Consider the following 72,089-nt stretch of genomic DNA (forward strand, 5'->3'; position numbering starts at 1 on the left):
GTAAGGTTGTTGTATTGTCACATATTATCTTGTTTTTTTTTTCTCCATCTATCTATTATATATTTATCTAGTATTTTGCTGATATCTTTTTCATCATCGCTTTGAGTATGTGACTACATAGCATACCATCTTTCTGAATTTTCCCCATATGCAAGAGAAGTCATTGGATCAACGATCCATCAGCACAATGTAAGTTCTCTGTCTGAATTCCTGCTTTCAGTGCTCTAGTGGTGTGTATACCTCATATTTTCTATCCTTGTCTATCTCATCAACATGTAGTTTTGTAGCACGCCTAAGCTACCATTGGAACTTTTAGAATATTTTGATGTTGTATACTTCATGTGCTTTTTCTTCCATGCAGTATGATGACAATATATTAGATTTCTTCTTTATGTTTGTCTCGTGATCTGCTTGTACTTCATTATCGTATATTATCTCTTGTATTCTTTTGTACTCTTTTAGGAAGCTTGTAATATTGTATTGGGGACCTACATTTTTTTTAAACCTTGCATTTGTCCCTTCACTTCTTGATGTACTATTTATGAATGGGTAGAACCGCTACTTGAACCATACCGGTGCCCGCCTTTCCCTTGTGTTGTATATGTCTTGCAAGTATTTTATGTTTTGAATATCATGTTTCTATATCATTTGTTGCCAAAGCCTCTCAAATTCTTCCACTCTTAGTGAGTTGTCTATTGTATCATTGAACTCCCCTCTTAGATTTTCTTTCACATCAAAACATCTGCCACATTTCAGTTCTACCTTATTCTTGATATGGAATATGCAATTTCTATGATTTGCTTGTGGGAAAATCTGGGCTGTTGTTGATCGCATTGCTCTATCTTGATCTGTCATCACTGAAATTGGTGATTTTCCTCCCATTGCTTCCAAAAATGTTTTGAACAACTATTTGAATGTTTCTATTGTTTCATCTGACACTAGCATACAACCGGATATGCATGTTAGCCCATGTCCTGTAATGCCGACAAACGGTGCAAACGACATGTTATACTTATTTGTTAAGTATGTTGTGTCAAAGCTATCACAATCTCCACATTGTGCATAGTATCTTATTGATTTACCATGTGTCCAAAATATGCATTTCACCTTGTTGTTATCATCCATGTTGAATCTGTAAAAGAAAACTGGGTTTTCTTCCCTCTTCTTTGTGAAATACATATGTGCTTGCATCATGTCATTTAGATTAGTTTCTCTACTGATTTTCCCCCTAAAGTTGCTTATGTCTTTATCTCTGAAGGTTGTTGCAGCCAAACCACCACAGAGGAATGACAACAGTTACATCATCTTTTTTGTGAGAATGTTGCATTCATTCAACATGTGAATTATCTTCTTTTCAAGATCTGTCATGTTTTTGTGTGCTCTAAAGTATCTTGCACCAGTAATCAATGGATGATTATGCTCTAAGTTAAGCCTTGTGACTATCCATACCCCTTTTCTCTCTGATATCACCATGGCACATTTGCATTTTCTTTTTACTAGCACATTTGTGTCCCTCTCAACTGTAATTTTCTCTTTTTGTGTGTTACCTTCTTTTGAATTATCCTGCTTCCCTTACCTGTTACATCGATATGTTATTCTTATGATTTCATTGTTCCTCTTTTTACTTTTTGTTCGTGCGTGGTGAGCTATGACTGCTGCATATCTGGCTAAACAAGCATAAAAGTTGAAGAGTTGATGAGCTTTTTGTGGCATTTAAAACTCCATGCCTTCTTCTAGGATGAACTTGCTATCTACTGTTGGATTGTTGACTTCACTTTCTGCTATCCTTTCATTTTCCAAAAAATGTCAATGTCTTCCTCTTCAAGATATCCGCTGTTGTCTATTCTGTACTTTCTTGAGCATTCATATTTTGTTTACTGTGCTGTTCTCCTAGTTCCAATGACACTGTTTCTGATATATCATAATCTATTAGTTGAATTTCCTTTTCCTGCTGTAATAAAGACTCATTACTTTTTTCTATCACTTTTTTGATATGCTAAAATAATTGATATTCTTGTTTTACTAACCTGACTTTGATAATATCTCTGAACCGATCTATATCCCAATGCATTTCAGTTTCCTCATCTGCTAGTTCTGCTTTAGGATTTTGTACATGCAATTAAGATGGTTAGTTATACATCTATATGTTCCTTGCTATCTATTTGAAGTTTATACATTTCTTTTTTGTCATACTATAAAATGTACCTCTTTGTTGTGATTACTTTCTGACTGCACTCCAATGCCTTCTTCAAAAGTGATATTGCTATTCAAATTTTCATATGATGTTACCTGCACAGGTTCAAACATGAATGAATAGTTGATAAGTTTTATATCATGATGTTTTGTGTATGTAGTAATCTAGATAGTAAACATGTGCATAATTATGTATCATATTGCTCGTGCTTTCTGATATTCTGCTTGTAGTCGTAATCATGCTATTCTGAAAAAAATAGAGTCAAAATTTTTCTGTAATTTTTTTGTATATGTCAATGTTGTTATTCATAAGAGATGTAATGGTATACCTCATAGCCATCAGGAGCCGTGTGCAAATTGGTGAAACTGCATATTGGCGCCTTAAGCATGAATTGAGCAATGTCCTTTTTTTTCACATGTGATGTTTGTTATGCTTTATAGTGTTATTGTTTGGTTCAGTTTTTATGAGATATGTTATCTTTTTTTCTCACCTCATCATGGATCCAATGTGGCTGTTGATTGGTGATCATCTGGTGCATTAGCTTAGTGTTTTTTATATTTTAGTTCTTGCAAGTATAAGCACACCTGCCAATCATGAGTGCAAAAAGTACGCACCCACCATGTGTTGTTGATTTTGTGATTTTGTCCCCTTGCTTTCTATTTTGTTCTATTGTCACAACCCCTTCATCAATATTTGTTGTCCCAGTTGTGTGTGTTAATGGTCGTGAGCATTAGTATATGTCTCCCCTTTGTCTTTTTTTTTTCTTTCAACGACATGTTATGATTTTGTTATGTGCAACCTGTTTAATTGTTATTTTCAAGAGAGTTTAAGTATTGTAGTAATTCCTGAAGCAAATGAAAACATCTACATCATGGTTTTGTTTGTTGCTCTTTTTAACATTTTTTCTCTAATTCTAATCTGCTTTATATGTTTTCTGTCATCCCATCTTGCAACCTAACCAAATACCCATTTCTTGTGCCATGAAGGTGTTGTACTTACAAGAAACAGATATAAGCATATGAAACAAAGTGAGTTTGCCATGTAGTTGTTCTAATTACAAGATGCAGCAGATTAGCAAAGAAAACAAAAGAGAGATTTCGATATTGGGTGTTCTGACCCGGGGGTTTATCACATTTGCGGAATAAAAAAGAAGTGCAGAAAATCAGATGAAGCAGGAGTGATGCAGATGGATTAAGAAAGGTTGGTATCTTTATTTTGCATCTTCCCTCCCCTGATCTCCTCATCATCTGGGTTCGTCATGGCGGTGCCCCCTTTCGTTTCTGTCTCTCCTCGTGTTGCTGTGAAGGCAGAAACACGTCTCTCACATGCCTCTTTTTGCTTTCTTCATATGCAAGTCGACAAAGGCTTCTTGGATCTCGGGCTTTTTTTTAGTTAATGGATCTCGGGCTTATGCAAGTCGAGAAAGGCTTTTTGCTTTCTGATCTAGGCTTTTTTGTTCTTTTGCTACTGGGCTCGTAAGGTATTTGGGTTCCAGGTCTGTTTTTTTAGTTGCTAAGAATACTATCGGATTTGACAGATTTGTTGTTGGCTTATCTGTCAATTTTTTTCTTTTATGACATGTCAACTTCTCATTTGCTAAAAACTTGACAGATTTTGAGCCCAAAATCTGTCGACAGATAGATAGACAGTCCCACATTATAATTGTATCTTTACCAGTTCTTCTACTTACATATGCTTATCAATATTCAGATTTGAAGCCTCCTGTCAGAGCAACAACCTTCCAAACAAATCGTTACAAATTACAATGGAGATAAATAGTGGATGTGCTGAGTGTTTGTCCTCTCAAACAAAAGCATCTTTTTGGAAAAGATCAAATAGTGGCCGGCAAATTTTGCCATAATCCTTCACTAACCTCCTGTAGGATCCAAATAGTCCAAGGAAATAGTGGACTAACTGGGAATCGGTCTTGCTAATCTCCATATAATCAAGAACTCACCAATTTCTGGAATGTGTTTATTAGAAAATCTAGTGGAACCTTACAAAAATCACAATTTTTTGTTGCTAATTACCTTCCTGCTTTCCCATGAGCATCAATTAATGTATCGCCACGGTGTTGGTGCAGATACCCGCACGCACCATATCCGCTAACAGTGACTTCACCTTCTCAAAGTCATAGGCGTGCAAGCAGGACTTGATGAGAATCGAGTAGGTCTGGATGTCAGGCAGGCAGCAAGGGGAGATGCCTACGTGTGGCCTGTACCACACATGGTCCCGTGTTAGCTCGAACACCTGGACGACAGTGGGGGCAGAAAGAATAAACATCATTTCTATCCAGAACCCAAATTGCTAATACAAAATTATGTTTATCTTGAAATTTCCCTTTAGAAATAACAAGGCTCACAACAGTAGATCAAGCTCACAAGAGAATGTAGCCATATAAACATAGTGATAGCAGAAGTCAGAGAAATAATAAGCATAGTTATAGCAGAAGTTAGAGAAGAAAGAAACTAGAATTGTTAGAGTAAGAGATCATCTTGCTCTAGTAAGTACGACGAGCATTTTTTCTAAGAAGGAGATTCAAGTTTGGAGACGAAGTTTAAGAGAAAGAACACCACAAATATATTGATAGTAAAAAAAATAGATTGGTCTGGGGGGCTATCACAGTGTGACTTTGTGTTTGTGCACCTATGTGTCCCGCTCCCTCTCTCAGGTGACCATGGCCTTCTATTTATAAGGTTGTACGTAGTTTAGCGTACAAGTTATCGCTATGTGCAAAATATCTAGAACCCAACTGAGTTACATGACCTTATCCTGGACAACTAATTTTTACCCTCCATAGAAGATAAATATCTACCATGATAACTATTGTGGTGCCTGCACCCTAAGGGGTGAGCCGGTCGCCAATTGTGGCTCGGCGCCGCGCTGTCAAGGGTTTCAGGATAACCTCCATTGCACTAGGGTGTCAAAATGATGCCCACTAGCCTAGGTACTTAATACCGGTCACTTTCTTGCAGGCAAAGGATGAACAGTGTTCCCCTTCTGGCAGATCTTTCTTGAGACTTCATGGCTCACCCTGTAGCCTTTGGGAAGATTGCCCGAGTCCCGGAGATGGGGGCTCCGAGGGGAGGCATGGCTCTGGGAGATGGAGGCTTCGGGAGATATGGCTCTGGGAGATGGTTACTCCAAAGCCCAGAAGTCCGAAAGTGGCCTTTGGGAGGTGTGGGTCCTTGTGCATGGGCTAGCTGAGCCAAGGGACCGTCATGGGTCCTTAACAACGACCCTAACAGTAGCCCCTCATGAGAGCGGCCAGCGGAGCGGTCGGGCCCACGGTTCTTTCAGAGCAGGGCCTCCGGTGGTCCCTGGCTTTGCTATTGATGGCTCATGGTCCCTAGTATCGCTTGCTTGCCTTGGAAGATTCAATCCACTTGATCTGAACTATTCGTTCAACGACGTTAGTGATAAGGGGCATTGAATGCACCCTGTAAAAAAGGCACGATCACACCTTCTCAGGCGAATGTGGGACGCGTGGCGTCTTGTGGTTGGGGGGTCGTGGGGGGTGGTTCCACTCCCCTATGATCGTGACCTAGCAGGCGAAGGGATAGGGCATGCGCCCATTTTTTTAGGGGAGGAAATCTCTCCCTTATCATTATAAGGAGAGGGATTACCCTGAGCGGCCTTTTTGCTTGCGCCTCATTCTCTTCTGCCCTTTGCCTCTAGTTATTCTTGCTTTGCGCGTGCGTCCATCGGTTGTTGTTCTTCTTTCTTTCTTGCCGTCCAACGCCTTTCGCCATCCTCGTGTGATCCGTATGGCTAGCTTGAGTGCCTTGGGTGGAGTTGGAACGCAGGCGGCGAGCGAAGCTGCCGGTGCAGCCGCAGCGGGGGGCCCTCAGGTGGCGCCGGTTCCTCCGTTGTTGATGAGGCCACCGCCAAGGGTGGAGCTTCATCGTTCTACCAGAAGTCATCCCCAGTAGACCACCATGCTGGGGGTGTCTACGATCGACGATGAGGAGCTTGACCGGATGGTTAGGGAAGGGAAGATTCCCTCTAGAGCTGTCACTTGGTCCCCGCTGGATGAGGAGGTCCCGAAGCCTCTAGCCCACAAGGTCGTGGTGTTTGAGGTTTTATTTGAAGCATGCTTGGGCTTTCCATCGGTGCCGTTGCTCGAGGAGGTGCTATAGCACTACTACGTGGAGCTTCCGTAACTCCATGCCAATGCCCCTGGCTACCTTCGAGTGGGCCATGCAGGCGAAGGGGTGTGAAGGGAGGGTGGACTTCTTCACGGCCCTCCTCTTCACCAGTTGCCAACCGAAGATGATCAAGGGTGATGGGACGAAGAGGCCCCTCAGCTTCGGTAGTGTTAACTACCAGATACGGCCGCAGTACCACAATGCCTTCCCGGCGAAGGCTATTAACGGTTGGTGGCATACCGGTTGGTTGCAGTGATGGTTTTACTACAACATCGGCTTCTTATCCCCCTTCGCTCCACAAACTGAGATATTGTGTATCTCCCGGAGCCAGAGACGGGGATAATGGACGACCAGTTTGTTTCGCTGCTGGCCCTTCTTTGGAGGGTGGCTGAAAAGATGAGCATGTGTGACCTCGTGGAGGAGTTCACTGTGTTGCACATTCGGCCGCTTCAAATGGGCTGGGACTGTGCCTTCGAGCAAGGTGGGGAAGAGTGGCCGAAGGTGTACTTCGGTCCCCCCGTCAGCTCTGGTTAGTCCTCTTTGCTGTCTGGTTTTTGATCTATAGATGTGAGCCGCCTTTTTCTTTCAGAGAGCTGTCTTCCACTGGAGCGTGCGACGGAGATCACGGAGGTGATCCTCGACCCACCTACTCACACAAAGCGGGAGCAGCAGGTGGCTCTAACAGAGAGCTGGGAGTGGTACAAGCGCATTTGTTTTTATCTCAGAGTGAGGGCTTCGGCGTGGCGGGATCCGCTGGAGCCTAAGGCTGCTGAGAAACAAGCACGCGCCACTCCCATGATCCACGTGAAGCTCGGTGGCCTTCTGTCAATGAAGGTTCGCATACTGGCTTGACGGCTGAGTCATCTGAGGTGCCGCTGGTTCGTAGGAAGCATCGGAGGCGAGTTGGGAGCACGGACAACTCGTCTGGAGGTGAGGGTCAGCTCGGTGGTGGTGATCGGGGGAAGGATCTGGTCTCTCCGGATATTGCCGACCACGACTAGAGCCAGAGAGGAGGTGTGGCCTCCGTGGAATATGATTTTGGGTTTGCCGGTTAGAATGTCGATGACGTTACGGGCCCTTTTATGAGAGGGTTTGAGGGATTTGTGAGTCATTGTTGCTTCATTAGCTATATCCTATTTTGGTTGTGCACCGGGATCTTGATTTGTGTTTCTTGGTATTTTACAGCGACCAGCGAGGTGGATGTGTCTTTGACTCCGACCCCAGAGGCTTCGGAGACCTGGCAGGGGTCGAGGACTCCTCCAGAGGTGTCCCTGAAGGCCAGGGGACGCGACCTCATTTCCACAGAGCACCGAGGTGACTTGGCCCTGGCGACCGGTACTGGGGGCACTGTGCCCTCCGCAGGGGTTCCCGTCACGACAACCGAGGGGGGCCCTGGCTTTTGGGTCTTGACTCTGGATGACTTAGCGCTGCGCCAGGAGGCATCAAGGGCCTTCGTCGTGGCATCCTCTCTTCTCCGGAGTGGAGAGGTCGAGCAATCATTAGCCCAACGTCCTTGGGAGGAAGTGGAGGTGCGTCTGGTAGCGGTAGCCCTGCAGGTTAGTAGTCTTGTCGTGATTTGTCGGGTCCGGTGTCGGGTTCTGAGTAGCTTATTTTGTCTTTTGTCTTCTTCTGTTGTGCCTCATAGCAAGTAATTTGACGAGGGAACTAGGAGATGGTGGGGCCAGGCCTTTTTCGTGGCTCGTGACGAGGTTGAAGGCCTTTGTCAGGCCTTGGAGGAGGTCTGGAAGTAGGTGGAGTCCTCAGAGGGTCATCTTCAGGAGGAGACAGCACTCCACGAGCACGAGGAGGGTCTCTGATAGGAGGAGGCTGAGGGGTGGAAGGCTGCCGAAGACCTCCGAGACGCGAGGGAGTTCGCCGATGCGGCCAACGCAGCCCATGTGTTGGCCACAGGTGATGTTGAGACCCTTGGGGCTGTGGTGGATGAGGTGTGGCGAGAGCTGAAGGAGGCTTGAGCATCGAAGGGTGTACTACGCTCGGAGTGCCAGCAGTTAGCTACACTTGAGTCGGAGGTTGCCCAGATCACCTCCGATGCCATGAGCGGCCTTGGGGCTATGTGTCCGCTACTACCCTCCAACTCGACGGCATCAGTTATGCTGCTCTTCTGGCTTTGGTATGCTGCGAAGGTCATGGTTAGAGCCACGGAGACCTACGCGCGGTCCAGTGCATGCGTGGCTGCGGCGCTCTAGCTGACCCTGCTGCACCAAGCGGGGGTTGATCCCCTCGATGTACTGGAGCAGCAGGTGCCAGACTTCATGATTGAGGGTTTTCGGTCAAAGGCACCTCCGGTGGAGATTCACGCAGTTTTGGAGAACTTTCGCATTACTTATGGGCGAGACATGGTCGGAGCATGACGCTGCGCTACATGGCAGGTCAGGTGACTCCAGGCACCCTGGGGGGTTTTCACTCGGGTTCTTCGTCGGGAGGTCTGGCCCTTCATCCAGAGCCTACAGGCGCACTGCGGTCCTCTGAAGACTTTTTGCTTCACGCCGTTGCTCCGCACGAGTAGTCTCCGCTTGTGGATGCCCCAGAGGTGTAGCTCCGTCGCAGGCTATCTATTTTTGCTTTGTTTTCTTTCCAAAGTGTAACACCCTGATTTTCAGATTTCTCAAATTTCTAAAATTTTCCAAGAGTATTGAATAGCTTCACCAGTATTATAGGTTTGAAACCTATTTTCTTAATCAATCAATCAATATAGGTTATTATTTTCTATGCATTGCATGCTGAGTTTTGTTAGGAGCCAGGTAAATACATTAGAGTTCTTTTTCCTTTTCTTTCTCTTTGGTGTTTTGAGTGAAAAAGATTTTGAAAAGGTTTTTACAAAACTCAGTAGTGAATAAGTTAAGGATCTTAATGGTTGGAATTCAAAATCTTTGAATTCATCATCTATTCAATCCTTGATCATACCTGATCCTTCCCTAGTTCAATTCAAATCTTATCCAAACCATTGTTTAAAGTCAATCTCTCCTTTTTCTCAAATTCTACCTAAAATCTAAATTCAAATTCCTTATCTAGTCCTATTCTTGTTCAACCTCATTTTTCGTTTCTCTTAAATTCACTCCAAACTCAATTCAAATTCAAATCCTATTCAAATTTCTCTGCAAAAATTTCTTTTCTAAACCCTATATATACCTAAAGTGTCTTTGGACTCAATTTTGCTCAAGTCCAAAACCTTAGCCAAGTCTTCTAGATGGCCCAACAAAGGATCCACAAAATCTGCAAATTTTCGCGGAGTCCTGGACAGCCTCATCTTTCCATGATGTTTCGGAGTTGAAAACAGCCTCAAATGCAAATCTTGACAATACCAAAGTTGTAGCCCAAGTCGAGATCTTCGATTTGATCCTATGGAAGTCCTCTTTTGGATAATGGAGCTGGGAGTTATGGCCCCCGAAATCAGTGCTGCGCAGAGAAGTCCGAGTTCAAAAAGTTTATCTTGTGGCGCATTTTTCGAAATTAATATGGCATTTTCAGAAGTTCTAATGACTTCCAAAGTTGTAGATCTTTTCGAGTAATACAATTTAGAATCAAGAAACGTCCAATTTGGAGTCCGGACAATAGAGATATCATCCTCGGAATACAGAGCTGCGAAAAAGAAAATCGTAACCGACTCGAACTCGAATCCGATTTGTGTTCGGTTTGGACTCCACTTCAACCAGCCGTCCCTAGCCCTATATATATGAGTTGCACGCCCTCTTTCACCCCTATTCCATGCCCCTAAGCCCTACAAGTAGCTGCTGCCCTATCCGTGAGTCGCCGGAGCACCGCCGTTCGCCGAGCCGCCGCCGCCGTCGCCCGTGATGCGCTACGTCATCTACTCCGCGAATCCTCCTTCTTCCACCATCAAAGCAAGGTGAGGACCCATTCTTCTCCTCGCTTACTACTGTTTTAGCATCATACTAAGTCCCTAGCCAAGCCCTAGCCCTGGCCAAAGCCCGATCTATGCCGCCATGGTCGTCACCGTCACGGACAGCCGCGAGACAGCCGCGCTGTAGCTGATTGGCATCGATGTTCCAGACTGACCAGAGGTCAAATCACCAAGCCCTTTCACCGGTGCATGTCCCATGATGTTCCCCATGCCCTCACCAACCAGTTTGGCCAATAGATTAGACAAACTACAGTAATCAAGGTCGACATACCCGCTGTCCGGTTTCTGGACGTGTTCTGCACGCGCACCGGATTTGCATTCGCGTCCCCCGTCAATCCAAAAGCCGTATGGATGCACCAACCATATCACGTCGTGTCCCATGGAGTCTTCTACGTTACCCTAGGAGCCCATCCCCGTTTGTGCAGCAACACGACCAAGACGCCATTGCCAACCACAGCACGTCGCAGCCATCAACCGTTTCATCTGTGCTGATCGTTCTTCCTCTCAGTGGATGATCTACCCAAAACCCATGCCATAGCATTGTGTTCCTGGGTTATATGAACATCCTTGTTCAAATGGTTCCTCAAATTTCATAGCCAATCTCCTAGAATGCGAGCATATTTGTTCCTGCATATGTTCGCGGTCACCACCAAACCTAGAAGCAGTCATCGCTGTTTTGCCACTACGTCGGATGACCCCTTCCAAAACTAACCATACCGCTGAGTTAGTCTTTCCGCGTTCTACGCCATGCTCCCCTCGTTTTACTAAAACACCACTGAAGTCGACATCGATGTCTGTGGCCACGTGCCCGATCGCCATCTTGGACAAAACCCGAACCACCACCGCTACATAGAGACACCAGTACTATCCTTAATTTAGAAGCTCAACCTTCAGCCTTTTTGATCCATCATAGGTGGTTGATACTAGATCTTCGCATATACCTTCTTTAATCCAAGATGGTACTTGCATAGCATGCCAAGTGAGTGCCCCATCATTCTCCTTAGCCTAGTGAGCGAAGTCTAGTCTGCCCTACGCTTCTTGAATCTTGCGCAATAATGTTGTCAAGCTTGACACGGTGATTGTGCAATAAAGCCTTTTCCACAGGAAGATAGTCCCGAAAAATCAGTTTTTCCTTTTTAGTCTAATCCATCTCCCGAAAGCTGTTCTCTTTTCATCTTAACTCCGATTTAGGCGATTCTTATGTCCAAATGTTCCTAAAATCATCCCTATCCAACCATAGTGTTTTTAAAGTGTTTTAATGATGTTTCTATGTTGTTCTTAGTGTTTGCTTTATGTTGTTTGTCGGTAGTTCTCGCGATTAGTTGATAACGTTCCGGAGCAGTTCGAGGGACTTCAAGACCAAGATTTCGACAACACTGAGCAGCATTGGGAAAAAGCCAAGTGTCCTTGATCATATTGAACCTATGTTTTTAAATATTTTGTTTTACAAAACTGCATGCAGTGTCAATATGATGGGTAGTCACCTATGTTAGGGTTTTCCCTAGATTTTCCCTTATCATCCCTTGGAACCTAGATAGTTTATGGTTAGGTGCCCTTTGTGGGTAGATTGCTTAGCCATGCTTTTGGGATGTTGAGAAGTGTCATAATCTTTACTAATGAACATATACAACATTGATGGTTAATTTGGTTAGGCCTTGAGCAAAGTAGTTTTGATGGTTGTCATGGTTATGATGTTGGTTTAGTGTTTGCTCAAGTAACCTAAGTAAGGACCGGTTCGTGGAGCAACAACCCAAGAAGTAACGTACCAACCACGAGGCTGATATGGGTAAGACGTGACATACTGATTAGAGTTTGTCCAGTGTGTGTTGGGTTAGCACAAAAGGGAGCTTCTGGGTAGGAGCTTAGCTTGCGTAAAGCTTGGCGGTGAAACCTAGTGGGCAGACACATACTGGATTAGTCTCTGGTTAGTGGAAAGTGTCATACAGTGATTCTTGGCGGTACACCACTGGCGTGTGTTAAGTGTTTCACGAACACGGCAACATAAAATTCACTGACTCGTGGGGAAAGCTGGACAACCTCTGCAGAGTGTAAAGCTGTTATAATAGCCGTGCTCACGGATATGAGAGATTTGGATCCTCACATGATTAGTGGGTTGTGGTTATGGTTCTAGTACAGGGAGTACTAGATGGTTGTGGTTATGGTTATGGTACAGGGAGTACTAGATGATTTTGGTTATAGTATAGGGAGTACTAGACGGTTATGGTGTGCAAGGTGGGGAGCCTTGTATGCTGCATGTTGGACTGTATGGGTTACATTCACTTAATAATTGCTTAATTTTTTTGGGTCCAAATATGTTTTCAACACTCGCATTTATGCAAATATACCATTTGTTAGCCTGTTCTTGATATATGCCTGCATATCATTACTTTCCCCCACTTGCTGAGTACTCTATGTGCTCACACTTGCTATTTTCTCTACACCATGCGACATGTATGCTGCTGCTTAGTGAGTGAAGATGTTGAAGACTATCAAGACGAGGTTGTGACGTTATAGGCACGTGTCTCCCGGTCGGTTGCCTGCGGTGTTGTTGGGCACCAGTGCTTCTGTTCCGCTGCAGATATCTTCATAGAAGATAATATATGTCAATTGCTGTAAGATTATTTAATAAAACCATAGTGTTTTTAAAGTGTTTTAATGATGTTTCTATGTTGTTCTTAGTGTTTGCTTTATGTTGTTTGTCGGTAGTTCTCGCGATTAGTTGATAACGTTCCGGAGCAGTTCGAGGGACTTCAAGATCAAGATTTCGACAATACTGAGCATCATTGGGAAAAAGCCAAGTGTCCTTGATCATATTGAACCTATGTTTTTAAATGTTTTGTTTTACAAAACTGCATGCAATGTCAGTATGATGGGTAGTCACCTATGTTAGGATTTTCCCTAGATTTTCCCTTATCATCCCTTGGAACCTAGATGGTTTATGGTTAGGTGTCCTTTGTGGGTAGATTGCTTAGCTATGCTTTTGGGATGTTGAGAAGTGTCATAATCTTGACTAATGAACATATACAACATTGATGCTTAATTTGTTAATGGTCTAGCAACATGGAACCTTAGGCCTTGAGTAAAGTAGTTTTGATGGTTGTCATGGTTATGATGTTGGTTTAGTGTTTGCTCAAGTAACCTAAGTAAGGACCGGTTCGTGGAGCGACAACCCAAGAAGTAACGTACCAACCACGAGGATGATATGGGTAAGGCGTGACATACTGATTAGAGTCTGTCTAGTGTATGTTGGGTCAGCACAAAAGGGGGCTTCTGGGTAGGAGCTTAGCTTGCGTAAAGCCTGGCGGTGAAACCTATTGGGCAGACACATACTGGATTAGTCTCTGGTTAGTGGAAAGTGTCATACAGTGATTCTTGGCGGCACACCACTAGTGTGTGTTAAGTGTTTCGTAAACACGGCAACATGGAATTCACTGACTCGTGGGGAAAGCTGGACAACCTCTGCAGAGTGTAAAACTGTTATAACAACCGTGCTCACGGATATGAGAGACTTGAATCCTCACATGATTAGTGGGTTGTGGTTATGGTTCTAGTACAGGGAGTACTAGATGGTTGTGGTTATGGTTCTGGTACAGGGAGTACTAGATGGTTTTAGTTATAGTACAGGGAGTACTAGACGGTTATGGTGTGCAAGGTGGGGAGCCTTGTATGCTGCGTGTTGGACTGTATGGGTTACATTCACTTAATAATTGCTTAATGTTTTTGAGTGAAAATATATTTTGAACACTCGCATTTATGCAAATATACCATTTGTTAGCCTATTCTTGATATAAGCCTGCATATCATTACTTTCCCCCACTTGCTGAGTACTCTATGTGCTCATACTTGCTATTTTCCCTACACCATGCGACATGTATGCTGCTGCTCAGTGAGTGAATATGTTGAAGACTATCAAGACGAGGTTGTGACGTTCTAGGCGCGTGTCTCCTGGTCGGTTGCCTGCGGTGTTGTTGGGCACCAGTGCTTCTGTTCCGCTGCAGATATCTTCATAGAAGATAATATATGTCAATTGCTGTAAGAGTTTAACGTTTATTTAATAAAAGTATTGCTTTTGCTACTTCACCTGTGACGTCCTTATGTGTGTTGAACATCCTGGGAACACATAAGCCGCATCTAGTTTTGGCCGTTAAAACCGGGTGTGACACAAAGGGGGTCAATGTCTTAGTATGTTGACTATCCCTTCTGCTTCATGTACTTGGGCTTTTTCTTATCTAATAGTGCCATGTCTATTTTCTTGTGGTTCTCCTGTGTTGTTCTGGAATGTTCGTGCCTTTGAGGCTAACTGGATTCTGATCTGTTTATATAGGTGCGGTGGCCCGAAGCCGGAGGGGGCCAGACTTGTATATGGGATGGTGCCACCGGGGAGGCATCGAGTGCGTCTGGAGCGTCTAAGGCCACTCCGTCCATTCGACAGCGGAGTCACTTCGTTATGCTCCATGATTTCGAGGGGCACGTGGATCCGAAGGTGGCCACCGATGTCTTGGTCAAGGTCGAGCCGGAGGACCCCCTTGAGTCTGCTTCGAATGTCTATTCTGTTGCAAAGGACGACTGGTGTGCAGCCCGAACAACCCAGGAGGTTGCTGGCTCACGCTTCTTTCAACACCTTGTCCTCCCCCGAGATTCTGACAGAAGGGTGCCTTCGAAAATTCTTGAGCCTATTCTGGCCAAGGTGAAGGTGGAGGAGGTACAGGTTGTGGAGTCCTCGCTAGAGGAGCAGGGGGAGGAGCTGGATTTCTTGGCCTTCGACTCGTATCCCTTCCTAGCAAATCCTTCATCTTCCCAAGGCCGAGGGGGCTTCATTTTAGGCAGGAGCTCCCTCCATGTAGGGGATTCGTGTCAACCCTCTGTGTGCAGTTACTAGGGTCAATTCTCTAGGTCCGGCGGTATTTCTAGGAGGCGTGGGGTCAGGTGCTCTCATCCTCCATAGCATTTCACGGAGGAGTACCAGGCTAGAAAGTTTGCTAGGCATAGATTCGATTACAGTGGTTGGCTGAATACCAACCCTTTCTATGTTATGTATGAATAAACTTGCGTTTTTGCTTTGTTTTTTGGCATTTATAATTTATCGTATCAACGCTTTGCCTGTTCCCCCTATCCTAGCCCCTTCGCATTCTACAGTTGTTAGCGGCCGCGGGGTGCAAGATTTGAGGGGTACTGCGTTGCGTTAGGTGTGAGCAGGGAAGAACATATGGTTTACGAACGTTTCGATGTGTGATGCCTTGTAGTACAGAGGCTAGGCCTTCAAGGTATCAGAGGGGTCAGATGATTTTGGCACTGAGACTTTTAGTCTTCAAGGTACCGGAGGATCCTTAATTTGTATGAATCCTTTTTGGTACGGAGGCTAGGCCTTCAAGATGCCAGGGAGGTTATCCCTCCGCCACGTAGGTCAGCCAGGCCTTAAAGATGACAGAGTGTCTTATGCTTGTCCGGTACGGAGACAATTCCTTCAAGATGCCGGAGCGGTCTTTGCCTCTCCGCCACGTAGGTTAGATAGACCTTAAAGATGGCGTAGGGATATATGCCTATCTAGCACGGAGGCCAAGCCTTCAAGATGTTGGAGCGGTCTTTACCTCTCCGCCATGTTGGTCAGCCAGGCCTTAAAGATAGCGAAGGGATATACTTCTCCAGTACGGAGGCACTGCCTTCAAGATGCCAGAGGGATTTTGTTCTCTGGCACGGAGCCAGTGCCTTCAAGATGTTAGAGGGTCTTCGTAGATTTTGTGTGGGGTTGTTGTGCAGTAAGGGCCTTTTTTGCGAGGTGACACATCTAGGTTGGGTGGCTATTTGTGGGTGTGTAAACCTACGGTGTTTTATTGTTCTGGACCTTCGGAGAGGACTGAGCCTGGGATTGTCTACACATAGTATTTGCGGAGGGTCTCCGCGTTCCAACTGTGTTCAAGGGGACCCCTTCTGTATCGGCCAGGCGGTAGGAGCCAGGCCTGTTAGACCTGAGAACCAGGTATGGGCCTTCCCATTTGTTGCGCAGTTTTCCCAGAGCTAGGGTACATCGAAGTACTAGGTCGCTGGGCTTGAAGCTTCATGGCACAACCTTAGGATCATACTAGGCCTTGGTTTTCTTGATATAGTGGCTAAGATTCTAGAGGGCATGGAGCCGTGTGCCTTCGGTGAGATCGAGGGAGAGCTCTCTTTCTCCGATAGTTTGTGGAAGTTGCACCCTAAGCGAGCATCCCTTGACCTCGATGGGGGTCATGGCCTCGTCTCCATATAGAAGGTAGAAGGGGGTGAACCCGGTGGCTCGCGTGATAGTGGTGCGGAGGGACCATAAAACCTTGGGAAGCTCTTTGACCCATAGGCCTCGAGCAAGGCTGACAAGTCAGCGATTTAAGCCGGAGAGGATATTGCCATTGGCCCATTCGATAGCCCCATTTGACTGAGGATGTCGAACTGCAGCGAAGCATAATTCAATGCCGAGGTTGTCGCATAATTGTCTGAAAGGCCCTGAGTCAAATTACGTGTCGTTGTCGACTATGAGCTATCGTGGGATGTCGAAGTGGCAGATTATGTTCTTCTAGAAGAATTTGTGGACATTCTTTGATGTGATCACCGTGAGGGGCTCGACCTCAACCCATTTGGAGAAGTACTCCAATGCTACCACTGCGTACTGGATGTTGCCTTTTGCACGGGGGAATGGTCCGATGAGGTCCATGCCCCAACGAGCCAGGGGCCAGACGAGGGCAATTGGTTGTAGGGACTCGGGGGCCAGTGGCTTCAGTGTCCCATCCATTGGCATCCTTGGCAGGTGCAGATGAGGTCTTCTGCATCATACATGATTGTAGGCCAATGGAGCCCCTGGCAAAGTTCCTTGCCGGTTAGGACGTGAGGCACCAAATAGTTGCCGCAAAGGCCTTCATGTATCTCTTGGAGGAGGTTGTCCTCTTCTTGTCTCTTAATGCAGTGAAGGAGGGGAGCGCAAACACCTGTCTTGTAAAGGGCACCTTCTATGAGATGGTAGCCCCTGATGCGATGCTGAATGTGGTGGAGCACAATCGGGTTTTCTGGCTCTTCTGTTCCACTGAGGAAGGATAAGAGGGGAGCTCTCCAGTTGGTGGTTTCGATGGGGAGGATGGTGGCGACTGTCTCATCAAGAATTTTAGCATCCGGCTGGTGCAGAGTCTCGAGGAAGGTGCTATAACACCCGGTTTTAAAGGAACAAAACCGAGCACAACACATGTATACCAGGATCAAGTTTCCATACATGTGCTACATCATCAGCGTATCATCACAGTGCCAAAATTATAATGATACTTAACATATTACAAAAGGACCCGAGGGTCTAAAAGAAAACACAGCGAAATTAAAAAGAGGTCTTCAGCACCGGTGGGGCCACCATCTTCCACAAGCATCGACCAGGGCACACCAGCCTAGAATAGCAACTCCTAGTCAAAGTCGTCCTCGTCGAAGCTTGCAGCATCAAAGACAGCTTCTGAATAGCAGTAGAATGCAAGAAGAGGGACAACGGGAGTGAGTACAAAATGTACTCCGCAAGTGTAGGGAAAATATGCTATGGGGCTCAAGTCAAGGAAAGGATAGACACAGGTTAACTGCACTAAGCAACTATGACCTATGACATCAACATCAGGCGATCTATTTACTAGGTGAAGACTCAACTATAACAAAAAGGAGTGACTCATCGGATTCCATCCGACTACCAAAACTCACCAGGTAATTCTATCACCCAGCTACCGACCGACCATACCAACCCTGATCCCAACTAATCCCGAAGAAGTCCAAGTTTGCTCTTGTCCATGAGCACGGCTGATCGATCAATTTGATACTCTACAGAGTTTGCACAGCTTTCCCCACGAGTCGTAATTCCCGTGTTGCTTCACACTTCTAGGGTGTGGAGTCGGGGTCCCACTACAAGGCCTTTACAAAGCTCCCACTAACCTGCAATCACCCACTGAGGTTTCACCGCTAACAGACGATTCCGTTGTTGCAGAAGCCCCTTCTTGTGCCACTTAACCGTCCAACAGTGCCCACAGAATTAAAGGGGTGGCTAGTTAGTTGGGCAGACCGTACCCATATTGGCCTCATGGTTGTGCGAAAATAACTTGGTTACATGTTCAAGAACCGGTCCTTAGGACCCAACACAGGAATAACCACAACCAACTGTGCACCACCAGCATACGTGCATTGCCACACCATCATCAAACAACCATTTTGTTGGGATCCCTATACCATGATACTACAAAATTACCCTTCCCGATTCTTGTTGCATAATCATTAGTCAATATTAATATTTTTCCCAACCATGACTGCACTAGCATATTCTACCCATTTATATCATGACTTAACAACAGTGACAAGGAATAGTCATTCAAAAACTAGTAAACCCTAAGCGAGGATTTCAAATTAGACAAGCATGCATTTGAAGGATAAACATCTATGCATGAATCCTAAAATAGGGGCGAAATGCTCAAGGACACTTGCCTTCGGTGTAGGGTTGCTGAAAATCCTCAAAAGCTTGATCTTGGAGATTACCGGACTGCTCAGCTCCTAAACAAAATACCAGGAAAACACACAAAAGCAAACTCTAAGAACAGTACACCAAAAAATACTAAAACTAGGTAAAAATCCTATAAAAAGATTCTACATGACGCTATGAACATTTGGGCACGAAAATCGCCCAAATCGGAGCTACGAGCAAAAAGTATTGAGCTTTTGAAGTTCCAGGGGCTAAACTGCAAGTTTTAGTTGATTTTTAGAGAAAAACCCGAATTAATTTTATACTGGAAAACCTTGATTATGATGTCATAAACAATTCCGGATTTATTCTTCAATGGAAAAATCAGTGAAAAGGTTTACGAGCCCGTGGACCATGGCCTAATGGCCAGTCCACGGGTCCATGGTGGACCGAGGCGAAGGGTATGCACCCCTCTAATCTGAGCCAATGGATTAGAGATCGGTAGCCAAGATTTAAAAGGGGAAGGGGGGCGATGGATGACTCAGGTGGACCGATAGCACTGGCACGGGTGGACGGCGGCCAACGGCGGCGGGGTGGCCGGACCTTCACCTGATTGGCGTAAACGGCCACGGATTGTGACAATGCTTGGCCCAAAAGAGAGAGGAGGGGAAGGGGATCATCACCGAGGGCTCGGTGGTAGCAAAGGAGCTCCGAAAGTGGCCGGCAATAGAGAAGAAGGGGCGGCGGCACTTGGAGCTCGGTGTGGTGACGTCCAGCGGCGGGAGGAGTTCTGAGAAGTGCCGGGATGCAATGCTTGATGTCCTGCGACACTGAAAAGGCCAAGACCGAGGTCAAAAATGGTTCGGCCATGGACTATTTGGGTGGCGGAGAGCTCCTTACCGATGACAATGGCAGAGATGGCGGTGGGCTTGATTCCGTGCGTGAAAGAAAGGGAAAAAGGGTGGAACGGGTGGGGAACCTCACAACGGAGACGATGGGGAGCTTATATGCACAAGAGAGGGAGAGGAGGGGTCGAATTTGGGGAGAGATGGCTGGCACCCTAAATGGCAATAAAGCATCAGTTTCCATACTTAAGAGGGTAGAATAAAGGGGGAAACGGTCGAAATCAAGAGAAGATGGAGGGGATCACAACCATGTGAGTTGATTGAAGAATTAAGGTGTGGGGAGGCTCGGATTTGAAATGGTCGGCGAATTTAGGGGCACCGGGGTCGGGCGGCTGGAGGAAGAGGAAGGGGAGCCGCGGCTCAGGCACGGACAGCTTGGGCGGAGCGGCTCAGCTTGGATCGGGCCCACCTAGCGGCGGAAGAAAGTGGGAGGGAGCTGGCTCGGCAAGAAGAAGGCTGGCTCGGCCTTAACGGGCCGGCGCGGAGAACGGGGCGCGGGCCGCTCAGGAGGAGAAAAAAGAGAGGAGGGGGGGGGGAGTGGGCCGAAGAGAGATTCTTCCAACAGAGTTTTTCCAATTTTGAATTGCTTTTCTTTTTTTATATTTTGAACAAATTTCAAAAGGAGTTTAAACGAGCGACTTCTAGCGAATTTTGCAAACTTTTTCGACGCATAATAACCTATTGCAACTAAGATGGCATGAATGCAACGATCTTATATAACCTATGACAATTTAAATTTAGAAATTAATTTCTTCAAAAGAAAAATTGCAACACTTATTAAAATTCTAACAAAATTTAAATTATTGCAAAAATTGAATTTTAGGGTGTCACAAACCTACTCCCCTTAGGCTGAATCTCGCCCTCGAGATTCGGAAGGATCAGAGAAGAGATGGAAAAATTCAGTCTTCAGATCATCTTCTCTTTCCCAAGTCGCTTCCTCTTCTGAATGATGCTTCCACTGTATCTTGCACATATGGACTCACCTGTTTTTGGTGACCCGTTTTGACATATCATGAATCTTCATATGATATTCTGAGTAGGAGAGATCTTCTCTCACATCCAATTCCTCTACTGGTAACTGCTCTTCGGAAACTCTCAAGCACTTTTCAACTATGACACATGGAAAACATCGTGTACTCCTGAGAGTTGAGGAGGTAACTCAAGCTGGTAACCTACTTCTCCTCGTCTACTCAATATCTTCTACAGACCAATAAACGAAGGTGAAAGCTTGCCTTTGATCTTGAATCTGCGTAGACCTCTGATTGGTGATACTTTGAGATACACAAAGTCTCCTACTTCAAAAGTCAGTTCTCTATGTCGATTATCTGCATAACTCTTCTATCTTGATTGAGCAGTCTTCAGATTACCTCTGATCTCTTGCACTTGTCTTTCTGCTTCTCTCATAACTTCTGGACCGAAAACTTGACTTTCCCCGATTTGGTTCCAGAATAATGGGGTTCTACACTTTCTTCCATATAAGGCTTCAAAAGGAGACATCTTGAGACTAGCTTGATAACTGTTATTGTATGAGAATTTCTCATACGGTAGGTTCTTGTCCCAACTATTACCATTCTTCAGTGCACATGCTCTCAACATATCTTCGAGGATTTGGTTTACTCTTTCTATTTGTCTGTCAGTTTGCGGGTGATATGTTGAGCTGAAATTCAACCTCCTATCCATGGATTCATGTAGACGCTGCCAGAATCATGAGGTAAACTAACTACCATTGTCAGGTACAATTATCTTGGGTACTCCATGCAGACACACAATTCTGGAGATATATAACTCAGCTAGCTTCGGACCTCGATAGGATTCTTTGACTGGAATGAAGTGAGCCACTTTTGTCAACTGGTCAACCACGACCCATATGGAATCATATCCTAATTGCGTTCACGGTAGACCCACTATGAAGTCCATGCTGATTTCTTCCCACTTCCATTCAGGTATTTTTTATGGTTGTAGTAGTCCTACTGGTCTTTGATGCTCGGCTTTGACTTACTGACAAATATCACACAAAGCCACATATTCTGCTACTGCACGTTTCATTCCATACCACCAATACTGATCTTTAAGATCTTAGTACATTTTGGTACTCCCTGGGTGAATGGAATATGCTGAATCATGAGTTTCCTTTAAAATTGTTTCCCGAATAGCTTTTATGTTTGGGACACGAATCCTGTGCTTGTACCACACTATGCCCTACTCATCTTTAGTGAAATATGGGGCTTTGCCAACTTTGATAAGCTGTTTGATTTCCAAAATATTTTCATATATCTTGTTCAAGCGTTGAGTTGATTTCCATTGCAACAATCTCGGTGTTACACACCATACTCAGATTCAACTTCTCGAATTCCTTGCATAGCTCGAAACTCATCTCTTGAAGAGTTATAGCGTTGACCTGAGATTTTCTACTCAAGGCATCAGCCACTACATTTGTCTTTCCTGGGTGATAGTTGATTCCCAAGTTGTAACCCTTAATGAGCTCTAACCATCTACGTTTTCTGAGATTAAGATCCGGTTGAGTGAAAATATACTTCAAGCTCTTATGATCTGAATAGATCTCACATCTTTGATCTATCAAATAATGCCTCCAGATCTTGAGTGCATGAACCACTGCGGCTAGCTCCAAGTCATGTGTTGGATAGTTCTCTTCATGCTTCCTTAACTGTCGGGAAGCGTATGCTACAACATGACCCTCTTGCATGAGCACACAACCCAAACCTTGACGAGATGCATCGCAAGCATCAACCGGGGCACACCAGCCTAGAACAATAACTCCGGGTCGAAGTGGTCCTCGTCGAAGCTTGCAGCATCAAAGACGGCTTCTGAACAGCGGTAGAATGCAAGAGGGACAATGGGAGTGAGTACAAAATGTACTTCGCAAGTGTAAGGAAAATATGCTATGGGGCTCAAGTCAAGGAAAGGATAGACACAGGTTAACTGCACTAAGCAACTCTGACCTATGACATCAACATCAGGCAATCTATTTACTAGGTGAAGACTCAACTATAACAAAAAGGAATGACTCATCGGATTCCATCCCACTACAAAAAATCACCAGGTAATTCCATCACCCAGCTACCTCCATCGATTAGTATTCTCCAGACCTCAACTTCGGTGATGTTGGCTGAGATGACCAGGGCATCAGAGTGAGGAAATTTCACCCCCTCCGAATTATCGATGGTGAATGTCACGGGGGCGTAGGCCCATTCGTGGGCCTGCCAATGGATGCTGGTTGCTCCAATGTGGTGTACCCGTGCGTAGTCTCGCTGCTGCTATTTCAAAATGTAGCCAGAGCTCCCTCTGCCGGTTATAGCGAGGATGATCTATTTGCCTTGTGCCCCCTCATTGTTGTAGCGCTCTGCAATTGATCGGGGCAGAGAAGGTAGGGCCAGCTGCGAAGGGTTCTGCAAAGTCAGATGATCAACCTGTGGCTGGCCGGTGGCCTGCGATTTTTGACCCACTCCTTGGTGGCCCCCCTCAGTCGAGGCAAAGGTTGCCTGCCTCTCGAGGTACTCTTCTCAAAAGGTGGTGAGGGTCTGACAGTTGTCGGTGTTATGTCATCGTCTTGCGCCATGTAGAGTGCACCAGGATTCCTCCTCGGAACACCTGTTCGGATCGCGACTTCGCTCTTGGAGGCCTCCGGGGCATCCCCGACTGTGTCCCCTGGGGTGGTTTTAGTTGGAGCCCTACGGCCTGGGCTGATGTTGTTGATATTTTGGCGTTGTCGCTACCGCCCCCTTTGGGACTCAGAGGTATGAGCCTCATCGAAGCCCCTCTTCACTGGGGGAGAGGGGGCGTGTGATGATCCCGCCTATGAGTGTGACTTCTCGGGGTTAACACGGGAAGTCTTAGTAGCTCGTGAGAACCTTTGGCGGAGTTTTTCCTCCTCTGCCTACGTATATTCCTCGATCTTGCTCATGAGGACTTCCATCATGCGTATTGGATGCTAGTTCAGCCGATCGTATAGGGGGCCTTTGGACAGGCCCTGGGTTGCAGCATCGATGACCAAAGAGTCTGATATGCCCCTAAATTGGGCTTTGGTTTGGGAGAACCTTCGAAACTAATCCCGAAGGGTTTTGTCTGGCTCCTGCCTGATAGTGAACTGACTTTTGGAGGTTACTAGCTCAATGAAGGTACCCTGGAAGTTGTTGTGGAAGAGGTCTCAGAGTTAGGACCAGGCGTGAATGGCACCAATGTCCAGTGCCCAGAACCAGTGTATGGCCACCCCTTCCAAGGTGAGAGGGAAGCGTTTAGCCATGGTGGCCAGTCCGCCCCTGCTGGCCTTTATGGCGTGGGCGTAGGAACAGACGAACTCATCAGGGTCCGAATCGCCCTTGACTTAGGTAGCTTTGGGGTCTGAAAGCCCTTCAGGAAGGTCATATCCTGCAGGTCAGCCTGTAGGGGAGAGTCGTAGTCTTGCAGGGGATCCTCGTGACGCTGGCTCAGAGGCTCCGAACGCCGAACATGCAGGGTCCTAGTGTTAAAGAGTTCCTCAGCCCATAGAGCTTGGGTTAGAATAGTACCGGTCGTCACAGGGGCGACCGTGGTCGTGCGGGTAGCTTGCTGCTCGACCCGCAGAGTTGTTTGTAGTTCCTCCATATGGGTCAGGAGTGCCGCCAAGCGTGATTGACACTCGAGTGAAATGTTGTTTTCGATGGTGGCACTGGTTGCAGCCCCTAGGGGCGTAGCGTGGGCCTCGCCTTGCTGCAGCCAGGTCTCTGGGGTAGAGTGCCCTTCGGTGCCGTCCACAACTATGGTCATGGCTGGGTCGGTGGTGGCTGTAAGGTCCTCGTTCCCGCCGGTTTGGGGGTCGTTGTCGGTGCAACCTGTGTTTAGTCGCCTGGACTATCGAACAGGCATGACCAGGGGGTCGACCGCCATTGTTGCAGCCTTAGTGGTCTTCTTCTTGGGTGGCATCCTACCTCTCTTAGCACTTCTGTGTTTGAATCCCCACAGACGACGCGTTGTTGGAGCAAGAGATCGTCTTGCCTCAGCAAGTACGGCGAGAGTTTCTTCTAAGGAGGAGACTCAAGCTTGGAGACAAAGTTTTAGAGGAAGGAAAACAACAAATGTATTTGTCACACCCGATTTTAACAGACAAATCCAAGTGCGACTTATATGTGCCCAGGAAGTTTAACACACATAAGGACGTCATAGGTGAAGTAACAAAAGCAATACTTTAACTTATAATCGTTCACTTCTTACAAAAAATGACTTCAACTAAACAACTATAAAAGCTAAATGGCAGCATCTAAATGGTGGCAGCGGGATGAAAGCATTGGCGAACAAGCACTCCGTAGGCACCGGCCGGAAGACATGCTCCTAGAACGCCAGGTCGTCGTCTTGAAAATCTCCAAAATCTTCCACTGAGCAGCATATGATTTGTAGGAGATAGCAAGGGTGAGCACATAGAGTACTCAGCAAGTGCGGAAAAGTAATAATATGTAGGCTTATACCAAGAATAGGTTAACACATAGTATATTTGCGTAAATGCGAGTAAGGAAAACATATTTGAACTCAAAAGCAATAAACAATTATTAAGTAAATGTAACCCAAATAGTTCATCACCCAGCATACAAGGCTCCCCACCTTGCACACCATAACCGTCTAGTACTCCCTGTACTATATCCAAAACCACAACCATATAGTACTCACTGTACCAGAACCATAACCATAACCATCTAATCACAACCCACTAATCATGTGAGGATCCAAGTCTCTCATATCCGTGAGCACGGTTGTTATAACAGTTTTACCCTCTGTAGAGGTTGTCCAGCTTTCGCCACGAGTCAGTGAATTCCATATTGTTGTGTTTGTAAGACACTTAACACACGCCAGTGGTGTGACGCCAAGAAATCACTAAATGACACTTTCCACTAACCAGAGACTAATCCAGTATGCGTCTGCCCACTAGGTTTCACCGCCAGGATTTACGCGAGTTAAACTCCTACCCAGAAGCCCCTTTTGTGCTAACACAATACACACTGGATAGACTCTAACTAGTATGTCACGCCTTACCCATATCAGCCTCATGGTTGGTACATTACTTCTTGGGTTGTCGCTTCATGAACAGGTCCTTACTTAGGTTACTTGAGCAAACACTATACCAACATCATAATTATGACAACCATCAAAACCACTTTGCTCAAGGCCTAAGATTCTATGTTGCTTGACCATTAACAAATTAATCACCATTGTTGCATATGTCCATTAGTCAAGATTATGACACTTTCTAGTATCCTAAAAGCATGGCTAAGCAGTCTACCCAACAAGAATACCTAACCATAAACCATCTAGGTTCCAAGGGATGATAAGGGAAAATCTAGGGAAAACCCTAACATAGGTGACTACCCATCATATTGACACTGCATTCAATTTTGTAAAATAAAACATTTAAGAACATAGGTTCAAGATGATCAAGGACACTTGCCTTCTACTTGTTGCTGCTCAGTGTATTCTTGCTCCTGGTCTTGATGTTCCTCAAATTGATTCGGGGCACTGTCAACTAATCGCACAATAACCAGCAAACACACAAAAAAGATACATTAAGAACATAGCACAAAACAAAAGAACAACAAGATAAAACCTATCTAGAAAGAAAGAGCACTGAAAAACGTATCTAACGGCGCAAGAACTGCTTAAAACGGTGCTACGACGAAAAAGATATGCTAAAAACAAGTTTAGGGTTTATTTTAATTAAGAAAAGGACTTAATTGTAATTAACAGAAAGTTGTAGGGACCTTTTTGTAAAAATAGAAGGACCTATATGCAATTTTAGAAAAGTTTAGGGACCTAAGTGTAAAAGATAGGGCTCTTTTTGTAATTATAGAAAATGATAGGTAGCCAAAAACGATGAGATGGCGCACACATGGTAGGGCTGACGAGGCAATAGGTGCTGACTGTGTTAAGTGATGACACGCGGCAGCTCCTGATTGGCTGGTGAAAAGGTATGGGATCTGATCTAATCTGGGTGGTTGGCTTCGGATCCGACGACTCGGGAAGGAGGGAGCCGGCCGGAGTGAGGCAAGATGGCGGCACCAAGGCAGACATGGCGGCGATCTCTCCGGAGAGTCACCGGAACCACGTCGCCGGCGTCGGATCTCGACGACGAGTGGGAGAACATGACGAGACGCTCACGGGGAACATGATATGGAGCTCACCTGAGGCGGATCGGCACTGGGAAGGCTCAGCGGTGGAGCTCTCGGGTTCTCGTCGGAGAAGGACCTCCGATGGTTGACGACGGCGAGGAGCGGAGAATCTTCTGCGGTCGTGTGTGCTCCTGATGGCAGCTTCGGCTGAGGCTCAGTAGCTCTGGAACAGCTCGTCGGTGAGTTCAACCGAGGTGGCGAGTTTGGCGGCCACAGCGGGCTTCGAATCTGGTGACTAGGGCTCGATCTCGACGACTTTTGGATGGGAGTAGATCGGGGAGAGGCGGCTCCTATTTATAGGGGCTCGGGGGACACGGGGAGGCCAAGGACTCCAAAATTGGCAGCAAATTGGACTCGAACGGCGCAACAGTGGGGAAGTCCTCTTCGGAGATGACAAATCTGATAGGCGGACCCCACTGGTCAGAGGCTCTGTCAGAAAGCGGACAGAGAGGGGGCACCTTCTGGCGGAGCGCGGCGCGGATGCCGGCTGGGCCGTGCGCGCAGCCCAGAGGAGCGGCGGAAGCGGGTGAAAGATTGGGCCAACTGGGTTTTAATCTTTTTTTCTTTTTGATTTATCTCTCTAAATTCATTTGAAAAATTGAATTTGAAGCAAATTCAACTCAAACAAAGCCTACACAATTCAAAGAAAAACCCTACATGCCGAAGGACAGCATGGATGCACAATTTTCAAATATATCCTATGTCAAATCGGTTTCTCTTTTTATAAAATAGGGTTTTGCCTTTTTCAAAAGTTTAAACTTAATTTTAAACTCTAGGAAATTTTTAAGAAATTACAAAAGTGGAAAATTAGGGTGTTACAATATTGATAGTAGAAAAATGGATCGGTTTGGGGCAGGGGGGTATCACAGCGTGACTTTGTGTTTGTGGACCTCTGTGTCCTGTGTCCCACTCCCTCTCCCAGGCAACCATGGCCTCCTATTTATATGGTTGTACGTAGCTTAGCGTACAAGTTATCGCTATGTGCAAAATATCCAGGACCCGATTGAGTTACATGGCCTTATCCTGGATAACTATTTTTTACCCTCTATAGAAGATAAATATCTACCATGGTAACTATTGTAGTGTCTGCACCCTAAGGGTTGAGCCGGTCGCCAATTGTGACCCGACGTCGCGTTGTCAGGGGTGTCAGGATAACCTCCATGGCACTGGGGTGTCAGGAAGGCGCCCACTAGCCTAGGTACTTAATGTCGATTACTTCCTTGCAGGCAAAGGATGACTAGTGTTCCCCTTTTAGCATATTTTTCTTGAGGCCTGATGACTCACCCTGTAGCCTTTGGGAAGCCTGCCTGAGCCCTGGAGACTGGGGCTCCAAGGGGAGGGATGGCTTCGGGAGGTGGAGGCTTCGGGAGGCATGGCTTCTAGAGATGGAGACTTCGGGAGGCATGGCTTCTGGAGATGGAGGCTTCGGGAGTCATGGTTCCAGGAGATGGAGGCTTCCGAAAGCATGGCTCCGTTAGATGGAGGCTTCGAGAGTCATGTTTCCGGGAGATGGAGGCTTCGAGATATATGGCTCCGGGAGATGGTTACTCCGAAGCCCGGAAGTACGAAGCGGCCTTCGGGGGGAATGGGCTAGCTGAGCCAAGGGGCGGTCGGGGGTCCTTAACAACGACCCCCAACAGGAATGCCATTGATTCAAGAATGGAGCTCCAAGAAAAGGGGCTTATGCTTAGCAGATAAGTAGTTTTATGGTTATCAGATTAAGCTAGAGCTGAGGCATTAGTGTTTATTATTCAAGTGTGCCACTAATATGATACACCTGATCAACTGTGAGCACAATTATCATATGCAGAGAAGACTAAAGGAGTAACCGCCAAATTTATTGGAGGCTTATGGCTTACCTCGTTGAGTGTTGCTCTTGCTAATCCATGTGCTAGCACATTGTCTACGGCAAAGATGTTAGGAACTATCCAAATAATATTCTAAGTAATTATTAAGTCAGTCATTTACATAATCATGACTATAATGATTAATCAGAATATCACCTCGATAGTCCCGACACGTGTTTTGTGCCTAAAATCGGAACACATGCATTTCTAACATAAACATCACAATAAATTTTAAGAAAGAGCGAGTAATTAAATTGTATTACAAGTTCTAAAGTTATTAACCATTTACAACAATTTACATCAAAATGAAGCTAGGAGAACTAAAGAAAAGCTCACCTCCTAACCAAAACTCAAAACTACATAGTGAAAGATTAACATCCATGAACCAACAAAAGCTAGGTGAAGCCATATGCCCTTAGGCTCCACCCAAAAGTCACGCCACACGAGTAGTTTGTACTACTCATTCCCTCCACCTACATCGGTGGGCGTGAAGTAGCTAAACTTGAGCTCCTCCTCACCAGTAGAACCTGAAAGAGCAACGTAAGTATGAAGGTACTCACAAGATGATGGAGGGTCCAATGCTACTATAGCGCAGAGGCTACGCCTTCAAGGCGTCGGAGGGTTAATGCACAACCGTCACAGAGGCTATGCCTTCTAGATGATGGAGGGTCCAATGCTGCATGCCACAGCCATCACAGAGGCTATGCCTTCAAGATGATGAAGGGACTAATGCTACTTTGGCGTAGAGGCTATATCTTCAAGACACCAAAGGGTGCATGCCACAGTCATCAAGGAGGCTAGCTAGGCCTTCAAGATGACGAAGGGTCCAATGCTGCATGCCACAGTCATCACGGAGGCTATGCATTCAAGATGACGGAGGGTCCAATGCTACTCCGGTGCGGAGGCTATGAATTCAAGAGGCTAGAGGGTGCATGCCACAGCCGTCACGGAGACTATGCCTTCAAGATGACGGAGGGTCCAATGCTGCTCCATTGCGAAGGCTATGCCTTCAAGACGCCAGAGGGTCCATGTCCGCACGGGCATGTAGGCTAGGCCTTAAAGATGCCGGAACATTCATCCCCCTTCGGCTTGATGCTGAAGGATCCATCCCCCTCCGGCCCGATGCCGGAGGGTATTTTGAGGAAGAATATAATTTTATATAGTTTTATGTGTACTTTTATGAGTGAATCGCTAATTTACATAATAGACCCTTCCTAGCCCGGTTGGGTATCCCTAGCATGCATCAACCTAAGGCTATTTTGCAGGCCATGTAAAAGGCTGAAGGTTCACTGCCGTGCTGGAACTGGATTAGAGGGGTGGATGGTATGGCTTATCTTATAGGGGTAGGGTCCCTTCGTGGAGTCTTGAGCCACCGAGCCCCCGGATGGTCCGACAGCTGGTTTGCCGAAAAAGGTGAGAAGCATGGAGGACTCCTACACATAATACTTGCGGAGGGTCTTCGCATTCCAACTATGCTCTAAAGGGGTCCCTTCTATGTCTGCTAGATGGTAGGAGCCAGGCCTGCTGGACTCGAGGACCAGGTAGAGCCTTCCCATTTGTTGCGCAGTTTTCCTAGAGCTAGGGCGCGTCGAAGCACCAGGTCTTTGGGTTCGAAGCTTCGTGGTTCAACCTTGTGATTGTACCAGATCTTGGTTCCGGTGATGTAGTGGTCGAGATTCCGAATGGTGTGGAGCCACATGCCTTCAGAGAGGTCAAAGGAGAGCTCTCTTTCTCCGATAGTCTATGGTACCTATACCCAGAGTGAGCATCCTTTGATTTCAGTTATAGTCATAGCTTCATTGCCGTATAGGAGCCGAAAGGGGGTGAAGCCTGTGGGTCATGTGACCATAGTTCGGAGGGACCGCAAGACTTTTGGAAGCTCCTCAACCCATAGGTGTCACGTCCCAAATTCCATAATCGCGTGATTAAGCTTAATCATGTATCATTAGCATCATAATTAATTTCGAGGTAAATTATTTTGGCACACTAGAGCACTTCATTTGAAATCAATTAGGTGAGAGAAAGAAATTCGGGAGAGAAAATAATTGAATTCGTAGTCAAACGGACTTCTCTCTTGTACATGGGCCCACCGACTAGCCCCACCATCTCTCCCTCCACTTGGGCAGCAGCCCCACCTACTCCCTCACTCCCCCACGTGCTCCTCTCTCCTCTCCCAACTAGCCACACCTCAGGGAGCTGCCCCCTCTCTCCTCTCTCAAGCACTCTCTCCCTTTCTCCCTCAAAACCGTGATCTAGGAGCCGAATCAAGGTATGCATGTTGTACCATTGCGATCACAAGCTCATAAGCTTCCCATCCCTCCAATTTGTTTGCTCTTTCCCGAAGGATTTGGGACGGATATGATGTCTTTTGGTGTTTAGGGTCAAAATGTGAAGAACACCAGATTTCTTCATCTCCCGAGCGATTTCCTCTATTTCCTTCTTCAACCAACGGTCCTCAAGCTCGGCAAAAATCTTGGGTGAGTCTCCTAGGCTCCCATGGCATGGATGCACAAATTGGTTGGTCGAAATCCAAGAATTTGGAGTTAGAGTTGAAGTTCATGAGTTCTTGATGAATTAGAAGCAATAGCAGAGTTTTGGTCGATTTCGGTGTATACATGTTGTCCTACACGGTAGAGGAAGTCAATGTGATGCTCTAGGTCCAAGTCCCCACACCAAATGTCGTCGAAATCGTCACGGTGAGCACCCAAAGTGCCCCCGGCGACTCCCAGCGGTCTGACTGCCACCCCAAGGTCGGTCAGACCGCCAGGGGCCAAAACCCTCTGCATGGGGGCGGTCTGACCGCATTTTCGGTGGTCTGACCGCGACTCTTGGCGGTCTGACCGCCAGTATACCTGCGGTCTGACCGCTGTATACCCAAACAACACAGTTACTGCTTGCTGAAACTTGTAAAATTCATAATAAATTCTCCGTAGCTCCAAAAATTATGAAACAAACTTTGTTGGTTTAATAATAACCTAATCTACCTATTAAAAATATCCCTAGCCATGAAATAATGAATTAACGTTCTGAGATTAATTATTTAGTTTAAAGCTTCATGAATTCAACGTTAATTCATCATAAGTCCAAAACTGATGAATCCAATTTTGCTAGTTTCCTTATGACTTGTTCTATCTAGGAAAAATGTTTTCATCTATTATATGCATATTGTGGCATATATTTTCACTTCATTCATACTCATTGCATTGCACACGTTATTCTTTTTAGAAATCGCCGAACCAACGATCCCAGTGAGCGAGGGTGATCCGGAGGCACCCTACCTTTGTGAGCCAGTGCATCAAGGCAAGTATCTATCATATTTCACCGGGTTAAATTGAAATCTAAAATGTTAAATATGCTTATGTATGTATGCATGTGTCGTCAGGTACCCTTGGGTAGAACCTAAGGCGTTGCATTCTTCTACCTTTGTCACCTGTTCGTGTATGTTCCTTTTAGCCTAGAGATGATGTTGTGTCTAGGTGTAAGCTCGACTTATATTCTTAGCAATGCATTAGGTCATCGGTAGAATACGAATGGCATCGTACTCTGTTGTTCGCGAGCTTAGGGTTGCTCCTGTCTTACAATTATGTTTATGGTTACAAATACTTGATGTCGAGGTGGTTGAGATGTGGTGGTTCGTTGAGTGGTGAGTATGAGGTGATGTGTGAGCGGTGCTAGGAGGGTGTTTAGCCTGCCCGGATGTGGAGTTCCCCTGGGTAGGACGATAGAGGAAAATCGGGCACTATAGACCGCTTGCACCGGTTAAGCACCGATCGTTGGTGTAGTCGGCTTTAGCACTTACCTTACTCACCACATGCCAATCTAATGGTAAGGCGAGCCGGATACCTTCGCAGCTGTGGCTTTGTGGGGTCTGAACAGCGACGGTGTGAGCGGGTGGGCTTGTAAGTGGTACTAGTTTGCTCCGGGAGTAGTTCTGGTACTGTCACGCCGAGCGTTGCATGTCACACACGGTTGGGGCTAGTTGGGAAAGGTTGTCACGGGTACCCCCTTGTGTGCACTTTAGCGGGTGGCACAAGCCGTATGGTCCTCGAGTCGTGTGGGTCCAAGAGTATCCCCCTGTAGGGTGTATAAACAGTTCTAACTACCGCGCTCTCGGTTATGAGCATGTCCATCGCTTATCTGCACTGGTCGTTGATTTCTCGTTGTGGTTTGTGGATGATGGCATGAGGTTGATGGTTAGGCATGTGATTATGGTTTGGGTATGGTGATTGGTGGTTGGTGGTTCGAGTTGGCACTTGGTCACATTGTTATACTTGTGGTTACATTTACATATGCTCAGTTGTTGGTTATGGCAGGGTAGTTTCACATAAGTTGGTTAAGTTAGTTGCTCACACCTATGTCTAGGATGCTTACCGCTTAATTAACTTAATCATGTTTAATTCTTGCTACTAGCTTAATGCATGATCCTTGGAGTCGGGAATATATATACCCATACTGTGTAAGACTTGCGAGTACCTTCGTACTCAAGGTGCTACCCTTAAGTTGATGCAGGTTCACAGGGTGGCGAGGAAGAGGCGGTGTTCAGCTACTTTGTGCCTGCCGATCAGGGTGGTGGGCAGGAGTAGCACACTCTACTCCGAACTCAGTGTTTTGGTATGGAACCTAAGGGCATGTGGCTCCGTATCCTTTTGTGTAACACCCTAATTTTTCCACTTTTGGAAATTTCTTAAAATTTGCTAGAATTTAATATGAGTTGAAATAATTGAAAAGGTAAAACCCTATTTTTATAAAAAAAATTAAACAATTTGACATAGGATATATTTGATTATTATGCATTCATGCTAAATTAGGCAAGTAGGGTTTTTATTTGGCTTCTAATGGATTTTGTTTGAAGCGGATTTGCTTAGAAATAGAATTAGAAAAGGTTAGAAAGTGGAAGGAAATAGGAAAAAGGATTATTCTATCCTGGGCTTTTCTTTTCCTCCAGCCCGTTTACCCTTTTTCCGGCCTGCTCAACTTTTCTTTTTCCTTCTCTTCCGGCCCAGCTCCGCGCCCGCGCTTCTAGCCCACCTCCAACAAATGCGCCTTTGCTTCTGCCGCCTTCACCATGCGCCACCGACATGTGGGCCCGCGTCCCTGTCGTCTTCCTCGCGGACTCTCGGCCGAATCTGACCCGAACGTGCTGCGGCGCCGCCCTAGAGACCGAATCGAGTACGCTGACGCCCCTGGGATGACCCGAGCCGCTATATAAGCAGCCCTACCCCTCCTCAGCTTTTCCCCCAAGCCATCTCACCGAATTTCATCGCATCTCCGCGAAACCCGAGCTCCCAGCTACCATAAGCGCCGCCGCTCATCGGTCCTCGCCGCTTCGCGGCTCCAGAGCCGTTTGGCGCCGTCCGAAGCCCTCTTTCGGAGCCACATGCCCACCCAAAAGCTTTCCCAGGCTTCACCGTCGCTAATTGACCACCGGAGCCCCTCACTGCCGAGAACCCGTGCTGCACCGCCGCCTCCGTAGTCAACGACCACCTTCCCGTGCCGCCAAGCCCTCGGTAAGCTTCAAAACAGATTCCCCACGCTTTCTTGGTTCTGTTGCGCCGCTTGTCGTCGCTACCAGTGAGCTGGAACCGATACCGGTGAGCTTTCCGGCTGCGTGCCACCGCAATCCCCCTCGGCGGCGCTGTGATCTTTTCCCCAATAGTCTGAGCTTCTCTGTGTCGCTGGATCTGTTTTGCACGGCCAAGATTAGATCCTACCATACCCCTTTAGCACCCAATAGCACAACGCCACGTGTTTTATGCTTGAACCCAGTCAGTCATTTTTGCCATGCCACCTTACCACCTCAGCTGCCACCTCAATCCTCTTGCCTATGTGTCAAGCCAGTCAGCAGCCACGCAATAAAAGAGGTTTTTCAATCTAAAAATAATTTCAGATAATCCCTTTAATTTGTAACTTTGTAGTCTAGCCCCTAACCTTTTTTATAATTGCAAAGGAGCCCTGTCTGTTTACACTTAGGTCCTTGAACTTTTCAAAAATTGCATATAGGGCCTTCTATTTTTACAAAAAGGTCCCTGAAGCTTTCAGTTAATTACAATTAAGTCCTTTTCTAAATTAAAATAAACCCTAAACTTGTTTTTAGCATATCTTTTTCGTCGTAGCTCCATTTTAAGTGATTCTTGCGCCGATAGATTCATTTTTTAGTGCTCTTTCTTTCTAGATAGGTTTTATCTTGTTGTTCTTTTGTTTTTTGCTCTGTTCTTAGTGTATCTTGTTTGTGTGTTTGTTGGTTATTGTGCGATTAGTCGACAACGCCCCGGATCAATTTGAGGAACATCAAGACCAGGAGAAGGCAAGTGTCCTTGATCATCTTGAACCTATGTTTTTAAATATTTTGTTTTACAAAATTGCATGCAGTGTCAATATGATGGGTAGTCACATATGTTAGGGTTTCCCTAGATTTTCCCCTATCATCCCTTGGAACCTAGATGATTTATGGTTAGGTATTCTTGTTGGGTAGATTGCTTAGACATGATTTTGGGATGTTGAGAAGTGTCATAATCTTGACTAATGAGCATATGCAACAATGGTCGTTAATGTGTTAATGGTCTAGCAACATGGAACCTTAGGTTTTGAGCAAAGTGGTTTTGATGGTTATCATGGTTATGATGTTGGTTTAGTGTTTGCTCAAGTAACCTAAGTAAGGACCGGTTCGTGGAGCGACAACCCAAGAAGTAACATACCAACCCCGAGGCTGATATGGGTAAGGTGTGACATACTGATTAGAGTCTATCCAGTGTGTGTTGTGTCAGCACAAAAGGGGGCTTCTGGATAGGAGTTGAACTCGCATAAAGCCTGGTAGTGAAACCTAGTGGGCAGACACATACTGGATTAGTCTCTGGTTGGTGGTAAATGTCATGCAATGATTCTTAGCGGCACACCACTAGCGTGTGTTAAGTGTTTGCGCAACACGGTAACATGGAATTCACTGACTCATGGGGAAAGCTGAATAACCTCTACAGAGTGTAAAACTGTTATAACAGTCGTGCTCACGGTTATGAGAGACTTGGATCCTCACATGATTAGTGGATTGTGGTTATGGTTCTGGTACAGGGAGTACTAGATGGTTGTGGTTTTGGTTATAGTACAGAGAGTACTAGATGGTTATGGTATGCAAGGTAGGGAGCCTTGTATGCTTGATGTTGAACTGTATGGGTTACATTCACTTAATAATTGCTTAATGCTTTTGAGTCCAAATATCTTTTCATTACTCGCATTTACGCAAATATACCATATATTAGCCTATTCTTGATATAAGCCTGCATATCATTACTTTCCCACACTTGCTGAGTACTCTATGTGCTCACCCTTGCTTTCTCCTACAAATCATATGCTGCTCAATGGAAGACTTTTAAGATTTCCAAGACGATGACCTGGTGTTCTAGGAGTGTGTCTTCCAGTCGGTGCCTGTGGAATGCTTGGTCGCCGATGTTTTTGTCCCGCTGCTGTCATTTAGATGCTGTCGTTTAGTTTAGTTTTGAAGTTGTTTAGGTGAAGTCTTTTTTCTTGTAAGAAGTGAACGCTTATAAGTTAAAGTATTGCTTTTGTTACTTCAACTATGATGTCCTTATGTGTGTTAAACTTCCTGGACACACATAAGCCGCACTTGGTTTTGTCCGTTAAACCGAGTGTGACATTTTGTTGTATAGTTTTCTTTCACTACATAATTGTTGTTTCCTTTTGATGTAAATTGTGGAAACAGCTGCATGTTTAAAGACTTGTAATATAAATTATTATTACCTGCTCTTTATTAATCTGTGTTGTGATTAATATGTTGGAAGGCATGTGTTTCCATCCTTGGGCACAAAACACGTGCCGGGACTGCCGGAGCGGTATTTTGATTAATCATCAAGGTTGTAATTATGTTAATGATCCACCTGATGATTAGTTCAAATATTGTTTGGTCGGGTCCTCACAATAGGCATCTAGCTAGGCCTATGAGGTGGCGATTCAAGCCTCATAGAATAACTCCATTGGCACTCTCGACGGCCCTATTGGACTGAGGATGACAGATGGCGGCGAAGCACAGTTCGATGCCGAGTAAGCACAAAATTCTCTAAAAGGTCCAGAGTCGAATTGTGTTCTGTTGTCAATTGTGAGTTGTCACAGAATGCCGAAGTGGCAGACTATGTTTTTTGAGAAGAAACTATGGACATTGTTCGATGTGATTGTTGTGAGGGGCTCAGCCTCGACCCATTTTGAGAAGTACTCCAATGCTAGTACTACATACTGAAGGTTGCCCTTGGCCGAGGTTATGGTCCGATGAGATCCATTCCCCAGCATGCCAAAGGCCAGATGGGGGCGATTGACTATAGGGGAGTCGGGGGTTGATGGCTTTGGCACCCCATCCATTGGCATCCTTGGCAGGTGTGGACTAGTTCCTCCATATCAGACATAACCATTGGCCAGTAGAGCCCCTAGCGTAGTGCTTTGCTGGCCAGGGCGTGGGGCGCTAGGTGATTGCCGTAGAGTCCTTCATGAATTTCTTAGAGGAGGTCAGCCCATTCTTGCTTGGTGACACAACAGAAGAGGGGAGCATAGACCCCCGCTTTATAAAGGGTGCCATCTACCAAGAGATAGCCCCTAGCGTGATGTTCAATGCAACAGAGCGCGACGTGATTGTCCATCTCCTCTACTCCATTTAAGAAGGAAAGGAAGGGGACCCTCCAGTCTGGGGCTCCCATAGGAAGAGCGGTGGTTGTCGTCTCGTCTGGGGTGTCAGTTGTTGGTCGATGGAGGACCTCTAATGAAGCGCCTAATGGCATGTCTCCATTCCCAGCAGTAGCTTTTGCCAGGGTGTTTGCTTGTTCGTTGTCTGTTCTCGGTATGCTTCGTATTGATATACCACGAAACAATCCTTCGTCCTTACGGATGGCCTCGAGGTATCTAGCTAGGTCCAGATGCCAAATCTGGAAGCTCTTGTCTAGATGCCCGTGACAACCTGAGAGCCAGTCTTGACGATGATTCTGGCAGCTCTTAAGGCCCATGCCTTCTAGAGGCAAAAGAGGATCCGACTTCGTATTCAGCAATGTTGTTGGTTGTCTTGAACTCTAAGCAAGTGGAGAACTTGGCCCACTGGCCCGTAGTGGAGAAGAGGACTGCCCTGGCCCTTATGCTAGTGGAGCCATATGCTCTGTCTGTGTATACTATCGACACATCTTAAGGAGGGGTAACGGAGGTCCAGTGGATGCTGACATCCATTCGGCAATAAAGTCGGCCAATACTTGCGACTTGATGGCCATTTGGGCCACAAATTTTACCGTGAAGTGGGCTAGTTCCATAGCCCACTTGTTGATGAGTTCAGTTGCCTCCGGATTGTGAAACATGTCACCAAGCGGCTATGAGGTTGGCACTGTAATGTTGTGGGCGAGGAAGTAGTGTTGGAGATTGTGTGAGGCCATTAGGAGGGCATATGGCATCTTCTCAAGCTTGGTGTAGCAAGTCCTGACCCTGCCACAGCCTCCAATACGTTGTACACGGGTCGCTGTACAAAATGACATTCACTATCCTCCTCCCGTATTAGCGCAACACTTATGGCGGAGGTGGAGGCGGATAAGTACACAAGGATCCCTTTGCTAGGAAGGGGTATTGAATGTGTCTTAAGGTCAGAAAGGTGGGCCATGAGGGCTTCAAAAGAGGCTTTGCACTCTGGGGTCCATCTGAAAGGCTCAGAGCCCCTCAACGTTTTGAAAAGTGGAAGGTAATGCTCAATGGATTTGGCATGGAAACAGCTTAGGGCTGCGAGGCGCCCGGCTAGGCACTGGACTTCATTCTTTTTGGTGGGGGTGACATTTTCATGATGGCACAGATCTTGCCAGGTTGGCCTCGATGCCTCTCCGAGAGATGAGGTATCCCAGCAGCTTGCCAGCCCTAGCGCTAAATACGCACTTCCAAGGATTAAGCCACATATATGCAGCTCAGATGCTGTCAAATGTTTCTTAGAGGTCAGTGATGTGGTCGGCCTCAAGCTTGCTCTTTATGACAATGTCATCAACGTCAGCCTCTATGTTGTGGCCTAATTGCTACTCCAGAATCTTGTATATCAAGTGGTAGAAGGTGGCTCCGGTGTTTCGAAGACCATAGGGCATCCAAATGTAGCAGTATCCCCAAAAGGGGTGATGAAGCTAGTCTTTCTCTCATCCTCTGTAGCCATCCACACTTGGTGGTATTCGAAGTATGCATCCAGGAAGCTCAATAACTCATAGTCGGCAGTAGAATCGACCAGTTGGTCGATGCGAGGAAGGGGGTATGGATCTCGGAGGCAGGCTTTGTTAAGTGAGATAAAGTCAATGCACATGCACCATTTTCCACTTTGTTACCCGCAAGGCGGTTAGGATGTTGGTTGCCCCAACGTGGTTCACCCCCGTGCGTAGTCTCACCGCTGTCGCTTTGAGGAGCCACTAGAGTTTCCTCCTACGGTTATGGTGAGCACCACCTGCTTGGCTTTGCCCCCCTCTGGGAAGTATCGGTTCACTGGCGGTGGTGGTGGAGATGGCAGGGCCAGCTCTGCAAAACCAGGTGATCAACCTGGCGAGCTGCTGCTGATCCACGACCTTCAGGTCGCTCGCTGTCGTCCCTCTCGACCGTTGCGTAAGTTGCTTGCCTCCCGAGGTACTCCTCTCGGAAAGTTGTGAGGGTCTAGCAACCTTCGATGCTATGTCCACGTCTGACCCTTGTAGAGTGCACTAGTTCCCTTCCTCAAGGTACCAGCTCGAGGCATGATCTCGCAAGTGCACTAGTGCCCTTTATCAAGGTACCGGCTCGGGGCGTGATCTCGCACGAGGAAGGCTCTGGGGTGCCCCTGGTCGTGGCCCTAGAATGGGGTAGGTTTGGAGCCCCTCTGTCTGGGTTGATGTTGAGGATGCCACTGCGCTATCGCAGCCATCTAATACGGCCTCCAGAGCTGTTAGCCTCTTCGGAGCCCCTTTTTGCCGAGAGAGAGGAGCGTGGGAGGACCCTGTTTGCGAGGTGGACTTCTCGGGCCCAACGCTGGGGGACATGGTGGCTTGTCCGAGCCCCCAATAGAGCCGCTCCTCCTCCGCACATGCGCACTCCTCGAACTTGCACATGAGGGCCTCCACCGACTGCATCGGGCGCCAGTTCAACCGATCATAGAGGGGGCCATGGGCCAGACCCTGAGTTGCTGCATCGATATCGATGAGTTCGAGATGCCCTTAATCTGGGACTTGGTTTGGGAAAACCTCTAGAAATAATCCCAAAGGGTCTCACCAGGATGCTGCTTAATGTTGAACAGGCTTCCGGAGGTCACCAGCTCAACAAAGGTACCCTGGAACTTGTTGCAAATGAGTTGTCACGTCCCAAAATCTGTAATTACATAATTAAGCATAAATATTCTTCTTAAGCATTATGTTTAATTTTGTGTGATTTTTTTTGTAACAATAAAGCAATTCGTTTAAAAATCATTTGGATAAGAGAAAGAAATTTGGGAGAGCAAAGAATGGAATTCGCAATTAAAATGGACCCCTTTTCTCCAACACGTGGGCCCCACAGGTGGCCCCACCATCCCAACCACCAAATGGGGCAGCACCACCTGCTCCCTCTCTCTCCTCCCTAACTCCCCACACCCCCGCCTATTGGGGGAAATAAACCAGCCTGAGGATAATGGTTGAAGATCACCATCCAGGTCCCTCCGGAGCCTTGATCTCCGGACCCTCAGTTAAAGGCTCGACCTCCGAAGTCATCAGATCTCTTCATGGTACCCCTTTGTACTTGCAAAGCCTTCCCTTGGCTTAGCTGGCTCGGTCTCCCAAAGGCTCAGCCTTCCAAAAACTTGACCTCCCGAAGCCTCGGTCCCCCGAAGCTTCGGCCTCCTGAAACCCCGTCCTTCCGGAGTCCTGCTTCCCAAACCTTTCACCTCCAGGTTCCATGCCTCACATGGCCCCCGCCTCAGGCTGCTCGGGCTTCCTTCCTGAAGGCTATAAGGAGAGTTAGTAGGCCTTAGGAAAGATCTACCGGAAGGGGAGAACCGGTCGTGCTTTGCCAGCAAGGAAATGACCGGCATTAAAAGCCTAGGCTTATGGACGCCGCTCTAACACTCCGGCGTAATTGAGACTATCCTGACACCCCTGACAGTACGATGCCGGGCTGCAATTGGCGACCGACTCGCCGCACTCCAAGGGGCAGGCACCACGATAGTTACCGCGATGGATAGTTATCTCCACTGATCAGGTAGAAAGTAGTTATCCGAGATAAGGCCCAGTAATTTGGTAAGATCCCAGATATTTGTACATTATGATAACTTGTACGCCAAGCTACGCATGACCCTATAAATAGGGGCCATGATCATCTAGGCAGAAGGACAGGCAAGACAGCAAAAAAGACATAAAGGTGAAAACACACCAAGTCACGCTGTGATACTCCTCCCAAAGCGATCCATTTTTTCTACCATCAATACATTCGTGGTGTTCCTTTTTCTTAAACTTTGTCTCCAAACTTGAGTCTCCTCCTTAGAAGAAACTCTCGCCGTACTTGCTGGGGCAAGACAAACTCTTGCTCCAACAGCGCGCCGTCCGTGGGGATTCAAACACAGAAGTGCTAAGAGAGGTAGGAATCCGCCAGGAAAACCACCAAAGGGTTACTAAAACTATCATACCCACCGTTGCAAGCTTGAAACCATATGCATGGCTGTCTCAGCCATACACACCGTATGCATGCTCCAGCCCCACCACCGTGTGGGACAGCATTCCTCCGACCTTGGCCAACTGAGAACCCTGGGTCGGTACAGGAACTCTAGATGGTGCGAAGGCCTTCTAGCCTCGGCACGACGAAGACCTCACCGCCTCAGGAGATGACGCGGCCAAAGCCACAGCCAAGCAAGCTGCCTTCTAATGGTTCTAGGTGGTCCAATCCAGGAGTGCTCCCACCTGGGCTTGGTCCCCAGGTATCCCCTTCGATCACACCTGGGATACCCCGAGTGAGCCAACATCTTCGGAAAGTCTGTCCACCCAGCACCCACATTGGGCCCCTCAGGAGAATGAGGGTTCCAAGGAGATGGAGGGCTCCAGGGTGCGCGGACCTCGCCAGCGCCTCCGACACTGCCCTCGCAATGCCAGCGGCAGACAAGGAACCCCAAGCCCACCTCGTCTGGGGAGGCATAATCAAAACCACTTTGGCCCCAAAAGTCGGTTCACTAGGCAGCCTCGATGGTCTCCTAAAGTGGAAGGAGACTCAGGGGAAACCACAGGCTCCGGGACACACTACCTTCTGCAGCAACCCAACGACAACCGAAGGCACACGGGTGCATCCTGCACAGACTAGGGCACGGCCACAACACCAATGATTGTCGCACCCTCATGACCTTCTGAGAGGAATACCTCAGAAGGCAAGCAGAATACCTGGCCGCAGAAGGAGCAGGCGAAGGACGACGTGGGGTCCTAAGGCCTAGGGCCAACTCCCGGGCGAATCCCCGGCCCCTCAACCCTGCACCATCGCTACCAACCGTACAAACGGTACCACGTCCAGCAACGAGAACTGAGTCGGGGACATGCCGTCGCCAGGCTTCGGATGGAGCACCTCCGGAGTCGGGCAGTGGCTAAGGGCCGAGGTGGTCGAGGATCGCCTCTCCCAACTAACCTTCAACTACGCCTCCAACATGCCGTTGCTAGGCTCCGGACGGATTACCTCCGGGGCCGGGCAACAGCTAAAAGCTGAGGGGGTCAAGCACCGCCTCTCCCAGCCTAGCCACAGGCTTCGAGGCCACCAAGCCTCGCAATAGAGGCCTTATTCCTACAAAGGTACGCCCATCATTAACCACCAAATAGTTTACCTAGTGATCCGTCTTTCATACAGCTAGGTTAGAGTCTGTTGGAGGCCTCCAACCTTACTGCTAGAAGTCTTTTTTCAATAGATAACCACTAGGTAGAAGCAATAGAACTTAAGTAACATTCTCATTTAGCATGAATAGTTATATAACTTAGCTATGTTTTACGCTACAGCTAGCTTCTAAACATAGCTAGTATAACCATGCAAAATCTCTACACTCGCGTAGACACATCATGCCTAGGTCGCCTGGGGGGCGGGTCTGCCCAGGTTTCGTGGAAGTCATTGTGCGGCCTCAGAAGTGTAGTTGCCATGTATCAAGGGATTTCTTTGATAGACTGTGTTGTGGCGCCACCCATAGGACATCTTCGGGTGGCGTGACAAGCCCACGTACCACGGACGTAGCATGCCTAGGTCACTTGGAAGGCAAGACTGCGTAGATTTCCTAGAAGGCATTGCGTAGTCTCGGTAGACAGTGAGGCCCACACACCGCAGGCGCCGCTTATGCCTAGGTCACCTGCAAGGCAGACTATGCCCAGGGTGCCCTGGAAGGCATCTGCATAGCCTCGGGTGTCGAAGCCACGCCCCGGGGGATGTCCTCGGTGGTGGAGTTACGGTGCTCCAAGGAATGATGTCGCAAGGAATCCTCGTTGCACGACATGCCTACACACCGCGAGCGTAGCATGCCTAGGTCACCTGGAAGGCAAGACTGCCTAGGTTTCCTGGAAGGTATTGTGTAGCCTCGATAGTGTGTAGAAGCCGGTTATGAAGGGAATTCCTTGGTAATGTAGTTGCGGCACCCCCGGGGGATTTCTCTGGAGGCGTGACAAGCCCACACACCAGTAAGCATTGCTTGCCTAAACCCAAGGTCACTTGAAAAGGTTTCCCGGAGGGTAGGCTTTGCCCTGGTAAGAAGTGGAGCCCACACACCGCAGGCGTAGCATGCCTAGGTCACCTGGAAGGCAAGACTACCTAGGTTTCCTAGAAGGTATTGTGTAGCCTCGATAGTGTGTGGACGCCGCATATCAGGGGACTGCCCTGATGTGAGGATGCAGTGCTTTGAGGAATGCTATCGCAACGAATCCTCTCTGCATGACATGCTTATATACCGCGGGCACCACTTATGCCTAGGTCACCTGCAAGGCAGATTATGCCCAGGGTGCCCTGGAAGGCATTGCATAACTTTGGTCGTATAAATGCCACGCGTCAGGGCACACCCTTGGTGGATAGTGTTGCAGTGCACCTTGAGCATTTCCTTGGGAGCATGACAAGCGAACACACCGTGGGCATAGCTTGCCTAGGTCACCTGGAAGGCAAGACTACCTAGGTTTCCTAGAAGGTATTGTGTAGCTCCGATAGTGTGTAGGACCTTCGACATTAATACATGCCAACGAGTCTTACAAACCTCCAGCAAAAACGGAGAACTTTACAAAACCTCCAACAAAAACAGAGAACTTTACAAAACCTCCGACAAAAATTGAGAGTCTTACAAACCTCCGGCAAAACCAAAGAACTTTACAAAACCTCCGGTAAAAATGGAGAACTTTACAAAACCTCCGGCAAAAACGGAGAACTTTACAAAACCTACGGCAAAAGTGGAGAACTTTACAAAACCTCCAACAAAAACAGAGAACATTGTAAAACCTCTGACAAAAATGAAGAGTCTTACAAAACCTCCGACAAAAACGAAGAGTCTTACAAAACTCTTGCAAAAAACAGAGAACTTTACAAAACCTCCGACAAAAATAGAGTCTTACAAAACCTTCGCACAATGGAGAGCTTCACCAAACCTCCGGTAAAAATGGAGAGCTTTACCAAACCTCCAGTAAAAATGGGGAGCTTTACCAAACCTCCGGCAAAAACGGAGAGCTTTACCAAACCTCCACACAATGAAGAGCTTTACAAAACCTCTGGCAAAACAGAGAGACTTCCAAAAACCCTCGCGATGGGGATGTTTTCCAAAAACTCCATGGGCGAAAAGGTTCTGAAAGGACCTAACGGGAAGAGTACCCCGGCATCTTGAAGGCAAATGCATCCGTGCCAAAGGGATACGAAACTCACTAGCCTCCAAAGAGCATAGCACACAGATCAAAGGGGTATAAAAATTCCCCTCTCTATAGGGAAAGGTATGACTCGCATGAATCAAACACGTATGGTAAAAGATAAAATCATTACCCTACCATCTCCTTTAAGGACACATTTCATACATCATTTTATGAGTGTTATACTAATATTTAATAAAAGTCCACGCTTTGTGGCACGGGAAACATAGTGGAACTCTCGACTGTCCATTGCAGAGACCGCAATTCATGGTAGTGGTTAAGGGCAGAGGGGGTCGCGGACCACCTCTCCCGTCTAGTCTTCGGCTTCGCCTGTGACACACCATCGCCAAGCTCCGGACGGAGTACCTCCGGAGCCAGGCAGCAGTTAAGGGCTGAGGGGGTCGCAGACCACCTCTCCCGCCTAGCCTTCGGCTTGGCCTCCGACACGCCATTGCCAGGCTTTGGACGGAGTACCTCTGGAGCCCGGCAACAGCTAAGGGCCGAGGGGGACGCGGACCACCTCTCTCGCCTAGCCTTCGGCTTTGCCTCCGACACACCGTCGCCAGGCTTCGGATGGAGTACTTCCAGAGCCGATCACCGACTAAGGGCTGAGGAGGTCATGGACCACCTCTCCCGGCTAGCCTTCAGCTTTGCCTCCAAAACACCATCGCCAGGCTCCGAACGGAGTACCTCCGGAGCTGGGCAGCGGCTAAGGGCTGAGGGGATCGCAGACCACCTCTCTCGCCTAGCCTTCGACTTCGCCTCTAACATGCTGTGGGCAGTGGCTAAGGGTCGAGGGGATCACGGACCACCTCTCCCTCCTGGCCTTCGGTTTCTTCTCCGACACACCGTCGCCAGACTCCGAATGGAGTACCTCTGGAGCCGAGCAGCGGTTAAGGGCCGAGGGGGTCGCAGACCACCTCTCCTGCCTAGTCTTTGGCTTCACCTCCGACACGCCGTCGCCTTTAACCCGGGCAGTCGCTAAGGAACCCAAAGGGTCAGGGACCACCTCCGGAGCTCATCTCCAAAGGTTCCAGATGGACTTCGCTGAGTCGGAAATCTGGAACAAATTGGGAAGGAGGCCCTACCAGTGCCAGGCCCGAGGAGTACGCAATAACCTGGGACGACGATGTCGCCACTGCTCCACCCGGTTCTACTTAGTTACCCTATGTATCTATCACCACTAGATTCCTGTGGCCACCTCTCCCCCAGAAGAAGTGAAATCAGCGATGATCTATGCGAAGGCTCGGTACCCCGTTCGTCAAAAAAACTAGCCATCACCTACGAAGGGGACGAAGAAGCATGGTTTGAAGGTACGAAGGCACGTGTGCATGTGGTAACCCATTCGAAAGATCCCCTTACACTCTGATACAGAAGGAGACACGACCATTCCCGAAGGTCCATGTTATATTATAAAACAACTAGTACATGTAGGGACACATACTGAAGCAACAGTACAGAAATTGCCACGAAGAAGATACTGAGCAAAACAGGGTGAGAAAGAGTACAAGGTGACTAAGTTCATCCATGATCCCACAGCAAGGCCAAGATTAACCATGAGACGTGGATATATCAGGCGTGACCAAGTACACCATCCCAGTGACCGCCTTCACCTCCTACAGGTCCCAGCAGGGGCCACGCATGGGACGGCGTATACGCCTCATATGCGGCCAGCCACTGTGGAGGCCGATACAGTACCCGGCTTCTGAGTTGTCGAAAGATGCTGAAGAGTCCGTGGAGGTCGTCGGCGGGGCATTCTCCCTCGCCTTCCTGGCCTCCTCCTTCACCGTCGGCTCCATAGATGCCTGTTCGCTCTCCCCCGCAGGACATCCCAGTCGATCTCCTTATCGTCATCGGAGATATCAATAAGGTCAGGCCGAAGCAGCGAGCAACCGCCTCTCCTGCAGAGATGGAAGTGGTGTGGCCAACGGCGCCTCTACCGACGACCAAAATGGTCTGGCTCTTGAAGAAGCCATCGAGATCGTCGATATCTCCGAAGAGGATAAGGAGGAAAATGATTGCATACTAAAGTCAAGGTTAACTGCTCGCTCGTGGGGCTGTGGAGACTCTAACTGGGTAACCCCAGATTTATACCCGGGCCAAACAACCACGTAGGTCCTAAAGATGAAGCAGAACCAACACCGCTGTGTCCCCCATTGAAAACCTAGGGGGGCAGGGCCATATTTGGGTTTCCTCCAACACGTGGTAGCGCTCCATGACGAATGCCTCATTTTCTCTCACGGACTTCCCGTCACATTAATAACCCAAACCCCTTTCAGCGCGTGACAGGGGTGTGGGCACAAGACCCTAAATGACCCCCCGCATTGTCCAGTCAGAACACGGCAGTGGCATGTCTTATCCCGCCAGGCAAACGTATGGGATCCTCCAATCCCACATGTAACCTCTACTCTAGCGACCTCAAAGGGCAGGAAGAACCATACTGAAGGAATCCGGATAACCTATACCAGTCTCAACAAGACCCCGGAAGTACACCACATCCATCGAGCTCCCTCTAACCCGAGGTTCCTACACCACGCATGATAGCTCCAACAAGCTTCGGGGCAGATCACCATCACCAGTACGCCATCAGCCTTGGGCTCGCCATCGATGTCCACGGTTTCTAAACAAAAAAACTTCTTAAAGGACAGGGAATTGCCATCAGGCATCCTTGATGCTATACCTGATGAGGACATCACTCTTTCGGATACACACACACCGAGTATTCCTCCAACAATAGGTCCATTGACACGAGCTCATGCACGTCAACTAAATCATGAGGTGAGCTCGTTCCTTAGTGTTACTTTATATTTTGATGAGGATGGGATGCTACTGAATAATTGTGATGTATTGTTACTTAGGAACACGGGAGAAGAACAGCAAGGGCGCCTAAGCCCAGGTGGAGGTCCAATCAAGTTCGAGTCTGTTTCGGAGTCCAGGACCAGCTTGCACTAAAATCGTCGCCCAGGACGCATACGGACTCCGTTTTCGACGTTCTACACATGGTTGGAAAGCTAAGGAGATAAGCTTTCCAACGGGACTGGTCCCATGTCCAAATTCTTTGTGAGTCAACAGGAATAGTCAAAACAAGTGGATATCTAGAATCTATCAGGGTGCTGCGCCACCATCTTTTGGGCCGTTGGGCCGTGTAACGTGTTGGAGTCCATTAGGGACATGTCCAGGGGTCCTTGGTCGACCCTAGTCTTTTATATACAGTAGCCGCCGCCCTAATTAGGGTTGGGTTTTGCTTAGATATTGATCTACACATAGTTGTGAGATTTTCGCTCTTGTTCCGGACCGACTAGGCCGCCGCTAGTGTTTGTGGAACCCCGACTTCGAGTGCTTGAATTCAATTCGCAATATTTCAGATTGCATCTTCTACGTTCTTGCTTGTGTTCTCGGTACGCTTGCAGGGATTGAGCCTTCTTGGCGAGGTCAACCACGCGACACGGTTGATAACCATCGGAGCTGTGGTGTAGTGATTGCAAGGGAGACGATCTGTTTGGGTCGAAGCCTTTGGATCATCAACATCGAGTTCTCCACCCACCGAATTATCGCTACCTATCGGAAGATCAGGCCAACATTGCTCATCAACTGGTATCAGATTTTCAGGTTGCCCGTTAGGTAATTTCGTTTTCCCCTTTAGATTAGTCTGTTTTTTCATTACCTAGAGTCCAGAAAAAGCCAAAAAAATTCCGTCAATTTTCGCTGCCCTAGAACCCTTTGTGCCTTTGCAATTTTTGCTTTCAGTTGCGCGTTGTTGAGTTTGTGTCCGTGGTCGAGTCTTGTTGCTGGTTTTAGAGTCGTGTTCTTGGTTTTTAGTCAACGCTCCGTGCTGTTTTGATCACGCCTCTATCCCATCGCCACCATTCCCACCAACAAGTCGAGCCACCACATTACTCGATTTGCCACCGCGAGCCGCCTTGTGTTACTTTCCGCCACGCCAACCCTAGATAGGTCGCAAGCCGCCTTGTATCAATTGCCCTGCCACCGCTGCAATCCTTGTTCATCTCGCAATCCTATTGCTTGCAATACCTTAAAGAGGTCAATTTCTGCAAGAGTTGCTTGGAAAAAAACCCTAACTCGGCAGGGGTTCAGTAAAACAGCCATAACTTTCTCATACGGACTCGGAATCAGGCAAAAAAAAATTTCACGGACATCTACAGAAAAAGTTACATCCGTTGCTCCCCCACTTTTCAGGGTTCCGCCGAAATTTTTTTCCCAAAATCGGCTCGGAAGATTGAGTAATAGAGCCGCGAAGTTTTCGCACGCTTTTCAGAGAACGTGCTTGATTTTCTATAGGCCACATCTTGCATCCGTTTGGGCTGAAAATTTCTGTGGTTGTTGCTTGTGTGCTCCTAGTTCAGAAACAAATATCAGAAAAATACAAAAAAAAATTCGTGATTCCTACTAGTGCTAAAAGACAAAAAAGAGGAGCACATAGAGAACACCCAGATCATTGTGCTGTTTGCTGTGTCTTTCTCTGATCATCCTTTTTAGCTTTGTTTCAGCTGTTGTGCTAGGACTAGGGACACGTGATAGACCAGCAACTATGATTCATACTTTGGACACTTATTTAGCTTTGCTCTTCTGATTACAATTATTGCTAATCCTTGCTACCATATTGTGTCTTCCAAGCTCCACCTCCTTTGATCCGAACAGGTTCACTCTTGCAATCATCCCACGCTTCCAGACTCATCACCGGTTGTTCCTCCTTGCTGCGTTGGTAAGAACATTTGTAAGAGCGTGGTAAGATGCTTGAGTGTGTGTGATTCCACCTTCCACAACCTAGTAGTTGATAGGGATAATATTTGTTGTCCTTTGTTTTCTACTAAACATGTCAGGTGATAGCTCTCCGTCGGATTTTAAGGATTGTGTGTCCAAGGAAGAACTCAACAAAGCCTTGTAGGATCATACTAGGCTATTGACAGACATTAGAACAAGCATTGCTAACCTCGTCACGCGAGTCAACGACCTTAAGTTGCGACAGCCACCACAGGATGATGACCATTCACATAATGATGATGATGATACTAATAATGGTGACCAAGAAAATGGTGAGGTTTTTGTTGGGCAAGTTGCGCGTGCTGAGCAACGTCCTCATGCTGAACAATTACGTTGTGGCCAACAACAACGTTGTCAAGGTAATGGAGGTAATAATGTTAATCGCAACGGTCGTGATGATCCTTATTCTAAGATTAAGTTTTCAATGCCTCCTTTTGATGGTGCATATGATGCTGATGCTTATTTGAATTGGGAAATGACGGTTGATCAAAAGTATAGTTCTCATATGGTTCCTGAAATGCATAGAGTTAGACTAGCCACTTGTGAGTTCATGAATTATGCTATTATTTGGTGGAATGGTCTAGTTTCTAGTGGCTTAGAACCTGAATCATGGCCTAGACTAAAGCGTGCCATGCGCAATAAATTTATTCCTCCTGATTATACACGTGAATTGAAAAAGAAATTGCAGCGCTTAAATCAAGGTTCTAAATCTGTGCATGATTACTATCAAGAGCTTCAAATTGCTATGCTTCGTTGTAGTATACAAGAGGATGATGAGAATACCATGATTCGTTTTTACTCCAGGTTGAGATGTGAAATTCAGGACCTTGTTGATTATAAAGATTACAATACTAGCAATAGGTTGTTCCATTTTGCTATCTTGGCAGAAAAAGAACTGCAGGGTCGACAACAGGTGCAGAAATTGCGGAATAATTTTGGGAGTACATCTACTTCACGAGTACCACCGGGACAAGCAACAACATTCCCTTCTACATCTACACGATCTGCTGCCCCCTCCTCCAACACTCGGGCGCGTTCAGCAAGAGCACCACAACCATCACGTGAGGTGAGTAAATCTACTGTTTCGCAGGATCCAATGCCACGCTCTTCTTCAGGTGCAGCTACCACGGGTCGTACAACGGGCATTGTGTGCCGTCGCTACCAAGGTATTGGCCATGTCATGAAGGATTGCCCAAGCCAGCGAGCATACTCCGCAACAGCAGATGGTGGATATGTTAGTCATAGTGATGTCGAGGAAGAATATGCATTTGAAGCTAATCTTGCAGCCGATCATGACATGGATAGTGAGGGGGAGGAGATTAGTGGTACCGCTGCCACGGAGAGTTATGCAGCACGCACCTTCATTGTGAAGCGAGTTTTGAGTTCTCAAATGGGGCAAGCCGAGCAGCTACAACGCCATAATCTATTCCAGACATTCCTCATTGTCAAAGATGCACGTGTTCGTACCATAATTGATGGCGGGAGTTGCAACAACCTCTTGAGCTCCGATCTTGTGAAGAATCTTTCCTTGCCAACACGTGCACATCGTCATCCATACTACATTCAGTGGTTCAATAACAGAGGTAAGGTTAAGGTAACACAATCTGCGAGAGTACATTTTTCTATTGGTTCGTACCATGATTATGCTGATTTTGATGTAGTGCCTATGCAAGCATGTTCACTTTTGTTAGGCCGTCCTTGGGAATTTGATACCGATGCTACACACCATGGTAAAAGTAATAAATACTCTCTCATGCACAAGGGAAAGAAAATCTCTTTGCTTCCTTTGACACCTGCTGAAATTGTGCAATGTGATAAAGCTTTAGCTGAAAAAAGAAAAGAAAGAACATGTTTTGGAATCTGAAAATCAGCAAGTAGCTCAATCTGTTTTTCCACCTAAGAAAGAGAAGAACACACCTAGGTCCGAAGGCATTAAGTTAAAGGGTGGTGTTATGCTTGCTACTAAATCTGACCTTGCTGAAATTCAAGATAATGATACTTTGTGCTATGCTTTCGTATGCAAAGAGGTTTTATTTTCAATTGATGATATACCTAGCTCTTTGCCTGCTGCTGTCACTAACCTTTTGCAGGAGTATAAGGATGTCTTTCCAGCTGAGATACCCCCGGGGCTACCACCATTGAGAGGGATAGAGCACCAAATAGATTTGATCCCGGAAGCGACTTTGCCAAACCGCGCTGCAATAGGACCAATCCGGAGGAGACTAAGGAAATTCAGCGACAAGTCCAAGACCTTTTGGACCGTGGGTACGTATGAGAGAGCCTTAGTCCTTGTGCTGTTCCTGTTCTTTTGGTTCCTAAGAAAGATGGTACATGACGCATGTGTGTTGATTGTAGAGCCATTAATAATATCACAATAAGGTATCGTCACCCTATTCCTAGGCTAGACGACATGCTTGATGAGTTGAGTGGTTCTATTATTTTCACGAAGATTGACTTGCGCAGTAGTTACCACCAAATAAGAATGAAATTGGGAGATGAATGGAAAACTGTTTTCAAAACTAAGTTCGGTCTATATGAGTGGTTAGTGATGCCTTTTGGTTTAACTAATGCACCTAGCACTTTCATGAGATTGATGAATGAGGTTTTACGTGCTTTCATAGGAAGATTTGTGGTGGTGTACTTTGATGATATTTTGATCTATAGCAAGTCACATGAAGAACACATTGATCATCTACGTGCTGTTTTTACTGCTTTGAGAGAGGCACGTTTGTTTGCTAACCTTGACAAGTGCACCTTTTGCATGAATAGAGTTGCTTTTCTTGGCTATGTTGTTACTCCACATGGAATTGAAGTGGATGAAGCTAAAATTGAAGCCATCAAGAGCTGGCCGACCCCTGGGACTATCACACAGGTGAGAAGTTTTTATGGCCTTGCAGGGTTCTATCGGCGTTTTGTGAGAGATTTCAGCGCCATTGCTGCCCCACTCAATGAGTTGACAAAGAAGGGCATTCCGTTCCAATGGGGGCCAGCACAAGAACAAGCTTTTAATACGCTGAAAGATAAGCTTACGCATGCACTTCTACTCCAACTTTCGGACTTTGGTAAGACTTTTGAGTTAGAATGTGATGCTAGCGGCATTGGAATTGGAGGAGTGCTACTACAAGGAGGTAAACCCGTTGCTTATTTTAGTGAGAAATTGAATGGGCCATCTCTTAATTATTCGACTTATGATAAGGAGTTATATGCTTTAGTGCGAGTTTTAGAAACATGGCAACATTATCTTTGGCCCAAGGAGTTTATTATTCATTCTGATCATGAAGCTTTGAAACATATTAGAAGCCAAGCCAAACTGAACAAACATCATGCTAAATGGGTTGAATTTATAGAGTCTTTTCCTTATATCATTAAACACAAGAAAGATAAAGACAATGTTATTGCAGATGCGTTATCTAGACGTTATACCATGTTGTCCCAACTCAATCATAAGATTTTTGGTTTAGAAACAATTAAAGGATTATATACTACTGATTTGGACTTTAAAGATGCTTTCGAACATTGTAAAGAAGGAAGAACTTGGAATAAATATGTGCTGAATGATGGATTACTATACCGTGCTAACAGGCTATGCATCCCAGCTAGCTCTATTCGCCTATTGTTCTTGCAGGAAGCGCATGGAGGTGGTTTGATGGGATATTTTGGAGTGAAGAAGACCGAGGATGTACTGGCTACTCACTTCTTTTGGCCTAAGATGAGGCGCGACGTCGAGTGCTACTTGGCACGCTGCACTACTTGCAATAAAGCTAAGTTTCGCTTGAACCCACATGGACTTTATATGCCTCTTCCTGTTTCTAGTGTGCCTTGGGAGGATATTTCTATGGATTTTGTTTTAGGATTACCTAGGACCAAGAGGGGGAGGGATAGTATATTTGTCGTTGTGGATCGTTTTTCAAAAACGGCACATTTTATACCTTGTCACAAGAGCGATGATGCTACAAACATAGCTGATTTATTTTTCAGGGAAATCATTCGCTTGCATGGAGTGCCTAACACCATTGTTTCGGATCGTGATGCAAAAATTTTGAGCCACTTTTGGAGGACACTTTGGAATAAACTTGGGATAAAGCTGCTGTTTTCGACGACATGTCACCCTCAAACCGACGGACAAACGGAGGTTGTGAACCGCACATTATCCACCATGTTGCGGGCTGTTTTGAAGAAAAATTTGAGGATGTGGGAAGAGTGTCTACCCCATATTGAGTTCGCTTACAACAGATCAGTTCACTCTACCACCAAGGTAAGTCAGTTTCAGGTAGTGTATGGTTTTAACCCCCGTGCCCCTATTGATTTACTTCCTTTACCAACATCCGAGAAATTGAATTTTGATGCTAAGACACGTGCTGATTTGATTCTGAAAATGCATGAGTTGACTAAGCAAAATATTGAAAAGATGAATGAGAAGTATAGAACTTATGGTAGCCAAGGTCGGAAACATATTACTTTTGAAATTGGTGACCTTGTGTGGTTACATTTGCGCAAAGATAGGTTTCCTAATTTGAGAAAGTCTAAATTGCTACCTCGAGCTGATGGTCCTTTTAAAATTGTGGAAAAGATCAATGATAATGCATATAAGCTTGAGTTGCCTGCAGATTATGGGGTTAGTCCCACATTTAATATTTCAGATTTAAAGCCTTACTTGGGAGAAGAAGATGACATTGCGTTGAGGACGACTCCAATTCAAGAGGGGGAGGATGATGAGGACATCACTCTTTCGGATACACACACACATCGAATATTCCTCCAACAATAGGTCCATTGACATGAGCTCGTGCACGTCAACTAAATCATGAGGTGAGCTCGTTCCTTAGTGTTCCTTTATATTTTGATGAGAATGGGATGCTACTGAATAATTGTGATGTATTGTTACTTAGGAACACGGGAGAAGAACAGCAAGGGCGCCCAAGCCAAGGTGGAGGTCCAATCAAGTTCGAGTCCGTTTCGGAGTCCAGGACCAGCCTGCACTAAAATCGTCGCCCAGGATGCATACGGACTCCGTTTTCGACGTTCTACACATGGTTGGAAAGCTAAGGAGATAAGCTTTCGAACGGAACTAGTCCCATGTCCAAATTCTTTATGAGTCAACGGGAATAGTCAAAACAAATGAACATCCAGAATCTGTCAGGGTGCTGCGCCACCATCTTTTGGGCCGTTGGGCCGTGTAACGTGTTGGAGTCCATTAGGGACACGTCCAGGGGTCCTTGGCCGACCCTAGTCTTTTATATACAGTAGCCGCCACCCTAATTAGGGTTGGGTTTTGCTTAGATATTGATCGACACAAAGTTGTGAGATTTTCGCTCTTGTTCCGGACCGACTAGGCCGCCGCAAGTGTTTGTGGAACTCCGACTTCGAGTGCTTGAATTCAATTCGCAATATTTCAGATTGCATCTTCTACGTTCTTGCTTGTGTTCTCAGTACGCTTGCAGGGATTGACCCTTCTTGGCGAGGTCAACCGCGTGACACAGTTGATAACCATCGGAGCTGTGGTGTAGTGATTGCAAGGGAGACGATCTGTTCGGGTCGAAGCCTTTGGATCATCAACGTCGAGTTCTCCACCCACCGACTTATCGCTACCTATCGGAAGATCAGGCCAACATTGCTCATCAATACCAGGCTGGTGTTGGTTTTTCCTCTGCATCCTCTCCCCTCTCTGAAACATCGAGGCCCAAGAATGAGGGGGTACTGTTGGGGGGAAAATAAACCATCCTGAGGATAATGGTTGAAAATCACCATCCAGGTCCCTCCGTAGCCTTGATCTTCGGACCCTCAGTTAAAGGCTCGACCTTCGAAGTCATCAGATCCCTTCACGGTACCCCTTCATACCTGTGAAGCCTTCCCTTGGCTCAGCCGGCTTGGTCTCCCAAAGGATCAGCCTCCCAAAAACCCGACCTCCTGAAGCCTCGGTCCCTTGAAGCTTTGGCCTCCTGAAGCCCCGGCCTTCTGGAGTCCTGCTTCCCAAAGCTTTCACTTCCCGGTTCCATGCCTCCCGAGGCCCCCACCTCAGGATGCTCGGGCTGCCTTCTTGAAGGCTACAAGGTGAGTCAGCAGGCCTTAGGAAAGATCTACTGGAAGGGGAGCACTGGTCGTGCTTTTCCTGCAAGGAAGTTACTGGCATTAAAAGCCTAGGCTTATGGACGTGGCTCTGACACTTCAGTGTAATGGAGGCTATCCTGACACCCCTGACAGTGTGGCACCGGGCCGTAATTAGCGACCGGCTCATCGCACTCCATGGGGCAGGCACCACGATAGTTATCGTGATGGATATTTATCTCCACCGATCGAGTAGAAAGTAGTTATCCGGGATAAGGCCAAGTAATTTGGTCAGATCCCAGATATTTGTATATTATGATAACTTGTACACCAAGCTACACATGGCCCTATAAATAGTGGGCCATGATCATCTGGGCAAGAGGACGGGCAAGACAGGAAAAAGGACACAAAGGTGAAAACACACCAAGTCACGCTGTGATACTCCTCCCAGAGCGATCCATTTTTTCTACCATCAATACATTCGTGGTGTTCCTTCCTCTTAAACTTCATCTCCAAGCTTGAGTGTCCTCCTTAGAAGAAACTCTCACTGTACTTGTTGGGGCAAGACAAACTCTTGCTCTAACACCCCCCACCCTAGCAGCACGGCTGCTGCTGCCTCTCTCTCACTCCCTCTCAAGCTCTCTCACTCTCCCTTGGATTTCTCTCTCTAGGAGCAAGATTAAGGTATGCGTGTGGTATCTACACGATCCTTAGCTCGTAATATATCCATCCCTCCAATTCGTTTTCGTTTCCCCAAAGGATTCAAGCGATTTTTGTGTCTTTTGGTGTTTAGGGTTGAAACGTGATGAACACCGGATTTCTTCATCTCCTAGGCGATTTCCTCCATGTCCTCCATCACCTGATGATCACACAACTCCACAATCATCTTGGGTAAGTCCCTTAGGCTTCCCATGGCATGAATTCAAGTTTTAGTTGGTCGATTTCGAGTTTGAGTGGAGTTCTTGAGTTCTTGGGGTTTTGGAGCAATTTGGGGAATTTTGATGAAATTGAGTTAGGAATCGAGTTGCTAGGTTAACGAGTGAATTCTATACCCTATGAACTATCCTAAACATGTTCCCCTTTGGCTTGGAGAGGCTCCTAAATCAAACCGGCCAATTTTTGCCCTCAAAATGGCTGTTTTGGAGCAACCCAGAGTATCCGGATCAACCCGGAGTATCTGGGTGGCCCCAGCCGCAAATGATAGAGAACCCCCTCCTGGAGGTTCACCCGGAGACTCTGGAACCCGGAGTATCCGGCCCAACCCGGATAATCCGGGGCCGGATACTCCGGATTTGCTGTTCATCAGACTTTTTCCTTTGTGCTGATAGCTTGTAAAATCCATAGCTAATTCATAGGAGCTCCAAAAATTATGAAACCAATTTTGTTGACTTCATAATAACCTCCTCCACCTGTTAAAAATGTCCCCAGCCATCAAATAGTTAATTAAATTTCCGAGATTAATTAATTATGCTGAGGCTTCATTAATTCACCATTAATTCTCTACAAGTCCAAAATTAGCGAAACCAATTTTTCTGGTCTCCTTATGAATTGTTTAAGCTAGGAATAATATTTTCATGCTTTATATGGAATATTTTATGGCAATTCATCATATGCATATTGTAGCATGCATTATTGCATTTCACTCATGCTCATAATTGCATGCGCTCTTTTTTAGTGAACAAGGAGCTGGAGCGGGAGACGTTCGTGGTTGAAAACGACACCAATCTACCAGTTTTCTGTGAGTGTTGTTTGGGTAATTATAGGCAGTCACCGGAGCAGCAAGGCAAGCAACTAAGCATATTGCACCTTTGTTCAATTGAATAAAGTCTAAAATTGATAAACTATGCTTATGTATGTTTGCACGTTGTCGAGTCAAGATCGGGTACAAGTGGGTAGATCCTATGTTGAATGCATTACTTCTACCTTGAATTGTTGTTCATCCTTTACTTGTCGCCTTGAGTATGTTGTTGTCTAGATTACAAGTTAAATTGAAATGCTTAGCAATGCATAGGTCATTTGGTAGAAGTCGAGACATGAATGGTTTTCATTGTTTGTGAGCATAGGCCCTTAACAATCCCGGGCTCTAGCATCCAGAACCATCGAAGGGCCACCCCTTCTAGGGTGGGAGCGAAGCATTTGAACATGGTGGCATGTCTGCCTATGCTGGCTTCTAGAGTGAGGGCGTACAAGCCAACAAACTCGTTCGGGTCTGAGTCGCCCCTAAACTTAGGTAGCTTCAGGGTCCAGAAGCCCTCCGGGAAGGGTGTGGCATGGAGGTTTGTCTGCAAGGGAGAGTCATGATCTTGTACCGGGCCTCACAATGACGAATCCGAGGCTCCAAAAACTACACACAGACTACAAAGGGTGCCTGGTGGTGATGGGATATGGGGATGAAGCCCTTGCCAGTCCTTGGAGCCAGGATTAGGATGGCACTAGCCATTAAGGGAGCGGCGGTGGTCACACTGGAAGGTTGCTATGCTGCTCACAGGGCCGTCTGCAGCTCCTTCAGCTGAGTCTAGATGGCCACACAATGCATGATTGTTGCTTAGGAAAGGCTATGTTCACAGCGACGGTGTCGGCTACAGCTCCTAGGGACGCAACGGGGCCCTTGTTATGCTGCTACTATATGGCCCCCGAGGTGGGCCCCCAGCACCAACCACGGTCGGGCTGTCGGTGTCCATAGGGCCCTCATTCTCCCCGGCTGGGGGCTGTGGCCGGTGTGGCTTGTGGTCCTTCGCACAGGCATGGCTAGGGCATCGGCCGCCTGTTCTGTGGCCCCGACAATCTTCTTTTTGGGTGGCATCCTACCTCTCTCGTACTTCTATGTTCGTCCCTATGGACGGTGCGTTTTTGGTGTAACAAGATATCTTGCATGAATAAGTGCAGCGAGGGCTCACTCACAGGAGTGGCTCAAGCTTGGAGAAGAAGTGGGTTGGGAGAAACACCAAATATGTTCATGGCAAAAAGGATCGGTCCTTAGCCTGATGGCCAGGGGTCTGTATTTATAGTACAAGAAGGGTGTGAAATGTACAAGTATGCCTTTACAGAGATGGTGATACAAATATCGCCATATCGCATGGGTCCAGAACTGGTCGAATCACACAGCATGGGTCCAAGCGGGATGCACTTACTCCTAATCGGATGATATTCTTCTATTATGGCAACTCAGTGGTGCAAGTGGCCAGGATGTGATGCACAGCCGGTCGCCTATTATGGTGCTACACTACCAAGATGTCAGGATGGCCTCCACTTGTGCGAGGGATGTTATGATGGCCTCCACTTGCGTTGCATTGAATGTAGGTCATTTCCTTATAGGTGGAGGATGGCTGGTGGGCCTCCTCTGGTTGATCTTTCTCCAAGGTTTGATGACTCACCCCTAGGGCTTTGAAAAGCCCGTCCAGACTCCGGAGAGTAGGGGCTCTAGAAGGCCAGGGCCCCGAGGGTTTTAGAGCTTGGTGATCCGCAAGGCCTCTGGGGACCCGTTTGTCTGGAAGCGCGGGCTGGTGAGGCCAGGAGCATCGGGGGTCCTTAATGACGACCCCCAACAATCTCCAAGTTTGCAAGAAATCCATCTGGGACCATTTCAAGTCCAAGCCTTCAGACTTCATCACAAAGTGTGGCATTTTTGGGCTTGACCATAAGACAATTGCATCAAGCCTTTTGACTCAGTGCGTCGATGACCACATTCACCTTGCTAGGATGATAACGAACTTTTAGCTCATAGTCTTTGATTAGCTCGAGCCATCTTCTCTGTCTCATATTCAGATCAGCTTTAGTGAAAATGTATTTGAGACTTTTGTGATCCGTATAGATACGATACAAATTTCCTAGCAGATAGTGGCACCAAATATTTAAGGTATGCACAATTGTCGCAAGCTCTAAATCATGGGTTGGGTAGTTCTCCTCATGCTGCTTCAATTGGCGCTAAGCATATGCCACAACTTGACCTTCTTGCATGAGGACACATCCGAGGCCTATGCGGGAAGCATCGCAATAGACATCAAAACCCTTGTCCACTTCAGGCTGAGCACGAACAGGAGCGGTCATGAGTAGTTTCTTTAAGGTCTAGAAAGCTGACTCATACTCATTCAACCACTCGAAAACAATCCCTTGATTCTTGATGAACCAGTGGTAATAACCCATGAGTCTGAGAAAACTATGGATGTCGGTGACATTCTTCGGTTGAACCCAATTAAGATCTTCTTGGACATTACTCGGGTCAACGGCAACACCATTCTCGGATAAAACATGCCCTAGAAAAGCAACTTTTTTGAGCCAGAACTCACACTTGCTGGACTTCGCATAGAGTTGGTGATCTCGAAGTCGGCCAAGAACAACACGAAGATGCTCATAATGTTCTTCTTTAGTCTTGGAGTATATGAGAATGTCGTCAATGAAAACCATGCCAAACTTGTTAAGTTCCTCCATGAAGATTGTGTTCATCAGATACATGAAGAACGCTAGTGTATTAGTCAATCTGAAGGACATGACGATGAACTCCTAAAGCCCGTAACGAGTAGAGAAAGTCGTCTTTGGAATATCCTCCAGTCGGACCTTTATTTTGTGACAGCCTAATCTCAAGTCAATCTTGGAAAACACCCAGGCACCGGTCAGTTGATCAAACAGAATATAAATTCGAGGAATCAGATACTTATTCTTGACAGTGACTTCATTCAACGGATGGTAATAAACACACATCCGAAGAGTTTGGTCCTTCTTCTTCACAAAGAGCACCGGACATCCCTAGGGTGTGGAGCTCAAAAGAATGAAACCCTTTGAGAGCAACTCCTGAACCTGCTTCTTCAACTCTACTAACTCATTTGGAGGCATCTTATAAGACCTCTTCGAAACCAGGGACGTACGGGCAAGAGATCAATAGAGAATTCCACTACTCTATCGGGTGGCATTACTAGCAAGTCCTCTGGGAAGACATCAGGAAACACACACAATGATAAGTCTATTGGCAGAGCTTCGATGTTGATGATCCAAAAGCTCCAAACAGAACAGATCGAGAACCCTTGCCACCACTACACCACTACTCCGTGGTTATCAACCGTGCCAAGACGCGGTTGACCTCGCAAAGAAGGCTTTTCCTGCAAGCAAATTGAGAACTCAAGCAAAACGGGTAGGTGCAATCTGAATATTGCGACACAGCTCCAAAGGAACTGTAGGCCCAACCGCTCCGCTGGCTGTCCTCACGAGGGGCTACTGTTGGGGGTCGTTATCAAGGACCCTCAATGGCCCCTTGGCTTAATCAGCCCAGCCTCCCAAAGGCTCGGCCTCTCGAAGCCTCCACCTTCCGAAGCCCCGGCCTTCCAGAGCCCTGCCTCCCGAAGGCTAAGCCCCCAAAAGGCTTGGTCTCCTAAAGCTTCTGCCTTCCAGAGCCTTGCCTCCCGAAGGCTCAGCCCCCCAAAGGCTCGGTCTTCGAAGGCCTCCGCCTTCCAGAGGCCTGCCTTCCGAAGGCTTAGCCTCCCAAAGGCTCAATCTCCGAGGCCTCGACCTCCCGAAGCCTCGGCCTTCCAGAGCCCCACCTCCAGGAGGCTCAGCCTCCCACTGCCCGGGCCGGTATCCTGGAGGATACTGGGTGAGTCATCAGGCCTTAGGAAAGATCTGCCAAAATGGAAGCGCCGGTCATACTTTACCTGCGAGGAGGTGACCGGCATTAAATACCTAGGCTAGTTGATGCCGCTCTGACACCTCGACATGATGGAGGCTGCCCCGACACCCTTGACAGTGTGGCATCGGGCCACAGTTGGCGACCGCTCGCCCCTTTCAGGGGGCAGGCACCATGATAATTACCACCGGGGATATTTATCTCCCCGATAGGGTAGAAGGTAGTTATCCGGGATAAGGCCCAGTAATTCGGTCAGATCCCGAATATTTGTACATTATGATAACTTGTACGCCAAGCTACGCACGGCCCTATAAATAGGAGGCCACGGTCCTTTGGGGGAAAGACGAGCAAGACAATAAAAAAAAGACACAAAGGTGAAAACACACCAAGTCACGCTGTGATACTCCTCCCAGAGTGATACATTTTTCTACCATCAATACATTTGTGGTGTTCCTTCCTCTCAAACTTCATCTCCAAGTTGAGTCTCCTCCTTAGAAGAAACTCTCGCCGTATGGAGCAAGATGAACTCTTGCTCCAACAATATATTATAAAGTAGGAAATTACAATTTGCTAAACATCCAATATTCAAGCTGAAATGCTTAGCCTCGCACAATGCTGATAACTTCTTAACTGTGAACTACAAAAACATACATTGTTGTTTCCATCCAACTGAAACTATTACAGTTCAATAATAAGAACTACCATCAACTTCACAACCGCCATCAACTTCACAACCAATATCATGTTTATCAATATACAGTAAAAAAACAAGAACATATTACCAGCACGAAGAGGCCATCACATAAGGTTGGTACATTCCCTTCAATCACTTAATCATTCATTCGTAATCTGTAACTACCATGCCCAGTCCTTATAGTTTTAATCAATGACACAATATAGATGAAACTAAAAATGATATCTACAACTTCATTGTAACAACTGGAAAAAAATTCCTTTTGAAGGAATGTCACACCTATTGTGTATTTGCTCCCCTCTATATTAATGTTGATAACTTCTTAACTGTGAACTGCAAAAAAATACATTGTTGTTTCCATCCAACTGAAACCATTACAGTTCAATAATCAGGACTGCCATCAACTTGAAAACCAATATCATGTTTATCAATATACAGGAAAAAAGAAAGAACATATTACCTACCGAAGAGGCCACCATCACATAAGGTTGGTACATTCACTACATAAGAAACCATCAAATGAGACACGTCATTAGTGACGGCTCCTCAGTATCCATTACAAGTGCACTATTAGTGAATGGTCTAGTGCCGACCTGTCACTAATGCTGGCCCGGGCTGGGTCTAGCCAAGACCCATCACTAATGAGGGTTCATTAGTAACGGCAAGCGAACGACCCGTCACTAAAGATATTAGTGACGGGTCACATTAAAGGCTGTCACTAATAATTCAGTCATTAGTGATGAGTATATGGGGCACACATCACTAAATGTAGCCTACTCATTAGAGGCGGGTCGTTATGAGACCCATCACTAATATTAAAGTAATTAATGACAGGTCATAGTTGTTACGTCACTAATGACTGACTCATTGGTGAAGGGTGCCTTTATCACATGTCACTAATTTCTTTGCCGACCACTCTTATCTGCTCAAGTACTCTTATCCGCCAATTTCTCTCTCTTGACTACTCTCATCTCCGTTCACGTCCGCTCGCCTCCTCCTCCCGTCGCCGCCATCGTTCGCACCTCGCCACTGATGTTTCTACCATCCTCCCCCCTCCACCATAGCCTGACATACATCATGGCCCCCTCTACCCACTAGGGTTAGGGTGATGGATCAAGATACTAGCGGGGGTCGTTGCCATCGTCGTGGCGGACTTGGATGGATCCTGACAACTCCTCCATCGGCTCACGCATCAGACATACAATACCCTCCAGGCGTTCCCCCACTGGCCACGATCGAGACCGATTATAGTAACCTCTTTTCTTTTTCTCCCTCTTTTCTTTTCCTCCCTCATTGTTAGGCTCATAGTAGCACTCATTAGGACACAGTAATTTAATTGAGTTTATAGTACATTAGGCTCAGTTAATATCATCTTATCATGTAGGTGTTGAAACTGATCTTATGGCTCAAAGAGGTAATCCCTGTGATTGGTGGTACTATACCTTTGGAGAAATCCACTCTAGATGGAAGGAATTTTGTAAAGCTATCTATCTTTTTTGACATATACTCAAGGGAAGATAGTAGTGGGGATATCACTATTAGGGCATATGGTAATGCATCATCGATTTTGTTGCATTCCGAAAAAACTGTCGTTGAAGGGTGCCTGAAAGTGCTTGAGTGGCATGGTTTTTTTTTTTTTTGCCTCACTACAACTATTTTTGAATAAAAGCGATTACGGAGGGTGAAGAGGATTTGACTTCGATCAGTGAGAGGCTTACTCAGTTCGATGAATATGATATGGTACAGTAATATGTAATCCGATTGTTTTGAATTATTTTCATAATTTTATTTTCTTTGCTTGTAGGATATTTTTGGTTCTCCGGCAATTAGCTTTCATGCTATCTTAGATCAAGCCATGGAGCACCTTGGGTTAAGCTTTTATGAACCAAGAGTGGACTTCACTACTAAAGGCAACTTCCAGGCTGATATAAGGCTTCATTTAAGTGAAAATAAATCAGCTAATAAGACATTGTTTGCTGTATATGGTAAAGCATCGTGTTGTCCATGTCAAGCAAAAGAGAGTGCACTAATTTATGCGCTAATGTATATCGATGAAGTACTAGGATACAATATTGTAGATTTCAACTATGTTAAATATCAGAGGTTACGTGCTCCGTCAAATGCTCAAGTGTAATGATGTATGGATATTTAGATAAGTATGTAATGTATGCATAACTATATTGTATGACTGACTTGAGTTAAATTCAAGTTTCTGGATGTATATCTGTGTTCTTGAATGTGAACACGGCTACCAAATCCTGACATTGCTTTAGGATGTCATCCATCGAAGTTCAGTTCTATATTGTTGAATGGGATCTGTTGAAGTACTCTCTATTTGCATGTGTGGCTCTATTCTGAAAGTCGATCTCTTCTTGTAGAAGTCATTAGTGACGGGCCTTAGTTTTCACCCGTCACTAATACGACATTAGTGATGGGTATCCTTATCACCCATCACTAATGTTAAATAATTAGTGGCGGGTGTCCTTATAACCCGTCACTAATGTTAAGTCATTAGTGACGAGTGTCCTTATAACCCGTCACTAAATGTAGCCTTGGCGGCTCCCTACCGGGGCCAGTCATTAGTGATGGGTTGTTATGAGACCAATCACTAATGGCTCACTCATTAGTGATTGTTATCCTTATAAACCGTCACTAATGAGTGACATTTACTGTTATTTTATTCACCGAGTAGCACGACCAGATAGTGTCTGTCTGCCACGACTGCTTGGCAAAGGGGCAATTTTTTTAGCATTCTGTTGAGGCCAAATAAAATCTCGGTGATTTGAAGTTGGTATCTATCCCTGGCCTTTGAAGGTTTGCCTCCTCCCTCTCCTCCTCTTGCTCATATATGCAAGGTGGATTCTAGGGTTTGAGTTGGAATCAACAATTTTTCTCCTTCTCTCAGATCTTGATATATGTGGATTGTCCCCCTTAGTCTACATGCGTAACCTACGTCTCACGTTCAGGAGTGTTTGATTATAACTATGACATGGCAACTCGTCATATTTATAAGAAGATGCATGCTCTCAAATTGTCCTTCTACTTTGGACAGTTCGAGGATATATAGCCCGAGTAGTAGGTTTTTGTGCTCTTGTATGGTTCTAGAGAGAATTTCAGTAGCGTCTCCCTGTAGTTCTCTGGATACACACCTTCTCGGCTCGTTGTTGAGACGTGTATTTGGAGAACAACAGGGAGGTGCTAGCGAAATTTTCTCCAAAACCGTATAAGAGCATGGAAACATACTTGGGCCACATATCCTCGAATGAGATTAGGACCTATCTTTGCCTATTAGAAATTAGCTAGGATCCTTCACCATAGATAATATGTATCACATTTGGATGTTAATTGTTGTCTTGAATATCACTAGAACACACGTACACACTTAATTTAGTAAAATTGAGTTAGAATTTTTATACTTATTCTACCTTCTCTGTAATTTCTATTTAGAATTAATATTTTTCAATTTGTAGATGGTGGACCGAAGTTGGATGTATCTTGATTGCTGTACTTGTAATGAGTGCATAAGCGAGGTGAAGTCTGTCTTGATTGTCATGGTGGCGGATATGGAAGTGTTGGGATCGAAGTCCCAGACAAGGTGGGCCTTCGGATGCAGAGATATCGAAGGTCCCTCAAAGTGACATGTGCCGGAGGCGAAACAGTTTCGATTACCCCTTCCGGTTACACTGTGGCTCTATTTATAGCCCGTACCCGGTGACCACGGGTTCCATTTACATATCTTACCCCCTAACCTGTTACATTCCCTGAATATCTGGGGGCATTATGGTACAAATGAGCATGATCGCATAATTACACAGTACCCAGGACGACCGTAGTCGGGCCCACTGTGTCGAGCTGGGTCATCCCTTCGAAGGGCGCCGAAGCCTTCTTCGCCCGGGCGCATGCTGGGCAGCCCTCGCCTCCCGACGAAGGTCAGCTCACGCCTTCGCCTGCTCCAAAAGATATGGGATGCGAACCAGGGCTTTGCCCGCCAGTTGAAGGTTGTGAGCCTTCGTCTTCGCCAGTTTGGGAACTTGAAGATGCGACGGCGCCTGCACCCTTCGACCAACTTCGTTCCATGATTTCCGCGGCTGACAGACGAACTCCTGCAATAAAAGCACGATAGCTATCACGGAGCATCTCCAGTAGACTTCGCGGTTCCCTTCGAGTTAGGGGTGGCGAGAGATGATCCCCAACAGTAGCCCCCTACTGGCAAGGTTTATCTTTGATAGGCCGAGCCTGTAGCCTTCGAGATATCTCAACGCTGTCCCCCTTCGGCCTATCGAAGTATACTGGATTCAATGCACGCCATTAATTTTGGCTGTTGTATATCATATTAATTTTTTTTTCAAACTGCTCCTTAGTAGCTACCTAATGATCTCTGTAACTGCCTGCATTTAATGTTCTTGGTGGATGCCTAAGCATGGTTTTCGGTGCCGGTTCAATTTTTGACGCGGGAAATTGTAACCGCCGCCGCCTTGCCCTATAAATATCAGGCCGCTGTCAAAAAAATTTTACCGTGCCCTTGCTAAAGCTGTCGCTCTCGCACAAAGTCGAGTATAGTTTTTTGAACGCCTTAGACGAAGCCCCCAGTTGTCATCCTGCTGTTGAAGGCATTCCTTGGACTAGATGGCTCCGAAGCTTAGATCCTCCCGACCGAAGACCTACTGGATTGGCCCATCCAAAGTGGATGGCAAAGTTCTAGCCAGCCTTGTCAGAGAAGGTTTAATCGGCGATGTTTCGAAGGTCCGGCTTCCCGTCCAACAAGAGATACCGGAGCCAGCTGATGACGAGGCTGTTGTGTTTGTGCACTATTTCTAGGCCGGCCTTCGCCTTCCTTGCGACGAGATGGTGATTAAAGTATTAAAACTATTCGAAGTCTATTTGCATCAATTGACACCTAACGCCCTAGTGAGAATGGGTCTCTTCACCTGGGCCGCTCGCTCGGAGGGTGTTAAGGCGTCCGCCAGGGCCTTCGCTGCCGTGCACTGACTGCACCACCAACCGAAGCCGGTCTTTGCCCGCGAAGTGCAGATCGAGGCCCACTATGGGTGCTTGAACTTCGCATATCGCGCTGGCTTGTCTACACCCGTCGTGGTGTACAAGAACAAGTGGCCTAGCGACTGGACCCAGTGGTGGTTCTACCATAAAGTGGAGGCTGAAGAATATCTTGTATCTAGATGCGAAGAAGTTAGGTGAAACCGCGCCCCAGATGTGTGGTTGAAATCATCACAGCAAACGGCCCTTGAGGCCTTCGCCAGGTGCGCGAAGTATCTTTCGGCTCGCGACTTGGTAGAGGAGTTCATAGCTACCGGAGTCTAGCCCCTGAGCCGTGGCTGCGTTATTCCAGAATTCGGGGACAAAGGACCCGAGGGGCTCTGCCGACCCCATCCTACTGTGCACGGCTTCGCAGGTACTCCCTTGTCCGTACATTTTTACATAATTTGGATGTCCTTGCCTAACGGTTATGATTTTTTCCAGATTTGTCAGTGGCCGAGGTAGAGGCCAAGGCTATAATGTTGGTCGACAAGATCACACCGGGCGAAGCTTAGCTCTGTGCCGACCAGGGCCTTACCCGAAGACTCAATCTAGGGGTCTATCATATTCTGAATGACCGAAGATCACCGCCATGCTGCAAAGTGGCGCGGGGGGCTCCCCAGCAGCAGACCCAGGCGAAGAGGCCGCTGCTGGCCTTTTGACGAAGAGGAAGCACTCCGAGCGGTCGCCGAAGGGAGGCCAGACTAAGAAAGTTGTTGCCCTCTGGAAAAGGCCGCGTGAAGCCGCACCTGAGGTTTTTCACACAGAAAAATCTCCGGAGGGTTCCACTGCCTCACGCGACATGGCCCGGCGGGAGAGTTCCAAAGGCGCGCAGGAGGACCAGGCGCCAAAATCATTGTTGACAGAGGCGGGGGCGATACCCGAGGCCGCCACTCAGGACGAGCCCAAAACCGAGGGTGCTGACAACATAGAAGTGGTGGCGTACTCATCGCCTTCGAGCTCATCTTCTGAGATCGAAGAGTCAACAACGAGTGCGCCCTGCCATGGCGAGAAGGGTTTGATGGGCCTCGGCGGGCTGCTTGATGCGAAGGCCATTGCGCCTGAGGCTTTGCGGCCTGCCGCTTTTGAGCCAAGTGCCGGGGAGGTTAGTGATAAGAAGAAGATGTTTGGTACCTTCGTCCTCCCCAAACTCGAAATTCCGCTTGCCCAAAAGTCCACAAACGAGCTGCTCGATGCCTCTGATGTGGCTATAGCGAAGGTATATCGTTTATTTTCTTACATTATTATACTTGGTATTTTGCTGACTTGTATTCGACGCTGCAGATTTTGCTTCTATCGCGGGCTCAGCACAAGCAGGCTGAGAAATCCGAAGCCCTGGCCTGAAGCGCACACGCGCAGATTGACTTGCTGCAAAAACGGGCAGAGAAAGCTGAAGGCCAAAAACGCAAGCTGTCGCGGCAAGCGAAGGATGCTGAATTGCGATTGGAACAGCTTGAAAGGGAGCTTAGCACCCTTCGCTCGGAGAAGCAGATTGCCGATAGCGAAGTAAGCTGCCTTCGCCACAACCTACAGTCCTCCGAGGCGCAAGTGTGCGACTTGCAGACACTTTGCGCGTCAGAGAAGGAGAGAGCACAGCGGCTGCAATCTGAATTAAGCGAGGCGAAGGCTTTTAATGATGATGCCCTTAATGTCATTGGGGAGCTTGAGCCGAAGGCGGTCGCCGTGTGCGAAGCAATCAGTCATACCTTCGAAGGTATTTGCGCCTCGGTGACTCCCCCATCAATAGAACTTGTCGGGCTGGGGGGACTTATAAGTTGGATCAACGAAACTAGTGGAAGCCTCCATCCTATCGCACAACTTTACGGCGACTTCTGCGTGATGGTTGCCCCCCGAAGTCTCGTGCAGACTGTCGAGATGACGGGTTGTGACCATCATACTGCTCTCCAGAGGCCTTCCTTCCAGTACCCGGCGGATCTGTCGACTTCGGCCGTTATGAAGGCGTCGAAGAGCACCGCTCGATCATTCACCACCAATTATTGGTGCAAGCACAGCCGCAAGCTCGCTCTTTGAGAAGCCGAAATGAATCGACAAAGGGTACGCTGAGTTAACTTTTGTTTTATCTGGTTGAAGATTATAAATAAATTATGTGTAATAATAATAATTTTTTTTTCAGGCCAAGGCGAGGGATGACCCCTCGTCGAAACCAATGACCACGACAGCCAAAAATACTGGCAAGGTGGGCTGACTCAACGTGAAGGGTCATCTTGTTTTTGTTTTCGCTTTTGTGATTGACGATGTAACACATTGGTTGTGTAATATATTTTATGTTTATATCGAAGTGTTATTGACTTTTTTGTGCTCCCTGCGCAGGTCCTTCCTTCGGACACTGCGCAGGTAGCCGAAGAAGCTATCCCTTTGACCATGATGAGGGACAATTTTTATGTGTCTTGGTCTTGCTGGGAATCATTTCACCGATGCCATACCGATATTGAGCTGGAGCGGTATTGGCACGTGAAGTGTAGGTCATATGATGATATGAATGCTAGGACAAAAGCTTTTTGGAAATCCGTTAGTCCTTCGACGCTAACTAGTCACCGAGCTGAACGGAATCTGCGCCGTGTAGCAAGGGGAGACGTCGAAGGCACATCGGAGCTCCTTGAGCCAAAGATTGAGCCTCAGGACGAAGAGCCAGTTTTGCACCAACCGCAATTTTGCTATCGCCGTGGTCCCTCTTCGCAAGTAGTGAGGCGCAATGGTGGCGACGATGATATCCCTATGTCACCGTCATATTGTACTCAAGTTGGGGCCCATCCGGCCCCAACAACGCATTTTCATGCCAGCGAAGGCATTGCTTTTCAATTTTTTTTTCAGTCATTGGTATAAGGATTTTGTTGATCCAGATGTTGATGACGATGTGGAATAAATCGGTTTTGTATTATGACTTGTACTTTTGTTACACTTTTAGTGACATGGCGCCTGAAGCATTTTCTACGATTCGAGACGTTCCGAATCTTGTTGGTAGGGTCTTCGGATCAGACGTACTGAGTGACGCCGTTCCCCCGACTTTCGCCGCAGTTTCCTGCGATTGCGTAGGACTTTTATGTTATTTTATTTATTTATTTCTAAAAAAACACCGCCCCCCCCCCCTGACTTTTAGTCGCAGGTAACTTCGGCCTGTAGGGATTTGGTTCCTTTTGAGTTCGCCACGGGGGCAGGCACTCTTAGCCCCCGACTTTTAGCTTCGAAGGTTTGATTTTCCTTCGTCTCGGGGATGGGCGCTCTTTGCCCCCGAGATTTTCACGAAGTACGCTGCCGTTTCGTTGGTCAGGCGATACCTCGTTTTTTCCTCCTGAATGTATGTTTTTCCTTCGGTGCGGGGGTAGGCACTCTTAGCCCCCGACTTTTTGTGAAGTGCGTTGCCGTTTTGTCGGTTCAGCAACACTTCATTTTTTCTCCCGAAGGTATTTTTTTCCTTCGGTTCGGGGGCAGGCACTCCTAGCCCCCGACTTTTCGCGAAGTACACTGCCGTTTCGTCAGTCCAACGATAGTTTGTTTTTACTCCCGAAGGTATGTTTTCCCTTCGGTGCGGGGGCAGGCACTCTTAGCCCCCGACTTTTTCGCGAAGTGCGCTGCCGTTTCATCAGTCCAGCGACACTTCGTTTTTTCTCCTGAAGGTATATTTTTCCTTCGGTGCGGGGGCATGCACTCTTAGCTCCCAACTTTTCGCGAAGTGCGCTGCCATTTCATCGGTCCAACGACACTTCATTTTTACTCCCGAAGGTATGTTTTTCCTTCGGTGCGGGGGCAGGCACTCTTGGCCCCCGAGTGGTTTTTGTAATCCCGTAAAGGTCGCAAGTGTACGTCTGTTTGCTTACACTTCGCACCGCATTCTCGTCGTCGTTTGGTGCGCCAATCTACCTCTAGGTTGGTGCACTTCGACAATAAACTACTAGTACTCGAGACAAGAAACATTTTTTGGGGGTGCTACTATCAATGTTTACATGGGTTCCTGCCTCGTTAAAAACCTCACCCCCTAGTGAAGGGGTCCCCCTGTGAGGAAAAGAGTGCAGTACCCTTACAATGTGATTACAAGAAATACTACGAAAGAAAAATTACATTGGAGTCTCGGACTTAGTTGCCGACTTTCAGGTGTAGAACTTGCAAAGATTGTCTGCGTTCCAAGTGTGTGGAAGCTCCTCACCTTCCATATTAGCTAGATGATATGAGCCAGGTCTCAAAGATCTTTTAACTGTGAAAGGGCCATCCCATTTACTCTGAAGTTTTCCAACCGATATTGTTGTAGCAAACCTTCGCAGCACCAAGTCTCCAGGGGCGAAGGTCTTTTCGGATATATTCCTATCTCTCCATTTTCTTGTCTCTTGTTGATAACTGGCTAGATTTTCTGCGGCTTGCAATCTTACTTCTTCAAGGGCATCTTTCGATGATAGTTCTTTGCATTGCTCTGGTTCATTCCTGACCCTGAATGATTTGGTTTTGCATTCCTCTAGAGTCATGGCCTCTTCGCCGAAGAGAAGGCAAAATGGCGTGTATCCAGTTGGTCTTGCAACCATTGTTCTTAATGACCATAGTACCTTGGGCAGTTCTTCAACCCACTTTCCTTTTTGCAATCTGTGAAGACGCTTCGCGACCCCCGCGAAGATGATGCCATTTGCTCTCTCAACTGCCCCATTAGATTGTGGGTGGTATACTGATGCAAAAATTACTTTTATCCCCAGACCATTGCAGAAATCCCTAAAACCCGCACTATCGAACTGAGTGCCATTGTCCACGGTTACTTCGCTTGGGACCCCGAAGCGGCATACAATATTCTGCCATAGGAATTTCTATATGTTTCTTGATGTTATGCTCACAAGTGGCATTGCCTCTACCCATTTTGAGAAGTACTCTACTACCACCACCGCATACCGCAAATTCCCTGGAGCTGGCGGCAGCTGCCCAACAATGTCAATTCCCCATCGCCGTAATGGCCAGATCGGCGGAATGAGTTATGTCTTCGTCGTCGGTCTATTTGATCCCTTCGCCCAGAATTGGCACTGTTGGCAACTTCGGACCAGATGATCCGCATCGTTTACAGCCATTGGCCAATAGAAGCCCTGTCTGTATGCTTTTCGACCAAAGCCCTTGTTCCGATATGAGAACCGCACAACCCGCTGTGAAATTCTCTTAACAGTTTTTGGCCTTCTTTCTGAGATATCATCGCAAGAATGGTGCACAGACCCTTGCTTTGTACAAATTGTCTTCCATAACTTTGTAATTTCTGGCCCTCTGAGCCATGCGCTTTGCTCCGACCTGATCTTCGATGTCTCTCTGACCACGAAGATATGCCAATATTGGAGAACGCCAGTCTTCGCTTTCGACTGTCGCAACCAGGCGCGTTTGGTTCAAATTGTCTTCAAGGGCCGGTTCAGTCAGCTTCTGATAGAAAACGTCTGGAGGCATAGGCAGGTTCTGCGAAGCCGCTTTCGCTAGCTGATCTACTTCGGTGTTATCATTTCTTGATACACTCTTGACTGTGAATCCGAGGAAGTATTTTT

Source organism: Phragmites australis, chromosome 2, assembly GCF_958298935.1.
Source record: "Phragmites australis chromosome 2, lpPhrAust1.1, whole genome shotgun sequence".
Taxonomy (NCBI): Eukaryota; Viridiplantae; Streptophyta; class Magnoliopsida; order Poales; family Poaceae; genus Phragmites; species Phragmites australis.